Source organism: Oncorhynchus gorbuscha, linkage group LG18 (genome assembly GCF_021184085.1).
Source record: "Oncorhynchus gorbuscha isolate QuinsamMale2020 ecotype Even-year linkage group LG18, OgorEven_v1.0, whole genome shotgun sequence".
Taxonomy (NCBI): Eukaryota; Metazoa; Chordata; class Actinopteri; order Salmoniformes; family Salmonidae; genus Oncorhynchus; species Oncorhynchus gorbuscha.
Genome location: NC_060190.1, coordinates 8,717,405 through 8,789,493, shown reverse-complemented (window position 1 = coordinate 8,789,493; position 72,089 = coordinate 8,717,405). Strand labels below are relative to the sequence as shown.

Below are 72,089 nucleotides of genomic sequence, written 5' to 3'. Positions count from 1 at the left end.
CTGAGTCAGCTCTCTTCCTCTATAGCTTTTTACCTGAGTTTGTTAGGATCAAAATAAATATGAAAAAAGCAAACGCCCAGGTAAAACGTTAGAGGAAAACATGCCTCCTTCTTCTGAATACATAACCCCGAGATAGAGTTTTATATTTCAGCTGGACAAGTGCACCATATTGAATGTCAAAGATACCAGAATGGCGTTCCAAGAGGTGTTGGGTGTTTCTGAATGGTCCGGTCTCAGTCCTGACAATAAAACTGCTTGAATATCAAGGTTTGAGTATTGCTGTCCATAAATGAAACCTCCCCCCCAAAAAATGTACTGAGCTTGAGCAATTTAGGGAAAAAACGATGGATATATGTTGCCCTAAGAGTTGTGCAGAGTTGGTAGAATCATATTCAAAATGAATTACAGCTGTGATTGCTGCCAAAGGTGTTTCCACCGAGTATCAACTCTGGGTTGTGAAGACATACGCAATAAATACACCTTCTTTTATGTGTTTTATTCACTTAGGAAATGTTCAATAGCTTACTTTGTCTTTCACTTTGAAAATGTGGCCGTGTAGATCTGGAGGGAAAAAGGGAAAGGGAAAAAATCAAATTGAATCCCTTTTTAGATGTTATTTTAAGGTAGCAAAATGTGACACTTGTGAAAGGGGTGAGTAGACTTTCAGTAGGGTCTGTATGAATTTATATATCAGTGAAATCCAGTGTAAATTTCCTTCCAAACGTTAACATGGGAACCACAGGTTATGAGAGTAATCTCGATAGCTAGAACCAAATCTTTGAACTGGCAAGCTACTTTGTATCATCTGTCACAAGTGACCATGTAGAGAGCAACATGTTCAATGTATCCCAACCCACACCAATCATTCCATTTAGTTAAATCGTACAAAACCCAAAGGTCCCCAATAATTATCTGACGGGTGTTAGATCTGTGAATGAGCTGGACCACCACAGGTCAGCTGTTCCTGAGAGGGAAGATGGGATGACACTGTCTGTCTGTCTGTCTGTCTGTCTGTCTGTCTGTCTGTCTGTCTGTCTGTCTGTCTGTCTGTCTGTCTGTCTGTCTGTCTGTCTGTCTGTCTGTCTGTCTGTCTGTCTGTCTGTCTGTCTGTCTGTCTGTCTGTCTGTCTGTCTGTCTGTCTGTCTGTCTGTCTGTCTGTCTGTCTGTCTGTCTGTCTCTCCTCTCTCTCGCCTCGCTCTCTCTCTCTCTAGCTCTCTCTCTCTTGCTCTCTCTCTCTCTCTCTCTCTTGCTCTCTCTCTGTCTCTAGCTCTGTCTCTGTCTCTTGCTCTGTCTCTGTCTCTCTGCCCCTCTCCTCTCCTGCCACAACAGTCTTTCAATTAGCTAGCAATGGCCCTCTTACAAGACGAGCGTCTGGCGAGGTTGGCCCGCAGCAGATGCCAAGGAGGATTGGGCTGTTCATTTAGAATAGGGGGAGTTTATTGAATTGCCATTAGGGTGGAGCTGCCTATTCATGACGGAGAGAGCTCTTTGTGTGGAAGGGGCTGCTAGATTGGAGTCTATAGTGCTGCAGGTTAGTTCATTCTGTTGAGGGATGGGTGAGGGATGGATAAATGATGTTAGGCTCATCTGGTTTGGAATGAATATGTTTTTTAAATTTTATTCAAAGGGTTAGCTAGGTGGTATTGTAATTGAGATGTAATAAGAAATTTCAAAATCAGTTTTTCCATTGTATTGCTTAGCCTGTAAGAAAATCCACTTCCCTACTTTTTTTATGTGAAATTATTATTTCCTCCGATAAATAAAGTTAGGTACAAACTCAACTCCCTGTTTCACTTGGTCATACAGTGCAGTCAGTGTGTTTTCCTCTTTCCCAAGCCCAGTCAGTCAGTCCTACATGACAGTGAAAGAGAGATGAACCCCGTTGGGCTGAAGCCATTCTGAGCCATCAGCCAATGATTTGTCTACTCTCAGTGGGTGTAGTCATATAGCACCTGGCTTCCCTACGCCGAGGAATATGGTTGCTGCCAACGCCATAAACTAACATACACACAACCATATGCCCCCTTTGTTATTGTAATGAGTTCCAATGAGCTCTGAGAGGACAACATTCACTTTTCCTCTTTTCATTTGGCGACACAGGGGCCGTCAAAGCAAACCCCATGTGGTGAGGGCCGGGGTCAAGTGGGAGACACTGCAGACACACACACACACACACACACACACACACACACACACACACACACACACACACACACACACACACACACACACACACACACACACACACACACACACACACACACACACACACACACACACACACACACACACACACACACACACACACACACACACACACACACACACACGCGCAAGTACATGCACAGACATCCCATTCCCTTCCATACCTCCTCTCCCCCTCCCTCCTTCCCTCCCATCCCATCCCCTTCCCTCCCATCCCCTTCCCTTCCATCCCCTTCCCTTCCCTTCCCTTCCCTTCCCTTCCCTTCCCTTCCCTTCCCTTCCCTTCCCCCTTCCCTTCCCTCCCTCCCTTCCCTCCCTCCCTCCCTCCCTTCCCTCCCTCCCTCCCTCCCTCCCTCCCTCCCTCCCTCCCTCCCTCCCTCCCATCCCATCCCATCCCACCCCCCCCTTCCCTTCCATCCCTCCTCTCTCCCTCCCTCCTTCCTTCCTTCCCTCCCATCCCACCCCCTTCCCTTCCATCCCTTCTTTCCTCCTCCTACTTTTAACCCCTGTGGGCTGAACTGAGGAAATGTGAATTAGCTTCGTCAATGCGGAGGTTAACATTGTGCAAAGATGCCAGTGACCTCTCGTTGTATTCTTGGTTTGATGTCTTTCTTAAGGCCAAACACTTATGAATAAAAATGTGGAAGGGGGAGAGGGATTTGACAAAGAGATTTGTCTGACTAATGCAAAAGCACAGCCCCTGAGGGAAAGATGGGTGCTTGTTTAAACCCCGACACCATTGAATCAACCCCCCCCCCTTAATATTATCAATCATGAAGAGACTCACAGAGTCTGCTAATGTTATTATGCCATAATTGTTTGACAATAATCTTCATTTGTCTCTAATGAAAAGTGCCTGTTTTTATCATAATAATGCAACAATGTCATTAATATTAATATGACACTACATATGTTATGGTTTTACGTTGTAGATGTACAAGGAAAATGTATGTTTATTGTATGATGAGCGTGTAGAAATAAAAGCTTGTGTTTTACCACGATGAGTACAAATAACTGGAAGCTGTTTTCTCCTGTTCAGCATTTTTGTTGTTGTGTAGTTGTAATATTGTACAAGTTTAGAATGACACAGGTTTGAGGCTATCTGACTGAGCTCTCCATAAAGCTGCTTTGGAAATCAAATTAAAGAAATAAAACCTGCGGCGCTAAAGGGTGAGAGGTCTTAACCTTTAACCCTAATATAATTGAAAAACATGTCGATGTCTCTCCCCACAATAGGTCACCTTTGGACGAAAATTTTGGGTTTTTGTTGAGTAACTGAAATTCAGGCATTTTATCGTTAGAGTGAAAGCTAATGTTTTCTATTTGAATTAGAGAAGAACTCACATTGAAACGTTTTTTTGCTAATTTCAACCAATCAGCTGCGTTGACGATGCATCTGGATTATGTTGTAACAATGTCAATTGTAAAGTTAGCTTGACTGAACTAGGAAAACAAAATGGAAACAGGTCAAAAACAGCACGCTGATTATTTTTGCAGCGGACTGTACAACCCTGACAACACATCCTCACTTCCTAGTGTGTGTAAACAAACAAAGACTATACACTCCCACACACAGATTAAATGCTCCACGGGGCCTGTGTTGTGTTCAGAACTTGATTAAAAGCTTCTCGTTTTCATACCATGCTCTTACAGTGAGGAGCCACATCCCCAATATATCACGTCATTATCGTAGGTAATTAACATGAGCACGCGGTGCTAGAAGGTGCCTGGTGTGCTAAGCAAAATGGACTGGTTTAATTGCGGAGGATATACAGTAATATTCAAGCAGGGCTCATCTCATGTAGAAAGGCATGCAGGGATGAATAATCCAGGGTTTAGCATAGATAATCTAGATCAACAGTACTGCAGTTTATTATGACGAACCCTTGCATAGCAACCACTGTCTTATGGTTTTACAGTAATGCAGCACTAATTGCATTTGCAACATCTAAACCACAATTCTACATAGACTAAAGCTCGTTTCACGTAACGACTTGATGCATAGGACATTACAACGCTGACCGTATCCAAGATGCAGAGAATACAAGCCAAGTCCCGAAAGATTCACCCGCGATAATTACTCTGATAGTCTGAGATTTACACTGTGATATCCACTTCTGCTGCCTGCTTCACCTTTTCACAGTAGAATAGAAATATCCCTCCATCATCATAATCACTACCGTTCTCATTTCTCCCAACTCATTCTATCTCTCGCTCACCCCCATCTCTCTCGCCCGTTGGTCCCCCCTCTCTTTCTCTCTCTCTCTCTCTCTCTCGCTCCCTCCTTCCCTATTTCCTGTAATGTGCAATCGCTCACAGGCGACCAGCAGCAATAACCTCTCTCTTCCGAGAAAGAAGAGAGAGAGAGAGAGATTTTGAAGGGAAAGGCCCTAAGGAGGAGGGTGGCCATTCATCCAGATCTGTGTCTGCTGCATGGCGTTTAAGCTGCCCGAGCAGCAGAGCAGCTTCAACTAATGCCCTGCTCGCCTCGTCACCATCACCGCTACAGAGCTGCTTTATGGGCTCAGCGGCCATATTTCTGTCTGTCTGTCTGTCTGTCTGTCTGTCTGTCTGTCTGTCTGTCTGTCTGTCTGTCTGTCTGTCTGTCTGTCTGTCTGTCTGTCTGTCTGTCTGTCTGTCTGTCTGTCTGTCTGTCTGTCTGTCTGTCTGTCTGTCTGTCTGTCTGTCTGTCTGTCTGTCTGTCTGTCTGTCTGTCTGTCTGTCTGTCTGTCTGTCTGTCTGTCTGTCTGTCTGTCTGTCTGTCTGTCTGTCTGTCTGTCTCTCTGTCTCTCTCTCCTCTCTCTCGCCTCTCTCTCTCTCTCTCTCTCTCTCTCTCTCTCTCTCTCTCTCTCTCTCTCTCTCCCTCTCGCTGTCGATGGAGTTATTCCTCTCTCTCTTTCTCATTTCCCTCTCTCTCTGGCATTATTTGTCTCTCTCTGTCTCTCGCTCTGCCGATGGCTTTAGTCATCTCTCTCACCATTTCCCTAACTATCCGCTCTCTCGCTGACTTTATCCACCCTCTCCCTCTCCCTCCCTCTCTCTCTCTGTAAGAGGGGCCTTAGACAAGAAATCACTCGCGTTCAGCCGAGGAGGACACACTCCACTTAGATAAATATCCCCGGCGCTCGCCGTAGAGCCGCTTCAGATTTATTATACGCCTGCCGAGCGGGCAGAACATTGACTTGTTTCATGGGGGCAGGCTAGTGACGCATCGCCCTAAGAAAAGAGAAAGAGAGGAGAGAGTGATGGGGAGTGAAAGGGATAAAGAATGATAAAGAGAGGAGGAGAGAGGGGGGGGGGGAGTTTGGGAAGGAGCAATGTAGAGAGAGCGGGAAATGAGAGAGAAATGACTGAGGGAGAGACAGGAAGAGGGAGAATCGAGACACACACAGAGAGAGAGAGAGAGAGAGAGAGAGAGAGAGAGAGAGAGAGAGAGAGAGAGAGAGAGAGAGAGAGAGAGAGAGAGAGAGAGAGAGAGAGAGAGAGGGAAAAACAAGAAAGGGAGTGAAGCGAGAGAAAGGGAGACGAGGGAAAAACAAGGGAGTGAGACGAAAGGAGAGAGAGAGAGAGGGATGTCCCCTCCCTTGTGCCGGAGGATAAAGCCATCAGAATGGGAAACAGGGATGAGTGAAACGGTACAGCTGACGTTTATATAAGAGGATATTGATGGGATGAGACAAGATGGCCGCAAACACACATACATACAGACACACACAGGCACACACACACACATACACACACACCCTCCTCCCCTCCTCTCCCTCCACTCCCTTTGGACAAAGACATGTCATTGGTCAGTATTTCTTCCTCGAGAGAAAAGGGGAAGGGGGGCACAAGCTCAGGTGACTTCAATTTTTCTTAAGGGAATGTCAAAGTTGAAATCACAAACTTCCGAAGCCTTTGTAAACCTCAAATACACCACACATTTTTACAGGAGTCAGGGTGATCCAATGACGATCCTACATCTGTAAGACTACGGCCACGAATGCATCGTCTTCTCTCTCTCTCTCTCTCTCTCTCTCTCTCTCTTCTCTCTCTCTCTCTCTCTCTCTCTCTCTCTCTCTCTCTCTCTCTCTCTCTCTCTCTCTCTCTCTCTCTCTCTCTCTCTCTGTCTGTCTGTCTGCAGGTCTTCTTCACAGACAACTACAGCCGCCACATACAAGGTTCAATAAAGCTTGCTGCATCTCTCTCCCGTCTATCTCCTTCTCTCTCTCTCTCTTTCTCTATCTCTCCCCATGTACTTCTCTTTATTTCTCTCTATCTTCTGGAAAAAACAGCAGTGTTTCACTTCTGTCTTCGTTCTATCTACAGAGAGAGGAGAGGAATCCTTGCTTTCTCCTCATCCCTCGTTCTTTCTCTGAGAAGGTGTAGTGAATGGGGGGTCCAGGCGACGGCAGGGAGGAGAGCGATGGGGCGTGCAGGATTTCTGCTTGTATCAGCACCTGGGCTAGCACCAAAGGAGGGGGGTAGAGGGTGTGTGTGTGTGTGTGTGTGTGTTAGAGAGAGAGAGAGAGAGAGAGAAGAGAGAGAGAGAGAGAGAGAGAGAGAGAGAGAGAGAGAGAGAGAGAGAGAGAGAGAGAGAGAGAGAGAGAGAGAGAAAGGGGCTAGTGGGAGAGAGGAAGGGGGGTTATAGAGCATAATTTAGTCTTGCCAAAGCTCAAGGCTCATGTCAACCTTGGATAGGGGAGCTGGCTGGGTGGTGGGGATGATGATTTGAGCAAGGAATTAAATTACCAATCAATGTTTATACTATGCTGAATAAGGGCTTTATTAAGATAAGGTGAAACACCCAATCACTTGATATGTGTGCGCGCTGTGGGTGGGGGATTAGACGTGGTAAACAGGACATCAGGAGATGACGTCAAAACCGACCACTTGAGGAAACGGTCACTGCTATTACCTTCAAGTCGTCTTGGGTGTGAGCCGCGAGCTCCAGATCCAAGGGTCATGTGTTCAATCCCAGTGCTAGATACTATTTGTTTAGATTGTTTTGTTTTATACCTATTCCAAACCCGAACCCTTAACTCAACCAAGAAACATTAACCCTTAACTTAACTAAGAAACCTTGACCCTTAACTCAACCAAGAAACATTAACCCTTAACTCAACCAAGAAACATTAACCCTTAACTCAACCAATAAACATTAACCCTTAACTCAACCAAGAAACATTAACCCTTAACTTAACTAAGAAACCTTGACCCTTAACTCAACCAAGAAACATTAACCCTTAACTCAACCAAGAAACATTAACCCTTAACTCAACCAAGAAACATTAACCCTTAACTCAACCAAGAAACATTAACCCTTAACTCAACCAATAAACATTAACCCTTAACTCAACCAAGAAACATTAACCCTTAACTTAACCAAGAAACATTAACCCTTAACTTAACTAAGAAACCTTGACCCTTAACTCAACCAAGAAACATTAACCCTTAACTCAACCAAGAAACATTAACCCTTAACTTAACCAAGAAACATTAACCCTTAACTTAACTAAGAAACCTTGACACTTAACTCAACCAAGAAACATTAACCCTTAACTCAACCAAGAAACATTAACCCTTAACTCAACCAAGAAACATTAACCCTTAACTCAACCAAGAAACATTAACCTTTAACTCAACCAATAAACATTAACCCTTAACCAAGAGACATTAACCCTTAACTTAACCAAGAAACATTAACCCTTAACTTAACTAAGAAACCTTGACCCTTAACTCAACCAAGAAACATTAACCCTTAACTTAACTAAGAAACCTTAACCCTTAACTCAACCAAGAAACATTAACCCTTAACTTAACCAAGAAACATTAACCCTTAACTTAACTAAGAAACCTTAACCCTTAACTTAACCAAGAAACATTAACCCTTAACTTAACTAAGAAACCTTAACCCTGAACTTAACCAAGATATTTGATTGTGTGTGTGTGTGTGTGTGTGTCTATGTGCGCCTGTGTGTGTGTGTGTGTGTGTGCGCCTGTGTGTGTGTGTGTGTGTGTGTGTGTGTGTGTGTGTGTGTGTGTGTGTGTGTGTGTGTGTGTGTGTGTGTGTGTGTGTGTGTGTGTGTGTGTGTGTGTGTGTGTGTGTGTGTGTGTGTGTGTGTGTGTGTGTGCCTGTGTCTGAATTTATTTTTACCCCAGTAGTCTTCAGTAGCCTACAACACTTAGGCCTCCCGAGTGTGTCAAGGCAATAAAACACTCAAGAACAAACAACTAACACACACCACTACTTTCATATGACCTCAGGTTTCTTTGAGGAGGAGTGTGTGTGTGTATTTGTGTATTTGTGTGTGTGTATTGCACATGTGTGTTTACGCTCAAGTGTGTGTGTGTGTGTGTGTGTGTGTGTGTGTGTGTGTGTGTGTGTGTGTGTGTGTGTGTGTGTGTGTGTGTGTGTGTGTGTGTGTGTGTGTGTGTGTGTGTGTGTGTGTGTGTGTGTGTGTGTGTGTGTGTGTGTGCACACAGGTGTGTGTGTGTGTGTGTATATGCACACAGGTGTGTGTGTGTGTGTGTGTGTGTGTGTGTGTGTGTGTGTGTGTGTGTGTGTGTGTGTGTGTGTGTGTGTGTGTGTGTGTGTGTGTGTGTGTGTGTGTGTGTGTGTGTGTGTGTGTGTGTGTAGGCTAAACTCCAAAGTGTAACTGGAGTGGCAACAGAGCCGATTGAGTCCCCCTGACCTCTTTCTCTCCCCTCTCCCTGTGTCTGTAACTCAATCACAGCTATAGGCTGAAGGGGCGACACCTTAACCCCGCACGGTCAGGAACTGGCCGGCAGCGCCGCGTCGTTAATGCTCCCCCTAACAGGCGTGACGGCACCGGTCTCATATCCCCCCGGAACACAAAGCCCGCCATTTTCAGTTTCCATCTAGAACGACTGAGAGAGATAAGGTAGATTTATTGTGTGGTGGAAACATGTTTGTCTATGGAATTTCCATGGTGGTTGACACCTGACATTAATGTGGCCATTAAGAGAATTAATGATGTTTCCGCGTTGACGGGATTAAGAGGTATCTGCTTTCTTTGCGAGACACAAATGCGGAAAAAACACACACACACACAATTGGGAAGGGAGTCTTGTAACGATTGTTAATCTTCATTATTTTAAATGGGTTTAAGATATTCTTCAGTGTAGATGAGAACATGAGATTGGATGTTGATTTGGGCTGACCTTGGTTCATTTTCTCACACTATAGAATGACAGAGGACTAGGTCAGTAATACAGTTACATGTTTTAACAGGGGAAACTGCACTAATTATGACACGTCTGGTTCATCCTTGAGCCTAAATGATGGACTCTGTGTTGCATCAGCTGCTGAGTGGTGAGGACCTCCAACACTCAGATTAAGGGACTGTTACACCTGCGCACTGACACACTGGGTTCTATGTGTGTGTGTGTGTGTGTGTGTGTGTGTGTGTGTGTGTGTGTGTGTGTGTGTGTGTGTGTGTGTGTGTGTGTGTGTGTGTGTGTGTGTGTGTGTGTGTGTGTGTGTGTGTGTGTGTGTGTGTGTGTGTGTGTGTGTGTGTGTGTGTGTGTGTGTGTGTGTGTGTGTGTGTATGGGTATGTTTAACAGATGAGGCTGTCTTTCCCAACCGCATCAATGCCTTCATATTACCCAATTCTACTGCTGTTGTACTAACACTTGGCCCACTGATTCACAGAAACAGGAAGCCACAAGTTACATTAAAAAAAGAAGCTAATCTGTGCTGGCACATTTGCGCATAGTGGAACAGGTGCAGCGTTTTTAGCTATAGTGAAGCATTCCGTTAGCGTCTCCCTGTGTGTAGGGGAGCGTGATGGGGACAAGGTCAGTAACATGGGATGAACATTCCCGTGACCCCCCTCGTAAACCTTGGAGGTGCCACGAGGAAAAGTGTCAGGAATACACGTTCTGAAGTGAAGGAGAAGCCTAATGCGCCAATGCCAATGTGTGTCGGTATGCATGATACGTCATTCTCTGGATGAATCTTGTCCTCCGATGGTTATTTTGATTCTGGAATAAAGCCACATATCGTTTATCACATATATCATTGCATAATGGCTATTGATATTGATCTAGCGCTTTTTAACATATCTGGCTCAATGATGAGATGAGATGGGGAGATGAAAACACACACGCAAGGACACACACATAAACACACACGCACACGCACACAAACACATACACCTCACCGTTGCGTCCGGAGCTGCCACTCATGTTTATGATCACGCCCTGTGTTGGGGCGAGGGATTAGCCCGAGGTCAGAGGTCGAGGCAGAGGGATTCCAGGGCTAACACGCCCGCTAGTGGGAGAGATGTGAGGGCCACATGTGAGGGATCACGCCCCAGAGGAGGTGGTGCAAAAACAAAGAGAAGGCCAAAGGTACACGCAGGACAAATAGCACAGAATAACACCACCAGGATCATGCTTGTCTGTCTGGAGATTATAGGGCTGGTAGAGCAAGGTGTCATGAGACAGTACGGGTGATGATAGATGATGAACTTTAACCTCAGCAGGATTGTATTGTATTTTAGAAGACAAACCAATTGGCAAGTTCACTAGTTTGTTTATATATTATAAATCAATCAGACTTAGATGTCATGAAATAGTATGGGATGATAGATGATAGATGATAGATTATGATCTGCTATTTAACTCTAGTAGGTTGTACATTTCTTGCAATGGCCATTATTAAACTCACAGTTAAAAACCAAAGCCTCAGGATAGAAGTTAGCTTGCTTTGTGCCGTGTGGTTTGGCCCCAAAGCAAGTCAACTGCCATTGTATTTAAAACCTCTCTGGGATATTCGGGACGGTAGCGTCCCACCTCAACAACTTGAGCCAAATTCAAAACAACAGAAATCTTATAATTCAAATTCCCCAAGCATACAAGTATTTTGCACAATTTTAAAGATAAACTTCTCGTTAATCCAGCCACAGTGTCCGATTTCAAAAAGGCTTTATGGCGAAAGCACCACAAACGATTGTGTTAGGTCAGAGCCAAGTCATAGAAAAACACAGCCATTTTTCCAGCCAAAGACAGAAATATAGATCAAATTAATCACTAACCTTTGATGATCTTCATCAGATGACACTCATAGGACTTCATGTTACACAATACATACATGTTTTGTTTGATAAAGTTCATATTTATATTTAAAAAATCTGAGTTTACATTGGCGCGTTACGTTCAGTAGTTCCAAAACATCCGATGATTTTGCAGAGACCCACAGCAATTTACAGAAATACTCATCATAAATGTTGATGAAAATACAAGTGTTATAAATGGAACTTTAGATAAACTTCTCCTTAATGCAACCGCTGTGTCAGATTTCATAAAAGCTTTACCAAAAAAGCACACCATGCAATAATCTGAGTACAGCGCTCAGACAACAAAGCAGCCAAACAGATATTCACCATGTTGTGCAGTCAACAGAAGTCAGAAATAGTATTATAAGTATTCATTTACCTTTGATGATCTTCATCAGAATGCACTCCCAGGAATCCCAGTTCCACAATAAATGTGTGATTTGTTCGATAAAGTCCCTCATTTATGTCCATATACCTCCTTTTTGTTTGCGCGTTTAGTACATAATCCAAAATCAGGACACGCCGGCAAGTCCATGCAAAAGTTCAGACTAAAAATTATATTACAGTTCGTAGAAACATGTCAAACAAAGTATATAATCAATCTTTAGGATGTTTTTATCATAAATCTTCCGGATTTAGAGAATTCCTTTGTCTGTAGAAATGCAATGGAATGAAAGCTAACTCTCACATGAACACGCGTCACGAGCTCATGGCACTCTGCCAGGCACCTGGCTCAAACAGCCCTTATGAGCCCCCACCTCACAGTAGAAGCATCAAACAAGGTTCTAAAGACTGTTGACATCTAGTGGAAGCCTTAGGAAGTGCATTATGACCCTATAGACACTGTGTTTTTGATAGGGAATGAGTTGAAAAACTACAAACCTCAGATCTCCCACTTCCTGGTTGGATTTTTTTCTCAGGTTTTTGCCTGCCATATGAGTTCTGTTATACTCAGACATCATTCAAACAGTTTTAGAAAATTCCGAGTTTTCTATCCAAATCTACTAATAATATGCATACAGTATATTAGCAACTGGACCAGAGTAGCAGGCAGTTTTACTCTGGGCACCTTATTCATCAAAGCTACTCAATACTGTACCCCAGTCCCAAAGAAGAAATCTACCCATCGTTATTTGAAGATGTAAATTGATGAAACTAAAGCTGAGATGATATAGGACTCTTCAAACAAGTTTATTGTGATGGAACCCAACAAAATATACCAGGATGTAAAACCATAATGGAGTGTTTTTATTTTAATTTTACTGTGTATGAACTTCCCATTTCTCTTTCACTGGTAAACAACAATTTAATATCAAAATGAATGACGAGAGAAAGACCGATGCTCAAAACAGATTTTCTTCCAGATTTTCTTCCGACTCAAGCCATATTAATGTCCCTTGCCACAGGTGTCAAGATAAATCTATTTTTCATTTCGCCTTTGAATCATATAGGAATATTGAATTACCCCCTTCGCTCTACAGACGTAGAGGTATTGTGGATTACTTTGACTGATAAACTGTCTTCGCAAGTCCAAGTTAGAGGCATTCAAACAGTAATACACGAGTGGAGGATAAACCTACCGGCTTCCTACAGACTATAGCTGTACCGCCACCGTGACAAATATGATGTGGGCATTTATATATAATATATAATATGCAGGCAGCTTCTGAACTGAGAACACTACCATGCTGCTGAGAAATCGTTGGTCAGGTTTTACGAGCGTTCTCATCGGTTATGACAGTTTTACCCTTGAACACTGGGGAAGACTCGGACAGAATGGTGAGGGAAACTAAAAATGTAAACATGTTGTGGTCTTGAAATCTAGTGAAACTGCATTGGTAGAGTCGATATGTCCACTCTTACTATAAGGAAACATGACAAGGCCTAAAGCAGGGACTTTTTCCTGAACATGTGACCAGACTAGGAAAAACTCTGAGCCCTAGTTATATGGCCCATATTTTTTATTATATACAGTATATATTCTTAATATATGACTCTAGTGTGGAGGAGGTATGTGATACCACATACCATCACATGCCCTTGCATACAATACAAACTAAACAACCCTATACATTACAGAGTACATGGAAAATAATGCCCCCTACTTGGATCATTAGGGTAATATAATCAAAATAACACATTAGTAGGAAGACTTTACACGTCGAAGAACATTACTAGAGAAAAGTCCCTCTGCATGTTATTGTGGTGACGAATGATATCAATGCATGTTGCCAGGCTAATGCATGGTACTCACACACACACACGCGCGCACACAGACACACATACAGCAGATGCAGCACACACAAACACACACAAACACACACAAACACACACACACTAGCTAATATTTCTAACCTCGTGATTAATAAAGCTTATTTCATCTCTTCACCATATTTATGAGCAGCTAAAGGGGATTTTCATGCTACAATCTGGGAACCACCATTAACACCTTGGTCTGGAACCTCTCTCTCTCTCTGTCTCTCTCGCTCTCTCTCTCTCTCTCTCTCTCTCTCTCTCTCCTTGTGGTTGGCACAGACGTCAACCATTCATCATGGCAAATTTAGCGGCAGGCTGTCAGAGAGAGAGAGAGCGAGCGAGATGGGGAGGAGAAAGAGAGGCTCAAGGCTCCAGGGTAGGCTTGTTTTACTGAACATCTGCATCAGTAATGCCAAAATGGAAGACATTTACATGGAAGACATATCCACCAGTGGAGGCTGGTGGGAGGAGCTATAGGAGGACGGGGTCATTGTAATGGCTGGAATGTAATAATTGGAATGGTATCAAACGGTATCAAACCACGTTTGTAAGTCGCTCTGGATAAGAGCGTCTGCTAAATGACTTAAATGTAAATGTGACTCGGTTACATACATTCCATTCCAGCCATTACAATGAGCCTGTCCTCCTATAGCTCCTCCCACCAGCCTCCACTGATCTCCATTCCCCATGCCTGTGTGCCACCATGGTGCCACTAAACCCGGAGTCATTACTGTCTCTCTCTCTCTCTCTCTCTCTCTGTTTCTCTCTCTTTTGGCTAGCTTGACTAGAAGAGCTATGGAGGGGAACAACTCTCTCTCTCTCTCTCTCTGTTTCTCTCTCTTTTGGCTAGCTTGACTAGAAGAGCTATGGAGAGGAACAACTCTCTCTCTCTCTCTCTGTTTCTCTCTCTTTTGGCTAGCTTGACTAGAAGAGCTATGGAGGGGAACAACTCTCTCTCTCTCTCTCTCTCTCTCTCTCTCTCTCTCTCTCTCTCTCTCTCTCTCTGTTTCTCTCTCTCTTGGCTAGCTTGACTAGAAGAGCTATGGAGGGGAACAATGCCAGTGTTAAATTATTCAGACATTGTTAAGGGTTAGATCACCCATCAGGCACTGAGGAAGGGAAGTGTGTGTGTATTTGCGTGAGTGTGTGCATGAGAGAGAGAGAGAGAGAGAGAGAGAGAGAGAGAGAGAGAGAGAGAGAGAGAGAGAGAGAGAGAGAGAGAGAGAGAGAGAGAAAGCAAGGGGCACAAATAGGAAAGGAAAGAGACAGAGAGAGAATGAGAGAGAGAGAGAGAAATAGGAAAGAGCAAAATGAGAAATGCATTCTTTTCAGCCTCTTCTAATACAAGGTGCCTAAAATCAATAGCAACACGAGCTCAAACCTTACTCCTTGACAGGGTGCAGGACGGGTGTGAATGGGTTTCAAGGTTTATACCTGCAGTATAAATGAATGTGCACATACCTCCTGGAGACAGGTGTTAACATTCCACATGGAAATAATAGGCCTCCTCCACTAGGCCCTGATGTGTGTGTGTGTGTGTGTGAGTTTTTGCATATCTCCACAAAAAAAGGATTCATTTCATATCTTTAAAACCAAGGCTAGCTTTGATAAATAGCAGCTTAAAGGCAAAGGCCATAAAAATGTGATATAGCAAAGGACTGCCACTGAGTAGGAGGAGGCATAAACAAGATGGATGCTCATCCCCTTTAATATAACATAAAGAGTGAGCTGGAGTAAAAATATATATATATATATTTTAAATAAATAGTTCTATGGTAGGTCTATAACGAAATGAAATGGTCAGACTTAACTGCAGTCCAAGTCTGTAAAAAGGTGGGAACAAAAAGAAAGAAGAAAAACGTCAAAGGAGAGCTGTGCCAGTGAGCAAAACGCTGGAATTAGCTGCTGGAGCCCACTGATATCTCTTCTATTTCCAGTGTAGCCTCGACGGTCGGAGACATCAAAGTGGAGTTAGAGGGGGGGTTCTCTGTTCTGGTAAAACTGAGCGGAGCAGCTCTGTTTGAAATATGGTGTTCTCTCTCGGCTCCCGGCTCTGGGCCTCGTTCGAATAATTTGAGTCTAATTCAGTCTAATTAACAGACTCAATTACTCCTGAAGAAAGCTCATCAAAAAAGATGGCGGGAGGAATAGCAGAGAGGAGACAATAGTAGCACAGTTTTTTTCTTTAATTAATGAACTGAGTGGAATAACGGCCGTGGAATTAAACATTTCCCCCAATGTGTATGAATTGCAAATTGGAGGGATTTTTTTAAGTGGGTGCCCAAGGGCTAGCCCTGTCACTAACAAATGACTTAATATTAGCATCTTTATCACATACAGAGGGAAGACCTATTGAAGAGCTGTATGAATGAATTAATATGCCCTTTGTGCTCTCACATCTCATTGGCTACAAGTTACCCTTGTCTTACAAAAGCATAATAAGTACAGTGTCAAATGTAAACTTAATTGAAAAATGGGTTGAAAACGTAGCTTTGAAGACAGGGTTATTCTTTCCACACTCGAAAGTTGATTTAACACTGGATTAGTGAGACTCCTATGGACACCAACATGTTTTATTGAACATTATCAGAGTTAAATGTAGACTAGTTCATTTCCTATAAAATTGACAAAGAACTGCATGGTCAAATACATCAATACATCCTAATGTCAGTTTATGAATGTGTTAAAATTAGTCTCAACAGACTCTAGTTAAACTACTCATCTGAGATAGTGCTGTGTGTATATGTGCGTTTTCAAGGGAAATTAACGTTTTTTTATGTGCTACCTACCGGGGCTGTGGAGAGGCTGGGTGCTGCGCTCAGCAGCTCTGTCTCATCCAGGGCCTGAGGCCGTGCTAACTCTCTGCCTCAGCACTCCTCACCTTGTCTTCTTCTTCTCAACACTTTCACCACATTGACTGATGTAATGTTCGGACACTGATTGAGACTGGACCTAACATACCAGGCCTTCTGTAGTCCTCTACCTGCCGGTACATTAACATCTCTAAAAGTCTAAGCTGTTTGGGGGGGGTTGTTTTAAGATGGTCATACGATGGATCAAATCAAATCAAATCAAATTTATTTATATAGCCCTTCGTACGTCAGCTGATATCTCAAAGTGCTGTACAGAAACCCAGCCTAAAACCCCAAACAGCAAACAATGCAGGTGTAAAAGCATCATGTAGCTATTTGATTTAGAATTTTAGGACCCCTTTAGGTATATGAAAAACTACCTCAATACTTTGATTCATTTGTATGGGTGACCTTTATATGAGTCCCGTGGCATTCGTGTTCCTGATTGTCTCCCCTTTCCACATTGGGGTCGTGGGGTCGTGTTTACAGTGCCTTGCGAAAGTATTCGGCCCCCTTGAACTTTGCGACCTTTTGCCACATTTCAGGCTTCAAACTTAAAGATATAAAACTGTATTTTTTTGTGAAGAATCAACAACAAGTGGGACACAATCATGAAGTGGAACGACATTTATTGGATATTTCAAACTTTTTTAACAAATCAAAAACGGAAAAATTGGGCGTGCAAAATTATTCAGCCCCTTTACTTTCAGTGCAGCAAACTCTCTCCAGAAGTTCAGTGAGGATCTCTGAATGATCCAATGTTGACCTAAATGACTAATGATGATAAATACAATCCACCTGTGTGTAATCAAGTCTTTGTATAAATGCACCTGCACTGTGATAGTCTCAGAGGTCCGTTAAAAGCGCAGAGAGCATCATGAGGAACAAGGAACACACCAGGCAGGTCTGAGATACTGTTGTGAAGAAGTTTAAAGCCGGATTTGGATACAAAAAGATTTCCCAAGCTTTAAACATCCCAAGGAGCACTGTGCAAGCGATAATATTGAAATGGAAGGAGTATCAGACCACTGCAAATCTACCAAGACCTGGCCATCCCTCTAAACTTTCAGCTCATACAAGGAGAAGACTGATCAGAGATGCAGCCAAGAGGCCCGTGATCACTCTGGATGAACTGCAGAGATCTACAGCTGAGGTGGGACACTCTGTCCATAGGACAACAATCAGTCGTATATTGCACAAATCTGGCCTTTATGGAAGAGTGGCAAGAAGAAAGCCATTTCTTAAAGATATCCATAAAAAGTGTTGTTTAAAGTTTGCCACAAGCCACCTGGGAGACACCCCAAACATGTGGAAGAAGGTTAGATGAAACCAAAATTGAACTTTTTGGCAACAATGCAAAACGTTATGTTTGGCGTAAAAGCAACACAGCTCATCACCCTGAACACACCATCCCCACTGTCAAACATGGTGGTGGCAGCATCATGGTTTGGGCCTGATTTTCTTCAGCAGGGACAGCGAAGATGGTTAAAATTGATGGGAAGATGGATGGAGCCAAATACAGGACCATTCTGGAAGAAAACCTGATGGAGTCTGCAAAAGACCTGAGACTGGGACGGAGATTTGTCTTCCAACAAGACAATGATCCAAAACATAAAGCAAAATCTACAATGGAATGGTTCAAAAATAAACATATCCAGGTGTTAGAATGGCCAAGGCAAAGTCCAGACCTGAATCCAATCGAGAATCTGTGGAAAGAACTGAAAACTGCTGTTCACAAATGCTCTCCATCCAATCTCACTGAGCTCGAGCTGTTTTTCAAGGAGGAATGGGAAAAAATGTCAGTCTCTCAATGTGCAAAACTGACAAGCGACTTACAGCTGTAATCGCAACAAAAGGTGGCGCTACAAAGTATTAACTTAAGGGGGCTGAATAATTTTGCACGCCCAATTTTTCAGTTTTTGATTTGTTAAATAAGTTTGAAATATCCAATAAATGTCGTTCCACTTCATGATTGTGTCCCACTTGTTGTTGATTCTTCACAAAAAAATACAGTTTTATATCTTTATGTTTGAAGCCTGACATGTGGCAAAAGGTCGCAAAGTTCAAGGGGGCCGAATACTTTCGCAAGGCACTGTAGTTTGTTGCCCAAACGGTTCGGACGCTACAGATGTTTTTGTGAGAAGAGAATCTTCGGGACGTCTCATGGTCTGACAAATACCGCTATAGCTCGGCCACCTTCCACGGCAGACGCAGAACGCCGATATCGGCGGATGCGGTGGATTGAGACGCAGCCCATGCAACACAGCTGTAGCTCGGCCACCTTCCAAGGCAGACGCAGAACGCCGACATCGGTGGATGCGGTGGATTGAGACGTAGCCCATGCAACACAGCTGTAGCTCCGGCCACCTTCCACGGCAGACGCAGAACGCCGACATTGGCAGATGTGGTGGATTGAGACGCAGCCCATGCAACATCTAAAAAAAGCATTAAACTGATGTATTTTTGAAAGGTGCGTCAATAGACTCGTGAGGAATAATTATTAACAGTCATCTAACTATACATCGAACACTGTGATGTCTACAACCGATTATGAGCGCACAGTCCTGTCTCAAGATAGCTACCTGTCGGTAATAACACTTCTTCAACGTCATCTACAACCAACACCATGATACTGAACCTTCTGAATATCGTTTCTAGAAATCAACCTGCTTTGCTGCCCTACAACAAAGGCAAACTTCTCCAAGACCCACACATACATTTTTTTATTTTAATGATGATGCTGCTGTTCATTTGGCGTTAGATGTTCCATGACACGTTTTGTTTACTTTTGGAATTGGTAAAAGAGGTTCTCGGATCATCCAATTATAGCTGTGCCCCTCCAGCGACCGTGGGCCTATGCCTCTCTCCCCCTATCTAAGCTTATTCGGCAGCTCCCACTGTGAAAAAGGCATTTGAATAGCATTAATGTAAAATAGGCCTAACTTCCCTTTAGTTCATTAAAGTGCCATTTCAAGATGATACAATCAAAATCAAACCAGGCATTGTATAGCAGTATTATTTCCACTTTCACATTGTTAATTTAAGTTTGGCTGCTTCTGAATATTAATTCGGTCTAATTTAATATTTATAAAAGGCATAGATGGTTTAGTGATTTATATATGAAGATGAAAAAGCGTGATGGGTAATTCCGAATCCACAACTCAGACGATCATTATCGTTTAAGAACACCTACTGTGAGTTTAATCTCCTCTTAAACTAATTAAGAAATGATAGTGGGGTTTTGTGGTTTAGGGAGGACACATCATTTATACAACACAGTTCCAAAGTATGAGCTGAAGTGAAAATTGAAACGAAAACCACATCTAAACCTAGTACACCTGTAACAGGATTGGTTATGTTTCCACTTGACACTGCAGAAATATTTATTTGATGTCTATGTATTCTAATTGGTTGGATCAACTCAATGTCAGTAAGGTGTTTTGCCATTGGTCATGCTTGCAGATAGAGGGAGATCGTGAAAGTAAATTCTTCCTAGTCTGATATTGACATGCAAGCGGTAGGTCACGTTCCGAAATACTGGATTCTATTTTCATATTTACAATGTGTACGAGTTCACTATGTCCATGTCCTGATAGGTATATATATATGTGTGTACAGTACCTGTTAGATATTGGGGGCATCCTGGGTTGTGCTTTTGTATGTTATTGCTGTAAGAGCGAGTTAGCTAGCCTGCTCTAATTGTAAGCTTCCTGCTAAATCACAGTTATTTCCATGCTAACAGATGAATCACAAACCTACAGCCATCAGCATACTGTTGTCTTGCATATCTAATCTGCTTCCTTGTGTCTATCATCATAATAAACACCAATCAACTGGGACCGCTGGCTGAACAGTCCTTTCTTTAAAAACACAAATTAAACTGCCTGCCCAGAAGCTAGGATATGCATATACTTAGTATATTTGGATAGAAAACACTCTAAAGTTTCCAAAACAGTTAAAATAATGTCTGTGAGTATAACAGAACTGATATGGCAGGCGAAAACCTGAGAAAAATCCAACCAGGAAGTACTATTACTTTGCTATTGCTATTTTTCCATTGAAAGCCTATCCACCATACTTAGGATCCAGTTCACGATATCTATGGCTCCCTCTGCATGTGGCCAGTCTTTAGGCATTGTTTCAGGCTTTTACTCTGAAAAATGAGGGAGATACAGCACTTTCAATGAGAGGCCAGTGGACATTTCCAGACATGAGTCCTGCGCCATCAGATGAAGATCATCAAAGGTTAGTGATTAATTTAATTGCTATTTCTGACTTTTTTGAGCCCTCTCCTTGGCTGGAAAATGGCTGTATGGTTTTCTGTGACTAGGTGCTGATCTAACATAATCACATGGTGTGCTTTCGCAGTAAAGCCTTTTTGAAATTGGATACTGCGGTTGGATTTACAAGAAGTTTATCTTTAAAATGGTGTATAATACTTGTATGTTTGAGGAATATTAATTATGGGATTTCTGTTGTTTTGAATTTGGCGCCCTGCAATTTCACTGGCTGTTGAGGTGGGACACTCTCTTGTACCAGAGAGGTTAAAGTGGTGCAGAGACCAGTTTTCTTGTCTTCGCTGGACAGTTGCAACACTCCATAGGCCCTCCTAGACTATAGAGTATTTACAATTCTACATTCTGGACTTGTCCAGTCAGATATGGTATTTTGGGGCGCTATATAAGAAGGTTGTGGTATCCCGGGAGGTCTACCCCAGGGGTTGGTGATAGAGGGGAGGTACGTGCCACAACGTTGTGTACTCTGCTGGGAGTACACAGGCTGGGCACCCCGACGCTGATGGCCCCAAGTAGAGGTAATTAGGGGAGAATGCCAACCAGCCGTGCAGGCCACATAAAGGGAACACCGTGGCACACCGCGAGGAAGACAGAGAGAGGCGAGGAGTGAGCCTACAGAAGGGAACAAAGCTTCAAGAGGCACGAAGCAGAATATAAGAAGAAGGACCGAGTCAACCCTAAGTTATTTTGTTGTTTTGTTTATTTTGTTGCCTAGAAAAGTTGTGTTTTCTGACTAGAACCTAAACCCACGGTTTACTTCTTATGGTGGAGAATGTGGGCATCTCAGTCGCTTTGGGTCGAGTGTATGGAGATTACCATGGAGAAACTGGTCGCTTAGTTTATCCTCAGCCAGCAGAAGCAACAGGCTCTCCAGGAGCAAGTGCTGGAGGAGCAGCGCCAACAAAACCGCAGACTGGTAGCGGAGGTAACCCAGTTGAAGGGTGGTATAGCTCAGGAGTCTGGCCCGAATCAGTTCCTGGTCTAGCTAATGGAGGAAAATGACATGGAAACATATTTGTGCACCTTCAAGAGGACGGCACAGAGGGAAGGATGGCCCAAGCCCAAGCCAAGTGGGCCAGCCTTTTGGCATCCTAACTCTCCGGGATGGCTGAGAAGGCCTACTACCAGGCAGCGAATTATGAGGGACTCAAACATGAGATCCTGGCCGGTATGGATTCAGGCTCGCACGCAGTGCACTATTGGTCGACAACTGGGCCTGTGACTCCACCATCTCCCCCTGCGCTCAGATGAGCGACCTGGTGCACCTTACCAAGGGCTGACTACTGACCGACATAACGTCCCTCCCAATAATCGATAAGGTCGTCCTGGATCGGTACCTTTGGACCCTCTCTTACGAGATGAAGAAGGCGGCAGGCATTCAGAACCCCCAGAGCCTAGAGGAATTGCTGACCATGGTGGAAACTCACCAGAACACTCAGGACCTGCTGAAAGGGGCCTGGGCCGAGAGAGAGGACGGGGGGAGGGGGAAGAAACACACAGAGAGGCGAGGGGCTGAAGGGGGCCCGGACGGAACCAGCCGAGGCCGTGAAGCGGGAGGGCGATGCAAACTGACGACGACGTCTGCTGCTAGACCTAGATCAGAGGTGCTGCTATGAGTGTGGCGAGCCGGGACACGTTGCGTGGAGCTGCCCCACCCGGGAGGAGTCTATGCCCTCCACATCCCCCAGCTCTGGGGTAACCCGGATGATGAGTTATGTCACCTCCTGTTGGGCACACACACCGAGACGGCCCATCTGTTGGTCCCATTACGAATTGATTGCGTCAACACCAGCGCTCTGCTGGCATCCAGCAGCATGGTGACCCTGGCCCAACCGCAGTGGCTCACACGAGAGAGGAAAGATGAACTGGGGGACAAAGAAATTACAGTGTGCTGGGATAACTACCACAAGAGGGGAGTGGCAGATCCGCATGTGGGCTGTAACTAACCTGTCTGTGCCCATTCTCCTCTGCAGAGATTGCCCTCTCTTCCAGGCACTGTGGAGGAGGGAAATGGGGATGTGTGAGGTAGGTAGGAAGGAGAGGAAAAAGGATGGTCTCCTGCACAACCCACGCCCTGCCGTGAGAGATGTCCACTGGGCCTGAGTTGGACCAGGAGGAGGTAGACGACCCCACGCCCTGCCGTGAGAGGTGTCCACTAGGCCTGAGTTGGACCAGGAGGAGGAAGACGACCCCACGCCCTGCCGTGAGAGGTGTCCACTGGTCCTGAGTTGGACCAGGAGGAGGTAGACGACCCCACACCGGGAAGCGGGCCATCATCTGAGGAGGACCTCAGACTCTCCTTTATGGAGGTGGAGGCATCGGGACAGCCCTATTAGAGGATCCCAACCTCGAGTGGCCAGGTGATCACGGTGGATGGCTGTTACCCGGGGTAAGAGAGTGGCGCTACCCACACTTCGCCATAAAGCATCATTTATTGTTTGTAAAGTTGTAAAGCACAATGGGGAGACTTAGTACTCTCTTGCCGGTGATGGAGAAAACCAGGGAACGGGTCATGAATCGGTTCCGCTGGCCCAGAGTTAAGCGCCCTGTGGAGGACTACTATTATACCTGCACAGAGTGCCATATCACAGCCCCGAGGGCACATTATCGAAACCCTTTGGTTCCCCTGCCCATTATAGGGTAATGTTTGAGCGTGTGGCGTTGAATCTGCTGGTGAAGACATTGATGGGACATCAATACATCCTGGTAATCATGGATTACGACACCCGGTATCCGGAGGCATTCCCGTTATGCACGGCGGCAGCAAAAGGAATCGCACGGGAGCTCTTCCATTTATTCAGTTGGATGGGTATTTTGCGGGAAATCCTGCGGACCAGGGCACTGCATTCATGTCTCGTGTAATGAAAGATGTGTGCAGTGTTTTACGAATCAAACAGTTGAGAGCCAGTGTGTACCATCCACAAACGGACAGGCTAGTCGAATGCTTCAATAAGATCCTAAAGCAGATGTTGAAGAAGGTCATCGAGAGGGACGGGAGGAACTGGGACTAGCTGCTGCCCCACCTGATGTTCTCAGTACGCGAGGTACCCCAAGTGTCCACTGGGTTCTCCCCCATTGAGATCCTGTATGGTCGTCGGCCCCGCGGACTGCTGGACCTAACCAAGGAGGTCTGAGAGGACCAACCGACCCCCCTTCGCAGCGTGGTGGAACACATGGAGAAGATGAGATATAGGGTGAAGGCGTTTTGGCCAGTGGTGAGGGATTACATGTCCCATGTGCAACGGGCCCAGGAGCGTGTATACAGCCAAAGGGCCAAACCACGGAGGGCCAAACCACCCAGGTGAGAAGTTCTTGGTGCTGATCCCCACAATGGAGATTCCTGGAAAGGTGGCATGGGCCCTATGACATCGTCAAGCTTTACTACCACTTCTGGGTTCTTCCTTTCGAGCCCCAGCAACCTTCCAGAGACTCATGGACAACGTCTTGCGCCCGCACCAGCCCATAAGTGCAAGCTGGGCTACACCGAGGTGGAGTACCTGGGATATCGAATCGGACGGGAAATGTGATGCCCCAAGAAAAAAAATGCTGCCATTAGGGAATGCCCGGTCCACCGAACCAAGAGTCAGGTGAAGTCATTCCTGGGGTTAGCAGGTTACTACAGTCGATTCATACCTAACTGTGCCTCAATAGCTTTTCCCCTCACAGACATAACAAAGGCACGACTACCCCAGACGGTGCGATGGACAGAGGACACAGAGGCGGCGTTCCAGGCCCTGAAGGACATGCTATGTTCGCACCCGGTACTCATCACCACGGACTTCTCAAAAAAACTCCTGGTCCAGACAGACGCGTCTGACACCGAGGTAGGGTACTTCTTGTCCCAAGAGCAGGAAGGCGAGGAGCACCCAATAATGTATGTCAGCAGGAAGATCCTCCCGATGGAGAAGAAGTACTCAATTGTCAAGAAGGAGTGCCTCGCCGTGAAGTGGGCATTGGACACCCTCAAGTATTACCTCCTCGGGAGGAAGTTCACCCTGATCACTGACCATGCCCCGCTTGTGTGGAAGGTAAGGACATGAATGATCGCGTCACACACTGGTTCCTGTTGTTACAGCGATTTTCTATCTCTGCCATTCACAGGTCGGGGGCCCAGCATGGCTATGCGGATGCAAACCTATCCCTGTTCACGCCTTCCTCTGGGTCAGGGATAAGTGTGTGTGTGTGTGTGGGGGGGGGGTGTATCGGCTGTCCCGGGTGCCCCGGGGGTTGGTGAAAGAGGGGAAGTACGTGCCGCGACGTTGGCTCCCTCTGCAGGGGGTACACGGTCTGGGCACCGCTGACGCTGATGGCCCCATGTAGAGGTGTAATTAGGGGAGAGTGCCAACCAGCCGTGCAGGACACATAAAGGGAGCACCCACCGCGTCACACCGTAAGGAAGACAAAGAGAGAGACAAGGAGTGAGCCTAGAGAGGGGAACGAAGCTCCTGGAGGTACGGGGCCGAATATAATAAGGACAGAGCCAACCCAAAGTTATTTATGTTGTTATGTTTGTTTTCTGACTAGAACCTCCCTGTCTCTGTGCCCATCTCTGCACGCTCCATGTAACACCCCACGGTTTACCACAAGATAAAGAGAATGTTATAGCACTGTCTATATCCCTATATTCTAACTGAAATCCCTTCAAAAGCACCAAGTCAATGCGGATGTGCTTCTATCCCATCTGTTAGTGAAATGGGGCCGTTGGCGGCGTAATCTCACTGTTTATAGGGTTGTTTGATTCTAGTGTTCTGCCCATCACCATGTGGCAGGGCATTAAGACTACCCTGGCTTATAAAAGGCTACGCTGGTTTTATCATTTGTAATTAACAGGAAATAGACACCCGTAATACAGCGTCTTGTTATAGTGCCGTCCGAGTTGTTAGTTCATCTGATTAGTTAGTAAAGTTCAAGGACAATTCTGGACAACCCATAGAAGACCATGTATGGTACTGGCCATAATATGTGGACCACCAGTCTATTTTCAAACAAAATATCATAGGAATTAGAGTGAACGATGATTGTATTGTTGTTATTGTTTCATGCCCCAATATCTTATTCAGTCTAATTATTCAATAAGGTGATTTAGATCACTGTCACTAGTTTGTCTTGGTGATTTCATAGCTCTGTTCTTCACTATACTACTGTAGTCAAAGACCACAAACACACACTCACGCACACACACACGCACACACACACACACACACACACACACACACACACACACACACACACACACACACACACACACACACACACACACACACACACACACACACACACACACACACACACACACACACACACACACACACACACACACACACACACACACACACACACGCACACACGTACACACACACGCCCGCACACACACACACACACACATACACACACGTACACACACACGCCCGCACGCACACACACACACACACACACACACACACACACACACACACACACACACACACACACACACACACACACACACACACACACACACACACACACACACACACACACACACACACACCACAGCCTCTTTAGATAGATAGACCAAAATAACGTTAAAACATCCCATTTTTCATTAACTGTGAAATATACTGGTTTCGTGTGCTGCTGCCCATTTCTCCCCTATATTTATCAAGCCAACATTAGGGGCGTGTCACCATCAATTTACAATGGTGAAGCACGGAGCTACATTCCACTCATGTGTGACCATTATCCTAATGAGGTTAATGGTTCAGCTGTGCTTACCATAAGATGGATGCCTCCCAGTGAAACCAACCTGTGTGTGTGTGTGTGTGTGTGTGTGTGTGTGTGTGTGTGTGTGTGTGTGTGTGTGTGTGTGTGTGTGTGTGTGTGTGTGTGTGTGTGTGTGTGTGTGCGTGTGTGCGTGTGTACGAGTGTACGAGTGTACGAGTGTACGAGTGTACGTGTGTGTACGTTGCAATGAGAACGACAACCAACCATGAATTTGAGCAATGGAGAGTAATCGATGTATCAAATATATTCACTCTCTTTGACTCAATGTATTACACACTGTATCCCCTCTACCTCCTGTAACACACTCTGTTTGACTCAGTGTATTACACACTGTATCCCCTCTACCTCCTGTAACACACTCTGTTTGACTCAGTGTATTACACACTGTATCCCCTCTACCTCCTGTAACACACTCTGTTTGACTCAGTGTATTACACACTGTATCCCCTCTACCCCCTGTAACACACTCTGTTTGACTCAGTGTATTACACACTGTATTCCCTCTAGCTCCTGTAACACACTCTGTTTGACTCAGTGTATTACACACTGTATCCCCTCTACCTCCTGTAACACACTCTGTTTGACTCAGTGTATTACACACTGTATCCCCTCTAACTCCTGTAACACACTCTGTTTGACTCAGTGTATTACACACTGTATCCCCTCTACCTCCTGTAACACACTCTGTTTGACTCAGTGTATTACACACTGTATCCCCTCTACCTCCTGTAACACACTCTGTTTGACTCAGTGTATTACAGACTGTATCCCCTCTAACTCCTGTAACAGACTCTGTTTGACTCAGTGTATTACACACTGTATCCCCTCTACCTCCTGTAACACACTCTCTTTGACTCAGTGTATTACACACTGTATCCCCTTTAGCTCCTGTAACACACTCTGTTTGACTCAGTGTATTACACACTGTATCCCCTCTACCTCCTGTAACACACTCTCTTTGACTCAGTGTATTACACACTGTATCCCCTTTAGCTCCTGTAACACACTCTGTTTGACTCAGTGTATTACACACTGTATCCCTTCTAACTCCTGTAACACACTCTGTTTGACTCAGTGTATTACACACTGTATCCCCTCTACCTCCTGTAACACACTCTGTTTGACTCAGTGTATTACACACTGTATCCCCTCTACCTCCTGTAACACACTCTGTTTGACTCAGTGTATTACACACTGTATCCCCTCTACCTCCTGTAACACACTCTGTTTGACTCAGTGTATTACACACTGTATCCCCTCTACCTCCTATAACACACTCTGTTTGACTCAGTGTATTACACATTGTATCCCCTCTACCTCCTGTAACACACTCTGTTTGACTCAGTGTATTACACACTGTATCCCCTCTACCTCCTGTAACACACTCTGTTTGACTCAGTGTATTACACACTGTATCCCCTTTAGCTCCTGTAACACACTCTGTTTGACTCAGTGTATTTGTTGATGGAATTTATAGCTTTAAAGGTATGAGTAGTATACTCCACTCAGAAACCATATAATTGTAGACATTGACTAGAATCATAAAGTTATAATTAATGATGTGTGTAGTTTTAGTCAGTCAAACAATATGTCTACTATAGTGTCTTGAGCACAGACTGTCTGAGCAAGATTCGGGGCCGACCTTGGCTAGAGGCCACTGAGAGATTGGGGAGAAGACAGGGAGTGATTCTCACGGTGTTTTCACGGTCCCTAATCTTTGTCGGCTGGGTAGCAGGACATTTTGTGAATGTGTGTGCGTATGTTTTTTGTGAATGCGTGTGCGTATGTTTGTGTGAATGTGTGCGCGTAAAATGAATTGTTTTGTACAACATGCTAGCGCGCTCTCATAAGTAAATGTTCTGACTATCGTAGCTGGGCCTCCGTCTGATTCATTTCAATCAGTGTCCTGCAAATTCTGGGTTTCAGGCTGAGTAGTTAATTGGGTTTATGAACATTGAGAACATAATTCTTGGGACAGAATTACACACTGTATCCCCTCTAGCTCCTGTAACACACTGTCACATCGCCAGGAGTGGTGGGTGTGGAGTCAAGCGCAGAGAGCAGAGGATACTGGGGGAAACCCAAAAGTAACGCCTAAACCAACAGGCGAACACAAATATGTCCAACCCAAAACTGGGCACCAAGCAGTCAGTGAACATGACACGCAACCAACCTAGACTAATAGAGAACAAGCCTGCACAAAAGCAGGCGGGCCTAACAGGCTTAAATAGTCCTGAACCAAACCTCAAACAAGAAACAGGTGCAACCAATAAGACATAACAAACAGAAAGGGAAAAGGGGATCGGTGGCAGCTAGTAGACCGGTGACGACGACCGCCGAGCACCACCCGAACAGGGAGAGGAGCCACCTTCAGTGGAAGTCGTGACACACACTCTCCTATAACACACTCTCTTTGACTCAGTGTATTACACACTGTATCCCCTCTACCTCCTGTAACACACTCTGTTTGACTCAGTGTATTACACACTGTATCCCCTCTACCTCCTGTAACACACTCTGTTTGACTCAGTGTATTACACACTGTATCCCCTCTAACTCCTGTAACACACTCTGTTTGAGATTCACAGTCATATTGAGATTCACAGACATATAGATATTCACATTCATACAGAGATTCACAGTGGTATAGAGATTCATATACATATAGATATTCACATTCATATAGAGATTGACAGACATATAGATATTCACATTCATACAGAGATTCACAGTGGTATAGAGATTCATAGACATATATATATTCACAGCCATACAGAGATTCACAGTTATAAAGAAATCCACAGTCATATTGAGATTCCCAGTCATATAGTGATTCACAGTGGTATAGAGAATCACAGTGATATAGATATTCACAGTCATATATAGGTACACAGTCATATAGAGATTCACAGTGGTATAGAGACTTACAGTTATATAGATATTCACAGTCATATATAGATACACAGTCATATAGAGATTCAGGGTGTGTTCTACACTTTTCTAATCCAACCCTGGTCCTGCATATTGAGCCAGACTAAAGGATATGAGACAGTTTGCTAGTCTGTCCATTGTGCAGGGCGCAGTCTATCTGCCATGACGGGTCCACATGGCTCAAACCGAGTTCCAGTGGCCTGCAGACGGCCTGTTAAAAATGTCACTGCGGGACACGAAATGGCCACCCTGGGGCATCATGGCCCCCTTTCCACAGAGATGGGAACACAAAATGCCATCCTGGGCCGCTTGGACAAACATTATGTTATCATTTTGAACGATATTCAGCGCAGTGGCCTTAGAGAAAATAAATAAATCTGTTTTTAAACATAAATACATTCAGGGAAGGGAGAGGCGGAGGAAGGCGACGTGTCCGATAGGGCAGTAAATGATAACGCTGAGGGGAACTGCAGGGAATGTGTGTTTTATCCCTTAAGAAGGCAATGACCTCTGTCGCTTATGACATTTTCCCTCTGCGCCATCTCGCTGTGTGTGTGTGAGTGTGTGTGTGTGTGTGTGTGTGTGTGTGTGTGTGTGTGTGTGTGTGTGTGTGTGTGTGTGTGTGTGTGTGTGTGTGTGTGTGTGTGTGTGTGTGTGTGTGTGTGTGTGTGTGTGTGTGTGTGTGTGTGTGTGTGTGTGTGTGTGTGTGTGTGTGTGTGTGTGTGTGTGTGTGTGTGGCTGCTTACAAGACCTAACAACACAACACGCCCTGAAGAGGTATACCTTTTTCAGTCACCAGCAGCCTTCCGAATCATTCAAGATGAAACCTCACAGGAGTATTAAGTGTTTTTGATAAATCACGTTTATGCGAGATGCTTTAAAACAAAACTGAGAATAAACTGCGGCAACGGAGAACATGAATTGAAGAAGAAAAATGTATCCTGTGTGTTCGTAGAGACACGTCCATTAGTCTTTCTCACTAACATATGGCACGGGTAAAAAATATTTAAAAAACAGACATTTTCTTGGCAGAAGCTTAGTGTAAAGATGCTATATGCGGTACATGCTGTATTACCTCATCTTATCATTAGTATGGAGAGAAGAGAGGAGGAGAGATGAGAGGATGAGGAAACATGACAAGAGAAAGAGAGGAGAAGACATAATACGAGAGAAGGAGAGTGAGAGGGAGAGAGAGAGAGAGAGAGGGTGGGGAGAAGTTGTTTTAGCACTCCTGAAAGATGTAAGATGGCGTCTCGCCAGCGCTGTAGTTTGGGTTGGAACCCTGAAGCATTAGCATCGCACCATCAAGCTGTTCCAACAGCCTGAGCGCTAACGAGCTAATATTGCTAATGGCTAATGGAGCTACCACGTTAAAGACCGGTGTCTAAAGAAAAGCTGGTCTACAACACAACACTAGACGCTACAGTCCATGTAAAGTATATCAACACTTATTTCACTGCTGCTTTTTATTGTTCACTGTCCATACAAAACACCTTTAAAAACAGCTGTTTTTCCCCCCAGCAACGAGCTAATGAGCTAATGGCTAATGGAGCTAATGTGTTAAAGACTGTGATCTAAGAAAACCTGCTTTATAACACTGTCCACATGTAAAATACAGTCATGGCCAAAAGTTTTGGAAATGACACAAATATTAATTTCCACAAAGTTTGCTGCTTCAGTGTCTTTACATATTTTTGTCAGATGTTACTATGGAATACTGAAGTATAATTACAAGCATTTCATAAGTGTCAAAGGCTTTTATTGACAATTACATGAAGTTGATGCAAAGAGTCAATATTTGCGGTGTTGACCCTTCTTTTTCAAGACCTCTGCAATCCGCCCTGGCATGCTGTCAATTAACTTCTGGGCCACATCCTGACTGATGGCAGCCCATTCTTGCATAAATGGCATTTATTATAATCAATGCTTGGAGTTTGTCAGGATGTGTGTGTGTTTTTTTTTGTCCACCTGCCTCTTGAGGATTGACCACAAGTTCTCAATGGGATTAAGATCTGGGGAGTTTCCTGGTCATGGACCCAAAATATTGATGTTTTGTTCCCCGAGCCACTTAGTTATCACTTTTTGCCTTTTGCTCCACTTTTGCTCCATCATGTTGGAAAAGGCATTGTTCTTCACCAAACTGTTCCTGTATGTTTGGGAGAAGTTGCTCTCAGAGGATGTGTTAGTATCATTCTTTATTCATGGCTGTGTTCTTAGGCAAAATTGTGAGTAAGCCCACTCCCTTGGCTGAGAAGCATCCCCACACATGAATGGTCTCAGGATGCTTTACTGTTGGCATGACACAGGGCTGATGGTAGCGCTCACCTTGTCTTCTCCGGACAAGCTTTTTTCCAGATGCCCCAAACAATCGGAAAGGGGATTCATTAGAGAAAATAATTTTACCCCAGTCCTCAGCAGTCCAATCCCTGTACCTTTTGCAGAATATCAGTCTGTCTCTGATGGTTTTCCTGGAGAGAAGTGGCTTCTTTGCTGCCCTTCTTGACACCAGGCCATCCTCCAAAAGTATTTGCCTTACTGTGCGTGCAGATGCACTCACACCTGCCTGCTGCTATTCCTGAGCAAGCTCTGTACTGGTGGTGCCCCGGTCCCGCAGCTGAATCAACTTTAGGAGACGGTCCTGGTACTTGCTGTACTTTCTAGGCGCCCTGAAGCCTTCTTCACAACAAATGAACTGCTCTCCTTGAAGTTCTTGATGATCCGATAAATGGTTGATTTAGGTGCAATCTTACTGGCAGCAATATCCTTGCCTGTGAAGCCCTTTTTGTGCAAAGCAATGATGACGGCATGTGTTTCCTTGCAGGTAACCATGGTTGACAGAGGAATAACAATGATTCCAAGCACCACCCTCCTTTTGAAGCTTCCAGTCTGTTATTCGACCACAATCAGCATGACAGAGTGATCTCCAGCCCTGTCCTCATCAACACTCACACCTGTGTTAACAAGAGAATCACTGACATGGTGTCAGCTGGTCCTTTTGTGGCAGGGTCGAAATGCAGTGGATTTTTTTTGGGGGGGGATTCAGTTTATTTGCATGGCAAAGAGGGACTTTGCAATTAATTGCAATTCATCTGATCACTCTTCATAACATTCTGGAGTATATGTAAATTGCCATCATACAAACTGAGGCAGCAGACTGTGAAAATTAATATTTGTTTCATTCTCAAAACTTTTGGCCACGACTGTAGAAAGAGAGAGAGAGTGAGAGTGTGAGAGAGAAAGAAAGATAGATAGATAAGTTAAGGTGGGAAGTTTACATACACCTTAGCCAAATGCATTTAAACACAGTTTTTCACAATTCCTGACATTTAAACCTTGTAAAAAGTCCCCGTTTTACGTCACCACTTTATTTTAAGAATGTGAAATGTCAGAATAATAGTAGAGAGAATTATTTATTTAAGCTTTTATTTATTTCATCACATTCCCAGTGGGTCAGAAGTTTACAAACACTAGAATTTGGTAGCATTGCCTTTAAATGGTTTAACTTGGGTCAAATGTTTTGGGTAGCCTTCCACAAGCTTCCCACAATAAGTTGGGTGAATTTTGGCCCATTCCACCTGCTCGTGTAACTGAGTCAGGTTTGTAGGCCTCCTTGCTCACACACGCTTTGTCAGTTCTGTCCATAAATTTTCTATAGGATTGAGGTCAGGGCTTTGTGATGGCCACACCAATACCTTGACTTTGTTGTCCTTAAGCCATTTTGCCACAACTTTGGAAGTATGCTTGGTGTCATTGTCCATTTGAAAGACCCATTTGCAACCAAGCTTAAACAATCCTGATTGATGTCTTGAGATGTTTCTTCAATATTTCCACATAATTTTCCATCCTCATGATGCCATCTATTTTGTCAAGTGCACCAGTCCCTCCTGCAGCAAAGCCCCCCCAGAACATGATGCTGCCACCCCTGTGCTTCACGGTTGGGATACTTTTCTTCGGCTTGCAAGCCTCCCCCTTTTTCCTCCAAACATAACAATGGTCATTATGGCCAAACAGTTCTATTTTTATTTCATCAGCCCAGAGGACATTTCTCCAAAAAGTACGATCTTTGTCTCCATGTGCAGTTGCAAACTAGTCTGGATTTTTTATGGCGGTTGTAGAGCATTGGCTTCTTCCTTGCTGAGCGGCCTTTCAGGTTATGTCGATATAGGACTTGTTTTACTGTGGATATAGATACTTTGCACCTGTTTCCTGCAGCATCTTCACAAGGTCCTTTGCTGTTGTTCTGGGATTGATTTGAACTTTTCACACCAAAGTACGTTCATCTCTAGGAGACAGAGCGCGTCTCCTTCCTGAGCGGTATGGCGGCTGCGTGGTCCCATGGTGTTTATACTTACGTACTATTGTTTGTGTATGTAAACTTCTGACCCACTGGAATAGTGATACAGCGAATTATAAGTGAAACAATCTGTCTGTAAATATTTGTTGGAAATATTACTTGTGTCATGCACAAAGTAGATGTCCTAGCCGACTTGCCAAAACTATAGCTAACAAGAAATTTGTGGAGTGGTTGAAAAACGAGTTTTAATTACTCCAACCTAAGTGTATGTAAACTTCCAACTTCGATTGTAGATAGATAGTTAGCAATTTAGCTAATGGGCTAATAGATAATGGAGTTTGTATGTGCTTGTATGAGAACCTGCTACAACAGATACGTTCATACACATCTAGCAAACACAAGAATCTGCCATTTTGGGTAGTTAGTTTAGAACATGTTTCCACTGTAATGTGGAGATTCACTCATGAGGCTAATCCCTAACGGCTAATTGTAGTGCATCAGTGAACACCTGTAGTACAACACAAAAACAACAGGCCAAGTACAGCAACATTTTACAGAACACACTGCTGTTCTGTTTGTCCCGAATCCCCATCCATACAAAACCCCTCTAAAAACAGGTAATTCCTCCAAGCATCTTCTGTTTTCGAACATTTACGTTAAAAGGCAGAGGTGAGTAAGACGTCCAACGTGTTCACTACACAATAGACTTCAAACTTGGTAAATTATTTTTAAAAAGTATTTCACATAATGATGCCTTTAGAAGTTCGGTTCAATTACAAAACGTGTTCAGACTAGTCTACCTTCTCATCAGTCAGTTGACTGTCCTCATTGTATTGCAGACACTGTAGAAAACAGAGCAGGTTGACTGTCCTCATTGTATTGCAGACACTGTAGAAAACAGAGCAGGTTGACTGGACTCTGGGGCTTCTATTGTGTGCAGGCTACTGCTATCTAGTGGTGTGAGGCTCCATTGCACAACCAGGGTATCTATTTCTCCCAGGCCAGAGACTGACCTCTATTACAAAGCCAAAAAACAGTTACATTTCTCAATAGTACACACTTGGCATAAATAGTGAGAGAAGAGTACAGCCAACAATGTTCCATTAGGTTACGATAGAGTTTCATTCGAATGCTCATCATTTAATGCTACAATTTGCCTAAGAACAGATACTGAAAAACCTATGCTCTTTCTCTCCCTCTCCCTCCCTCCCTCTCTCTCTCTCTCTCTCTCTCTCTCGCTCTTGTTCTCTCCCTCTCTCCCATTCTCTCTTTCTGTCTCTCTCTCTCTCCCATTTTCTCTTTCTCTCTCCCGCCAGCTACCCAGCTGAAGTGTGACTGTGGCAGCAGATCAGTGCAGCAGTGGTGGAGGGAGGGATGGCGGGATGGAGGCACGGAGGGATGAGATAGATGAGTGATGAGGCAGTGTTTGGGTTAATGACAGGACGGGGTGTTAAACCTGAAGTGTTTAATTAACGCTACAATGGGCCTGCATGTAACCCTGCCGCCCATTCTGCCTTGATTGAGACCTCAGTCCTCACACGCACATGCGCGCGAATGCACATACACGCACGCACACACACACACCTCTTGCTGTACGATCTGCAAAAGGAGCAGAGAGGAGGGAGGAGGGAGGAGCGAGGGGTGGAAGGGAGGTAAAGTGATAATGCTCCGCCACAAACACAAGATTGCTTTTTTTTCTCCCTCTAAACTCCATTTTCCGGGTCACTGCTATTGAATTCATTACTGTCTATGAAGAAAACATTGGGGTGGAGGAAGGAATAATGCTCTCTCTCTCTCTTTCTCTCTCTTCCCCTCACTGAGGAGTTGTGACTAGAGAGAGCTAGGGGCCAGGTGCCTATGAGGAGGGGCTGGAAGAAGGAGGAGTAGAGGGGAGAGTAGTTTAATATGTGACATCTTTATCTAGTTTTAATTTCAGTCATAAATATTGAATGGTTTATTTGCTCATCTGCAGCTGTCTGCTCTGCTCTCCACATCTCTCTCTCTCTCTCTCTCTCTCGCTCTCTCTCTCTCTCCCCCCCTCTCTCTCTATCTCTCTCTCACTCTCTTTCTCTCTCTCTCTGACTCTGCCTCTGCCTCTCTCTCTCACTCTCTTTCCCCCTCTCTCTCTCTCTCTCTCTCTCTCTCTCTCTATCTCTCTGACTCTGCCTCTCTCTTTCTCACTCTCTCCGTTATTTAATTTGTTCTATCCTAGCAGCATCTCTCCAGTCTGTTTTATTCTCTTTCTCTTCCTCCAGGCCAAGCCGAGGCAATAGCATTAGATAACGATTTTTCTATTTTCAAATGAAGTCAAAATGGACTTAGCAGATAGAAACAGGAAAAGCCAACCTCTGGTACAACTCTATAGATTAATATGAATAAACAACTGTTTGAAAATTGCTACATGACCAAATAGTGAATTCAATAAGCCACTCATCTCGTAAGACAATAGAGAGATGGAGGGATGGAGTAGTAGTAGTTCCTTGGTCTTAGGAGGATGGAGTCTGCTCTTTTTTATCCGAAGCGCGATAGCGCTTTCTGCCACTAGCACTTCCCCCTGTGAGGGGTGACAGTGTGCATTCTGGGAGATCGCCTGCTTCCTCCCCTCAGTCCCCCAGTGAGTCAATAGGCGCCATATGACAGCAGCTCACACATCCCCCGGCACCCAGCGCGGCGACTGAGGCCGCTGCTAGAAATTTGCTTAAAGCCCATACCAATTAACTTCAGCCTGTCACGCCGGAAATGGGCAGCCAATGGGTGAGGGCCCTGTGTGCCTATTTGGCTGGTTGTCAGTCTGCCTCGGTGCGGACACAGAAGAGAAGAAGGGAAAGCTCAGCTGTTCTATGGATGGAAGAGAGAGGGAGAGAAAGAGCAGGAGAGAGAGGGAGAGGGAGAGAGAAAGAGAGAGAGAGACACACACAGAGACAAAGAGGGAGAGTTAGAGATAAAGAGAGAGAGAGGGTGCGAACGACAGAGACAACGAGACCGAAAGAGAGTCAAAGAGAGAGATCAGTGGAGGAGAGGAGTGAAAAGGAGGCGTTTATTCTCTTTTTAAAGTGTATAAATCTGCAGCGATTCAGGTCTCTCTCTCTCTCTCTCTCTCTCTCTCTCTCTCTCTCTCTCTCTCTCTCTCTCTCTCTCTCTCTCTCTCTCTCTCTCTCTCTCTCTCTCTCTCTCTCTCTCTCTCTCTCTCTCTCTCTCTGTCTCGGTCTCCCTCCTTAATGATGATGTCAATCTGTGAAAAGGCTTGGCACACATTGGAGCTGTCATGGGCCCATCCATCAGACAGGGGTTTGTCAAAGGAGCCAGGCCGCACAGCTCAGAGTAACGAGGCGCGCACAATGACAGCAAGCCTTCATTTGCATAGAAAATGACCCTCTTCTCTTTGGGAAAGTGATAGCGAGGATGAAGGGGATGGATGGTGTGTGGGAAAGGGGGGAAGGGGGGTGGGGGGTAAAGAGATTGTTTTTGGCCATTGTGGGTGTTTGTTGTTGAAGTGCCTTGTTGTGAGTCGTGAATGGTTGTTGAAGTGCCTTGTTGGAGTCAATGTGAATGGTTGTTGAAGTGCCTTGTTGTGAGTCGTGAATGGTTGTTGAAGTGCCTTGTTGGAGTCAATGTGAATGGTTGTTGAAGTGCCTTGTTGGAGTCAATGTGAATGGTTGTTGAAGTGCCTTGTTGTGAGTCGTGAATGGTTGTTGAAGTGCCTTGTTGGAGTCAATGTGAATGGTTGTTGAAGTGCCTTGTTGGAGTCAATGTGAATGGTTGTTGAAGTGCCTTGTTGTGAGTCGTGCATGGTTGTTGAAGTGCCTTGTTGGAGTCAATGTGAATGGTTGTTGAAGTGCCTTGTTGTGAGTCAATGTGAATGGTTGTTGAAGTGCCTTGTTGTGAGTCAATGTGAATGGTTGTTGAAGTGCCTTGTTGTGAGTCAATGTGAATGGTTGATGAAGTGCCTTGTTGTGAGTCAATGTGAATGGTTGTTGAAGTGCCTTGTGAGTCAATGTGAATGGTTGATGAAGTGCCTTGTTGTGAGTCAATGTGAATGGTTGATGAAGTGCCTTGTTGTGAGTCAATGTGAATGGTTGTTGAAGTGCCTTGTTGTGAGTCAATGTGAATGGTTGATGAAGTGCCTTGTTGTGAGTCAATGTGAATGGTTGATGAAGTGCCTTGTTGTGAGTCAATGTGAATGGTTGTTGAAGTGCCTTGTTGTGAGTCAATGTGAATGGTTGATGAAGTGCCTTGTTGTGAGTCAATGTGAATGGTTGTTGAAGTGCCTTGTTGTGAGTCAATGTGAATGGTTGTTGAAGTGCCTTGTTGTGAGTCAATGTGAATGGTTGTTGAAGTGCCTTGTTGTGAGTCAATGTGAATGGTTGTTGAAGTGCCTTGTTGTGAGTCAATGTGAATGGTTGTTGAAGTGCCTTGTTGTGAGTCAATGTGAATGGTTGTTGAAGTGCCTTGTTGTGAGTCAATGTGAATGGTGTGAGCGTTTACTGGGATAGAAAAGGACAAGTCTTTGATGATTTCTCTCTTTCATTTCAAAGTGGAGATTGAGAACAATAATAGTTCAGTTGTTTGTTGCTGTTTCAAAATGTTTATTTGTTTCATCCTTAGCTAATGTGTAGCTATAGCTATCTCTATATATTTCAATTCTACTCAATTAAACCATGTCACTTGATTAGGTTGATCATTTTAGTGATAAATCCAAGCCCAGTAGTTTATGTTCAGAGTGGTTGCCTCACCTCCACATCCCCAGAACACAGAGGTACCACGCACCATTGGGGCCCAAGCCCCTCACGTGCGCTTTGTCCGCATTCTTTTCTCGCCCAAATGAGACGCTGAGTAATCCGGTGGGTTTTTCAACTTGTCTTTATGAACTACTCGAAGGCTACACACTGACTTAATCTGCTAAACAAACACACCCACACACTCACACTGCTACCTCTACATCTACCGCCCCTCCCACTGTGTGCTGGGAAGACAATGGTTAAAGCTACACATTAACCCTATTCAGACACTAGTGCCATCTGGTCTGACTGGATTGTCCTTCTTCCTTCAGAGACGGGACAGTGAGGGTCAGATCACCTGCAGGGTTAGGGCAGAGTACATTACAAAGTGCTGGTCTATAATGAAAGTGTGTGTGTGGGTTTGGGGGAGGGGGGGTGGTTGTTGAGGTGGTGTGTGTGTGTGTGTGTGTGTGTGTGTGTGTGTGTGTGTGTGTGTGTGTGTGTGTGTGTGTGTGTGTGTGTGTGTGTGTGTGTGTGTGTGTGTGTGTGTGTGTGTGTGTGTGTGTGTGTGTGTGTGTGTGTGTGTGTGAGAGAGAGAGAGAGAGAGAGAGAGAGAGAGAGAAAAGGGGGCAAAATAGGGAGTGGATGTGAATGGGCGCACGTGCACCAACCCTAACTCTGTATGCCCCTGTGTGGATAGTGGTGGGGGTCCTCCTGTTCCTCCTCCTGAACAGAGCCAGGGGACAGTAAAGGTGTCAGCGCCATGATGGAAAGAGTGCTCCTCCACGGGACATCAGCAGCTGCCAGCCAGCTTTCCAGCAGCTCGGCCCTGCATGATCCCCCTGGTCACGCCACACTAGCCAGTGGTCTGGCCAGAGGTAGGACTGGTTAAGATAAAGGACCGTAAGGGCTGGACCCTCTATTGGTCTAGAGGAGTCAAGAGGTTGGAGGTCAGTGTGAGGAAGGTCAGATTATAGGTGCTTGAGTGCACGCTCAACAGCATAGACACACACACTTCTGAAATACAAGTGCTGCATACAGCTGTGATGCAGCTGCTCAGATTAGCTGAAGTCGGGCCACCAGGACAACTATCAAGGAGGGAAATTAAAAGCCATACCATGGATACTATTAACACAGACTAAAACAGGAACTCTCCAATTCTTGTGACTCGCAATACCCTGAACTATGTCTCGTTATACAGTTCTAACCAAGCACAGGCTCCAGCACATAGTTTTATCTACCCCAAACAACTTATTTTGGACTAGAACGTTCACCATCGTCAGCACCATACCTCTGCAACAGCAACAATGTCTGGTTCATAACTACCCTTTAACCCAAGCTTTATTAGCACAAACCTCTGTCCAAATCTCTCTTCAGTTGGATAGTTCAGCTTCCACGAGTTCAGTGGATGAATTGTGTCTGTGTGTGCGTGCGTGCGTGCGTGCATGCGTGCGTGCGTGCGTGCGTGCGTGTGTGTGTGTGTGTGTGTGGTGTGTGTGTGCATGTTTGAATAGGTAGCATCATTAATCACATGCATACCAGAAAAGACAGTTAAAAGCCTACTAGTGAGTACCCTTGGCAGACTTCCTTATTACATTGTCATGGACCAATAAGCATCAAGCCGCAATCACGCTTTTATCCAATCAAACAGCTGGCTTCCCCGGGTCGTTAGGGAAGTGACGAATCAAAACGCTCCATACTCGGCCCGTTGCCCGGCGCCGCCTAATCTCACCAATGGGAGCACTGCGCTCTTGTAATCCAATTATAGAGCAGATAAGCGATTTGTTAGACACTGTGTGTTGGTCTGGCAGCTAGCCAATATGGTGGGTCTGTCTGGTTGGTAATAGCGTGGCTGGGGATAGGAGCAGAGAACGAGCACAGGAATAGAGATGAAAACACACACAAGAGCAGGATGATACAACAGGAGGGTGTAATGTACTAGCAGCAATAGAAGGATCAGTACATTTTCATGCAGGGTTTCTCCAGCGGTCTTTTGGAGAATGAGTCTCACTGATGCCATGCAGCATGATGACTCTGTAGCACTGGGACTATTATTAAGCTGATTATTGGGTTGTAACAGCAGGTTGACCAGCTCATCGTGGGAACAACCCCTGTGTTAATTACGAGAACAGTTGTAGAAGCAAAAGGCATGACTTCTGCACGTTAATTCCGCCATAGGCCTGCTGTGAAAATTGGTGGATATATGCATAATATATGGGTAATCAAATCAAACCAAATGTTTATTGGTTGCGTTCACAGATTTGCCGATGTCATCGCGGGTGAAGCGGAAGGCTTGTGTTTCTCGCTCCAACAGTTCAGTAATACCCGGCAATAAATAAACAAAATACACATATAATCCAGAACAATTAAGAAATTAAGAAATATCAGAATGAGCAATATCAGAGAATATAAATATATAACGTGTTGGAAGGTGAACCTTCACCCCAGGCTGAGGTCCTGAGGGCTCTGGAGCAGGTTTCCATCAAGGATCTCTCTGTACTTTGCTCCGTTCATCTTTCCCTCAATCCTGACTAGTCTCCCAGTCCCTGCCGCTGAAAAACATCCTCACAGCATGATGCTGACACCACCGTGCTTCACCGAAGGGGTGGTGCCAGGTTTCCTCCAGACATACCGCTTGGCATTCAGGCCAAAGAGCTCAATCTTGGGTTCATCAGACCAGATAATAATCTTTCTCATGGTCTGAGTCTTTAGGTGACTTTTGGCAAACTCCAAGCAGGCTGTCATGTGCATTTTACTGAGGAGTGGCTTTCGTCTGGCCACTCTACCATAAAGGCCTGATTGGTGGAGTGCTGCAGAGATGGTTGTCCTTCTGGAAGGTTCTCCCATCTCCACAGAGGAACTCTAGACCTCTGTCAGTGTGACCATCGGGTTCTTGGTCACCTCCCTGACCAAGGCTCTTGTCCCCCAATTGCTCAGTTTGGCCAGGTGGCCAGCTCTAGGAAGAGTCTTGGTGGTTCCAAACTTCTTCCATATAAGATTGATGGAGGTCACTGTGTTCTTGGGAACCTTCATTGCTGCAGACATGTTTTGGTCAACTTCCCCAGATCTGTGCCTCGACACAATCCTGTCTCGGAGCTCTACCTTGTAGAGACAGGTGCGTGCCTTTCCAAATCATGTCCAATCAATTGAATTTACCGCAGGTGGATTGTAGAAACATCTCAAGGATGCACAGCGGAACAGGATGCACCTGGGCTCAAAGCGTCTGAATACTTACATAAATAAGGTATTTTTGTTCATTTTTATTTTGGGGTATTGTGTGTAGATTGTCAAAGATGTTTATTTATTTAATACATTTTTAGAATAGGGCTGTAACGTAACAAAATATGGAAAAAGTCAAGGGGTCTGAATACTTTCCGAAGGCACTGTACATAGGGCAGCAGTCTCTAAGATGCAGGGTTAGAGTGCCAGGTGGTGCCGGGTAGAACAGTGACTAAAGATAGTGGTGACTTTAACAGTCTAATGGCCTGGAGATAGAAGCTGTTTTTCAGTGTGTCGGTCCCAGCTTTAATGCACCTGTTCACCTTCTAGACGGTAGCAGGGTGAACTGTCCGTGGCTCGGGTGGCTGAGGTCCTAGATGATCTTCTTGGCCTTCCTGTGACACTGAGGGCTGTAGATGTCCTGAAGGGCAGGCATTGTGCCCCGGTGATGCAATGGGCTGACCGCACCACCCTCTGGGGAGCCCTGCGGTTGCAGACGGTGCAGTTTCCATACCAGGCGGTGATACAGCCCGACAGAATGCCCTCAGTGGTGCATCTGTAGAAGTGCGTTAGGGTCTAATATGTCATAGACAACTAGCTATATGTCTAATGTACATTGAAAGGTTTAAGAGGAACCAAAGTGACCAAATGTCCAATCAACTGGTCAGAATGGAGTGATCAGGAGGGGTAGACAGGATAATGATGTGTTAGCTCTGTAGCTACATCACTCTGTCCTGTTGGGATGAAGGACAGTCTGTTTAGAGACAGACAACGTATCCCACTTGTAAACGTAGAGAGACATACTGTAGGCTGCTATTTACCTAAGTGCAAGTGTACAGACATGCAAACTGATTCTGCAGTTGAAGACTAGGCCACTTCCCGTAGATGTGGCAGTGTGTGAACACCTTGTTCTTGACACGATAGGACTTAATCATATCCTCTTCTCTCTTCGGGGGAAGCACTGTACTGAACATAATTAGATGCTACATCACCTCTGAAAGGGGGTGTGCGTGTGTTCGCATACTGGTGCATGTCTGCGTGAGTGCTTGCCTGTGTGTCTGTTCTCCTGTGTGTGTGTGTGTGTGTGTGTGTGTGTGTGTGTGTGTGTGTGTGTGTGTGTGTGTGTGTGTGTGTGTGTGTGTGTGTGTGTGTGTGTGTGTGTGTGTGTGTGTGTGTGTGTGTGTGTGTGTGTGTGTGTGTGTGTGTGTGTGTGCATAGCAAATCTTTTTAAGAACACTTTCCTTCAAATCCACCCTGTTTCCCTCCACTCACTCTCCTCCACCGCTCTCTGAAAAAAGCCCCTCCGAGACGCCTTCCCAGCAGCCTCTGTAACTAATGACAGCCCTGGACAGATCTGACAGTGAGCTGTGTCTGTATATTGTGCTTAATATCATCATAATAATGAGAGCAAATTAGAACAATCAATTTCCACGGGCTGGTTCTTGATTGGACGAGAAGAGGGATGTGACAAGGGGTGATCCATCATTCCACGGACCAGTCACATTAAGGGGAGCGCCGGGGAGTGTGGTGGGGGCAGGTGGGCTGGTGGCCAGTAACAGCCAATAGGGACGAGGCTGAGGAGAGCAAGGAGGGCAGGGCTAGGAATTAGAGGCCGTGTTCTAGAAGCAAGCGTTATTTCAGCTGTGGTATGGACTGGACAGCTGTGGTATGGACTGGACAGTGGGTGTGTAATTTTTTACAGTATATACTTTGCTCTCCATGACAAAAGGCCTTTTAAATGACAATAACGTTGTGTAAACACAATCAATTACTTTACCTCCAGCCAGCAACAAAACTACCATCACTCTATATTTTAACACACATCACCAATGACCTTGCTCTCACCTCTGACCTTAGGACCCCCTCCAATTCAAAACGACACATTCTGAAAACCATGACATTGAGTTTTAATTTCAAATCTATTTTTCTCTGTTGAGAGACTCAGTCAGTCGCTTGACAGCACGTCTCCATTGCGGCCCCAGTCGGGGGTTCCCCGGCCCGTCTGCAGGGGCTGTGTGTGCAGATGGAAGCAGCAGCCTAGGGGTTAGAGAGACAGAGAGCAGCACCATTTCATTCCCCATCATCTGATCTACCATAACGCTCCATTGCACCAGGCTGCGTGACAATACCTCACGGTGAACTGTCACCAGACCTTTGCTTGAGAATGGTTGTGGAAAACAGGCCGGTGCTGATTGTAACGTTTGAGGTCGTTCTCTGAAGATGTTTACAGGAGGTAAAAGTTAACCTCACCTAAAGATATGATTTAAAGGGGAAATCTGGGACTTAAAGAATTTGTGCACACAACACCTCAAATGGTTGTAGCCTACCAGATTAGAAGTGCAGTTGATGGAAGTTCAACAGAGAAACCACTATTGAACATGTAGTCTATAGCAGTGGAGTGGGCCCTGTTCAAAAGTAGTGCGCTACATAGGGAATAGGGTGGCGTTTGGGACACTGCCCTAGTCATGATGTGTATTGTCACTTGTCAGGGCTGAAAAACATGATAACACTATGATGCACCAACCAAAAAAACATGAAACATGTACAAGCATATTTATTCATATCATTTACATACATTTGAATACAAAACAACAAAGTACTTTTTACTCAAGCCTCTACAATATACAATAGATGTTGCAGCAATAGTTAAAGACACATTAAAATATTCCACATGTGAATACAATGACTCTAAACAAATCTATACAGTTACTTTGATACTCGGAGCGTATGTTCAGTGGCTTGCGAAAGTATCCCCCCCCCCCTGGAATTCTTCCTCTTTATATCCTCTTTCCTTTTTTATATTCCTCAAAATATTTTTTATTGTGAAACAATAACTTGAGCGTGCATAACTATTCACCCCCCCCCCAAAGTCCATACTTTGTAGAGCCACCTTTTGCTGCAATTACAGCTGCAAGTCTCTTGGGGTATGTCTCTATAAGATTGGCACATCCAGTCACTGGGATTTTTGCCCATTCATCAAGGCAAAACTGCTCCAGCTCCTTCAAGGCTGATGGGTTCTGCTGGTGTACAGCAATCTTTAAGTCATACCACTGATTCTCAATTGGATTGAGGTCTGGGCTTTGACTAGGCCATTCCAAGACATGTAAATGTTTCCGCCTAAACCACTCAAGTGTTGCTTTAGCAGTATGCTTAGGGTCATTGTCCTGTTGGAAGGTGAACCTCCGTCCCAGTCTCAAATCTCTGGAAGACTGAAACAGGTTTCCCTCAAGAATTACCCTGTATTTAGCGCCACCCATCATTCCTTCAATTCTGACCAGTTTCCTAGTCCCTGCCGATGAAAAGCATCCCCACAGCATGATGCTGCCACCACCATGCTTTACTGTGTCGATGGTGTTCTCTGGGTGATGAGAGGTGTTGGGTTTGCGCCAGACATAGCGTTTTCCTAGACAGCCAAAAAGCTACATTTTAGTCTCATCTGACCAGAGTACCTTCGTCCATATGTTTGGGGATTCTCCCACATGCCTTTTGGCAATGCCAAAATGCTTTTTTTCAGGTCACTCTTCCATAAAGCCCAGTACTGTGGAGTGTACGGCTTAAAGTGGTCCTATGGACAGATACTTCAATCTCCGCTGTGGAGCTTTGCAGCTCCTTCAGGGTTATCTTTGGTCTCTTTGTTGCCTCTCTGATTAATGCCCTCCTTGCCTGGTCTGTGAGTTTTTGTGGGCGGCCCTCTCGTCAGGTTTGTTGTGGTGCCATATTCTCTCCATTTTTTAATAATGGATTTAATGGTGCTCCGTGGGATGTTCAAAGTTTCAGATATTTTTTATAACCCAAACCTGATCTGTACTTCTCCACAACTTTGTCCCTGACCTGTTTGGAGAGCTCCTTGGTCTTCATGGTGCCGCTTTCTTTGTGGTGTTGCAGACTCTGGGGCCTTTCAGAACATGTATATATACTGAGATCATGTGACAGATCATGTGACACTTAGATTGCACACAGGGGAACTTTATTTAAGTAATTATGTGCCTTCTGAAGGTCAATGGTTGCACCAGATCTTATTTAGGGGCTTCATAGCAAAGGAGGTGAAGACATAGACACACACACCACTTTTCCATTTTTTCATTTATTTTTTAAACAAGTTATTTTTTAAATTTCACGTCACCAATTTGGACTATTTTGTATATGTCCATTCCATGAAATCCAATTTAAAATCAATTTAAATTACAGGTTGTAATGCAACAAAATAGGAAAAATGCCAAGGGGGTTGAATACTTTCGCAAGGCACTGTACAAATATATACAGTAGTAGTCAAAAGGTTGGACACACCTATATTCCACAAATTAACTTTTATCAAGGCAGACCTGTTAAATTAAACGCATTCCAGGTGACTACCTCATGAAGCTGGTTGAGAGAATGCCAAGAGTGTGCAAAGCTGTTATCAAGGCAAAGGCTGTTTAACACTTTTCTGGTTACTACATGATTCCATGTGTTATTTCACAGTTTTGATATTGTCACTATTATTCTAGGTACAATATAACGCACTATATTCACTGAGTGTACAAAACATTAAGGACACCTGCTCTTTCCATGACATAGACTGACCTGGTGAAGAGTAGTAGGTGGTAGTAGGTGCCAGGCGAGTATGGTAGTTGGTGCCAGGCGCACCGGTTTGAGTGTGTCAAGAACTGCAATGCTGCTGGGTTTTTTAACACTCAACAGTGTCCTGTGTGTATCAACAATGGTCCACCACCCAAAGGACATCCAGACAACTTGACCCAACTGTGGGAAGCATTAGATCAACAGGGGCCAGCATCCATGTGGAACGCTTTCGACACCTTGTAGAGTCCATGCCCCAACGAATTAAGGCTGTTCTGATGGTAAAAGGGGGTGCAACTCAATATTAGGAAGGTGCTCCTCAAGTTTTGTACACTCAGTGTATACTGTATATATCCTCCTACACACTTTCTTGTGCATATCTGTTTAACATGTACAATATAACGTATGACATATAACTTATCCTGCCTCGGAATATGGAATGACTACTACAGTAGCCACATTTACAAACTCTCTTACGCAAAAGAGAGAAGGAAAAAAACATAAACAAGCAAACTCAAGTTATTGGTTCTCTCTTCAGCTAAGCAAGGGAAGCATGATCAAAGACACTAACACTTGGAGCACCTTCTTATGAAGCCTTATACGGGATCAGAGCACCTTGTAATGTGCTATGGATATGTTGTTAAGGCATTAGAACACCTGAAAGGGTTTCTAAAACTATACCATTCACGTGACGTGTTCGGACCTCATTTTCTGTCAAAACCAGTGATCAGGAAAACGGTCAAGTCAGATACTGCATTCATATCGTGATACTGTTGCTATGTCATTAAATAAATACATTCTCTCTGTACTGTACATTGTCGGAAAAGGTTTTCAGCCAGGTTGAGGAAAAGAAGACTTTCAGCGTGATTCACGGAGAGAGAGGCACATATAACTGAGAGGAGAGTGAAACCTAATGGTTGTAGATGTGCTGACTTCCAAACAGCACATAGAGTCAATGTAGGTTACTATACAACTGGTGACATTAAATGTTACATTTTGGAACAGTATGGAGATAACATTTCTGACAGAAAATGTTTTTCATTTCCATAGATATGGACACAATTCAACTTATACGCCCATTGAGAAAACATTAAATCACCACCACACACACTATCCTAGTGTCACGGTCTGACCATCGTTCGTATGTGTTTTCCTTGTTTTAGTGTTGGTCAGGACGTGAGCTGGGTGGGCATTCTATGTTGTGTGTCTGGTTTGTCTATTTCTATGTTTGGCCTGATATGGTTCTCAATCAGAGGCAGGTGTTAGTCGTTGTCTCTGATTGGGAACCATATTTAGGTAGCCTGTTTTGTGTTGGGTTTTGTGGGTGATTGTCCTTAGTGTCTTGATGTCCTTGTTCTGTGTGTATGTGCACCAGTATTAGTCTGTTTCGGTTTTCGTTACGTTTATTGTTTTGTAGTGTTTGTATTTATTCCTGTTTACGTTTGTTCATTAAACATGGATCGCAATCTACACGCTGCATTTTGGTCCGACTCTCCTTCACCTAAAGAGAACCGTTACACCAAGAGCTCTTACATCAGAGGTTTTGTAGACTGACACAGGTGTCTGTAACGCATGAACACAGATTCAGAAGAAGAACGAAATGAAATACTGAACAATGAATCGAAATAGATGATTTTTTCCGTTGTCTGCACTAACTGGGCAAGGGAAAGCAAAGTCCACCAATTCCACCACATTGCTTTCACCTACTCTGTCCCACTGGGCAAAAACTGGTTGTTTCCACATCATTTCAACAAATATATTCAGTGTGATGACGTTGAATCAATGCGGGAAACTATTTGGATTTGCAAAAAGGGGATTTTGTCTTTTTTTCAACTAACTTTTAACCTAAAGCCAATATCATGGTGACATTTTATGTTGATTTCACATTGACTTCACATTAGTTGACAACTCAACTAAATGGAAATCAAAAATAGACGTTTAACTGACGTCTGTGCCCAGTGGGGTGTTTTCAGATCAGTACAGATGAAGAGACACTTTAAGACTACGGATGTCTCTCTCTCTCTCTCCCTTTCCCCTCCTCTACTTTTTATTCTCTATCACGTCGTACTCCAGGTCGACGGCACCGTAGCCGTTCATCTTGGCCAGTTTGAGGCTGTTAAAGACGCCCAGTTCGCTGCTCTCCTCCTCCAGCATGCCGTTCCTGGCCGCGAACATCTGGCTGATCTCCACAAATGTCTTGTTCTTGGTCTCGGGGACGATGAAGAAGACGTAGGCCGCCACGGCCGTGCACACGCCAAAGAACACCAGGTAGCAGTAGGCCCCTGCCGACATCTGGGGGGGGGGGGAAAGGGGGGTGTTTGTTGAATGAATTGAATGGATTATTAGAGGGAACAGTAACAGAACACGATGCGAATTGGACCTTCAGACGATGACACTTATTTAATTCAAACATTTGCTACTATTTGCTAATGGACTACTGCTATACTACTTGTATACCACTAGTATACTACTAGTACTACTGCTATACTACTTGTATACCACTAGTATACTACTAGTACTACTGCTATACTACTTGTATACCACTAGTATACTACTAGTACTACTGCTATACTACTAGTATACTACTGCTAGACTACTACTATACTGCTACTTTCCTACTACTATACTGCTAGTATACTACTACTATACTACTGTTTTACTACTACAGATGAGTTGGAGTGGAGTTCGAGGGAATAGGGAGCTGAATCGAGAGCTGTCGTGAAAAAGGCACAACTACAATGCCAACATGCAGCGGTGAAACGTGTGTACAGGAGTAATTATAGGCCAGTAGTTCTGACCTGTAGGAAGGGGAAGACAAAGCCGATGGTGAAGTTGGACAGCCAGTTGAGGCATCCAGCCACAGTGTAGGCAGCCGGACGATGGGACTGTTTAAACAGCTCTGCTGTAATCAGGAAGGGCACTCCAGCTACACAGGGACAGAGACACAATGAGACACATGGGCTGCATTTAGACAGGCAAACCCAACTCGGATCATTTGTCCATGAACAGGTCTTTTGACCAATCAGATCAACTCTGGAAAAGATCTGATGTGAAAAGATCTGATGTGATTGGCCAAAAGAACAATTAGTGGAACGAATATCAGAACACAGCCATAGTCTACAAAAGTATACTTTTCAAGCCATGATAGAATCACATCATGGGCTACTAGTTATAGTCACATGTGAAGTTGGGCAAACTACCAAACCACTGATATTGATAACAGCAAGACTTTAGAGTAAGGATAGTACACATTGAGGATTGAAACCGCCATTATATTCCCTCGGTGTAAGACAGATGTATGATCTTAATTTGATCCGTATTGTCACAGACAAATAATCCTGCAGCAACAGGATTTGAACATTTAGTCCACTATATTGCCTTGATTGGTGGTTAGGCTATTAGCTGGCCAAAAGTAGGCTACATGAAAAGTACAATATTGTTAATATAACCATGTCACGAAGCTCATCTGAAAATTCTCAGCAACAAAAGAGGGTTCAAATTAAGGTCCTACATCTGTATCTCAATATGTTAACTCTATAATATGTAGAATCTATAGACGGTTTCATTGCTCCATAATATCTCATTCATCATGGTTAGAAATTAGAGATATTATGAATGAGGAATAGTACATTAGTAAAAGCCTAATGATGAAAGTGTGAAGTTAAGTCCTCATTATTTGAGCATGATAATGACATGGGGAGAAGGCTTGATAATGTAGTCAATAAGTAGGACTCTGCAATTTGTCTACATCTGCAGTAGTGAGCTCCTTCACATTGTTTGTGCACGTTTTTGTCTCAAGGAGGCATATTCATCACACACACACAAATATTCATTATGAACAATGAGCCATTGAAAACCTAATTGCGGCAAACAGAAAATCCTCATCTGAACTTGATGTATGGATTTTGGCTGCTTGACGGATTACATGTAAACTGGTGTTGGTCTAATTCATCAGGCTTATAGCCACCATCAACATTCTAATAAACTGTTGCATTCAGCCGACGAGCCCCAAACAAATGGGTGTAAGAATGGATGTTCCTGTTACCGTGGCAGTTATGATTTCCTCATTTAGTGGATTCATGAAATACAATAGAGTAGCTATTTATGTTGGCTGCCTTTCCAAGAACACTTCTACATTCCACCACCAGAGAGCAGTGTTTCCTAGTTAGAAAATAACTGGCTGTGTCTATTGGATAAAGTGGAAAGTTCAAAGTGCTATAGGTATCCTGGAGGTTAAGAGTATTGGGTCAGCAACTGAAATGTTTCTGGTTCGAATCCCTGAGCCAACTTGGTGAGAAATCTGTTGATGTGCCCTTGAGAAAGACACTTAACCATAGTTTATCTGGATCACAGCATCTGCTAAATAACTTAAATGTACTTCTTAGAGTAGCATTATAGCCCCTTGTGCTAAAAGAGGAAGTACCCACTCTTCTATTGAGCGAGATATACATCCTGAGTATAGAACCTTGTTTTGAAGGAGAGAAACAGAGACAGAGAAAAACAAACAAGCAGACCACCAGGGTGGATGTCTTACCTGGTCCTATACAGAAGCCAGCGATGATCCCCACCACACAGGCAACACTGATGTAGTGGGACTTAATGGGCATTGAATGGAAGCATAGGACAGTCAATATCAGAGACCATAGGACAGTCATCACATTACAAATAATAATAGACTGACGGGTTACTGATTATACTCATTAAAGAGACAGTCAAAGACACAGAGACAGTAACTATCAACAAAGAGAGTCTGCACGATTCAAACGAATAGTAATGAAGATGGCATTGTTCTTCTATAAACTGACCTGAAATCAGATTTTCACTTTTCACAGAAAATGCAGAATTCCAGGTCTGGTGAACTGATCCTAGACCTGTGTCTATAGGTGAAGATTGATGGGTAGATGAACGTACCTGGAACATGAGGGAGAGTGTGATCCCTGCACAGCAAATTCCCATGAAGGTGAATCCACCAATCATCAGAGGTCTTCTGCCCAGCCGTTCAATGGTGAAGCACTGGAGGCGGGACAAAAGAGAACAAGTTACTTCTATTGGACAACAGCTTAACATGTCAATGCTACGCTTCTGCATGGGAAAAATGGCAAACTGCTACCCAGAGACTGTGTTTCTTGGAATAGCTCAGCACCCAGTAGTATGTCCACTGACCTATATGTCTCTTTAGAAACTGTAGCCATGTTCTGCACCCCAAATGACACCCTATTTCCTTTGTAGTGCACTACTTTTGACCAGGACCCAAAGGGGGATATATAGGGAATAGTGTGCCAGTTGGGACAGACACAGTCTGAACCAGAGCCATACTGTATAGAATGTATACATAATTTACTATATATAATATAGCTGTGGTTTGACTATAGTATCTCAGTGGATATATGCTGAACAGTTCCCGAGGGCCTTATAGCCAAAGTACAGGCTTGTCCAAAAGGAGTGTTGAAGTGAGTATTAACACCAGCTACCAGACAATAATAATAACACCTCAGACTAGAGTAGGCTAGCTAATGTTAGCCTGGTTAAACCAGACTGAATGCTTCACTCACCTATGAGAGCAGCTTTCAGTCTGGTGAACCAGGCTAAGCTAGCATGCTCAGCTGTTGTGCTCACACAGTAATCCAATGACAGCTTGCTTACCCCTACGCATCCAGCGATAACCTCGATGGCTCCGGTTCCAACCGTGGTGTACTGGATCTGAGGGACTGGGATACCTGCGTTCTCAAAGATGGCGTTGGTATAGAACCAGATCTGAAGAGAGAGAGAGAGAGTTGTAAGATCAGTAGGCGAACTGTGAGTAGTGAACATGTACATGGTTGAATACACATACTGTAGGGCTACATCTTTGTTGCGTTGTTCTTTGAATACTCCGTTGTTCAGTGTTCTGGGCTGTACAGCGCTCACATGATCATCATCGACAGCAACATTAGTAACTGAGTGTACATATTAAACACGACCGTCTGTTTTAACCTGGCTAAACAAATATGCAACGTTCAGCTAACGGTCATTTATAAAGCTCTTATTCTTCATGGCTGATTCATCATAATTGCCGTCACAACCATCCTAAATCCCATCTGTCAAATCAGATATATTTAATAAATGCTGTAGTCCAACATGTCAACGTTGGCTTATAGTATTCCCAGTGAGATGAATGAATGTCCTTCTCATTCGTCATACTTCACTACAACAACACACATCCTCTAATACGGACAAGATCAGGAAAAGTAGATGAAATGGACACATATAGTTGGTTTCAGTAACCATCCATACACATACATCAATATTTCCACACACTCATGGAAATATGTCACATCCACACATGGTATTTGGCCGTCCTTGTGTAGAATTCTGAATGGACTTCTAGAATCTAGTATTACCAAGCAGGAAATGGGTTGCAAAGACCTCATCGGAATTCTAAAAGGTGGACATTGGGATTCTTTGATATCAGATTAGAGCTTTTGTGCTCCGTGTCTGGAGCAGCTGCGACAGTATAAAGCAGTATAGCGTGGCCGTGCTGTGAAATGGGATCAGCATGAGACCATGTACACGAGTGCTTATCCACATGGTGCTGAAGGGCCAAGAGCCCATGTCACTAGGACAAGTGTGTGTGGGGATCCATAAGGATGTGTGTGTGTGTGTCTAGGGTGTATTGTACAGTAATGAAGACCAGTGTGTGTGTGTGTCAAGGGTGTATTGTACAGTAATAAGGACCTGTGTGTGTGTGTGTGTGTGTGTGTGTGTGTGTGTGTGTGTGTGTGTGTGTGTGTGTGTGTGTGTGTGTGTGTGTGTGTGTGTGTGTGTGTGTGTGTGTGTGTGTGTGTGTGTGTGTGTGTGTGTGTCTAGGGTGTATTGTACAGTAATGAGGACCAGCATGTGTGTGTCTAGGGTGTATTGTACAGTAATGAGGACCAGTGTGTGTGTGTGTGTCTAGGGTGTATTGTACAGTAATGAGGACCAGCATGTGTGTGTCTAGGGTGTATTGTACAGTAATGAGGATCAGTGTGTGTTTGTGTCAAGGGTGTATTGTACAGTAATGAGGACCTGTGTGTGTGTGTGTGTGTGTGTGTGTGTGTGTGTGTGTGTGTGTGTGTGTGTGTGTGTGTGTGTGTGTGTGTGTGTGTGTGTGTGTGTGTGTGTGTGTGTCTAGGGTGTATTGTACAGTAATGAGGACCTGTGTGTGTGTGTGTGTGTGTGTGTGTGTGTGTGTGTGTGTGTGTGTGTGTGTGTGTGTGTGTGTGTGTGTGTGTGTGTGTGTGTGTGTGTGTGTGTGTGTGTGTGTGTGTTGTACAGTAATGAGGACCTGTGTGTGTGTGTGTGTGTGTTGTACAGTAATGAGGACCTGTGTGTGTGTGTGTGTGTGTGTGTGTGTGTGTGTGTGTGTGTGTGTGTGTGTGTGTGTGTGTGTGTGTGTGTGTGTGTGTGTGTGTGTGTGTGTGTGTGTGTGTGTGTGTGTGTGTGTGTGTGTGTGTGTGTGTGTGTGTGTCTAGGGTGTATTGTACAGTAATGAGGCGTGCCCCTGCTTTGTCACTCAGCACCAGTGGTTCTAAGTTAAGTGAGGCTCTAATATATAGTGGTGGTGGTGATAGGGGCATATAGTGTATCCACACACACAGGGACACACACTCTCCTGCATGTATGCATGAATATATGGACACACACACACACACACACACACACACACACACACACACACACACACACACACACACACACACACACACACACACACACACACACACACACCCACCGCGTCGATACCGGACAGCTGCATGCCGATATTGACCACCACTATAGTGATGACCTGCCAGCGGACGCTCCGGTCCTTCAGCAGACCGATGACCGACACGGTCTGGACCGAGGACATGGACCGCTGCTCCTCCTGCATCTCCTCGATCTCTGCCTGGATGTTCACTTTGGACCGGTACCACTTCAGAGCTGGGGAGAGAATTTCACTTTACTAGACTGGTGAGTACAGCTAGGATTGTATACAGTATGGACAGTATTGAAATACTAGTCTTTGTTGTATTGGTCTGTGGTCACAGCTCCCCCCCCCCCCCCAAATAATACTCCTTACAATAGCAATTCAGGTCTTTAAGGTCTTTTACAGTCTACTCTATATGCCAAGAAAAGAAATAAAGAACTATCAACTATATCCTCCTAATGGACGGAGCCTCCTCACCTGTGATGGTGGCGTGGACATTCCTCTTCTCTATGAGCAGGTACCGCGGGCTCTCTGGGAACCATGGCAACAGCATTAGCTGGAACATTGTGGGGATCACCACCAGAGACAGGAAGAGGGGCCAGTGCTCTTCCTGTTGAGGGGTTAGAGGCCAAAGGATATAGGGTCAGCAAGAGGTCAATATGAGTTTGATATCATTAAAACAATTATATGACAAAGTTTGAAAGAAGGTAGAAACTCTCTGGTATAAAATTCAGCCAAATAGTGTGCTGAATGGAGATGATCGTAAAAGATGAGTCTACCACGTGGGTCGATACTACTGACTGATCTGATTACTGTAGAACTGGGACACACTGCAAATATATTCAGATTCCTTGATAGTTCCGCCTTGAGAGGAGGATAGCATTTCTCCCAAGGTCTGAAATAAAATGAATGTCACATACTCCTCTCTCATTGCAGTGTACTTTTAATATACCTCCAATGTTTAGGCTTTACCAGCACGTCACAGGGTGAGTTTATTCTGTCAAACTCTGAGCAGTTGATTTGGGCCCGGTACAGGGCCCGGAAAGTTTGGGGGGGGGGGGGGGTACTCCCCCCCACATTTATTTATAAATAAATAGGTCAGAAAATAGAGTGACATGTCATTTGAAAGACATAGACATTGCGGTTTTGGAAATGGAATTAAAATATTACTGCTGGCAATGTCATAAGAATCTCCCCCCCCCCCCCACCACCGCCCCACCATAAAGGCCATATATCATGGATATATTCATAGAGTATGCAATGTAGATCAAGTCATCAAAAGTGTGAACATTTAGTATGCATGGGAAGGGTACACCCTGATGGTCAATGTAAAGCAATGAATTTCTTTCTCCATCCACATGACCTTGTATGCATCCTCCACATGCATCCTTTAACTCTCACTCATTTACAATAGGACAAGTGAATGGGATAATAAGTCAGTTTCTTCACTTGTTTGCGTCTTATTTTTGAACTAAGATTAGAAAATCCATTCAGCCATTTTGGAACAGTGACTCGCTACCCTAACCAGACGCAACTGGTTTCATGTGGCCATGAGACGTCATGTGTTCTCGTATCTAGTGGACGAACTAGGAATCAGACAGAGGATATGTTTACATCAATGGCTAGGTAGAGACATCATCTTTCTCTTCCTATGCGTATAATTCTTGTAATACGAAAAATGAAAGCATGGAACTTTGCACAAGCCTTATGCTTTTAAAATGGCTGTTTTCCTATGGAAATGTGTACATGTTTAGAGTGCCACCATTACTTAAAATATATACATGTTTTGGGGGGAATAGTAAATGGTGACATATTTTATTTCAAACCTAGACTTTAAAAAGGTCTTATTCCCCTTCCCCCCCTCCGTGAAGAACTAATCAACAACAACAATCTGTGCATTTCACGGGTTTTAGGCCTGCTGCATCTCAGGCTCTGTTTTAGTCACATTATTCACCTTTATCAGAATCCCACAGTTCTTACCTTTGTAACAGTACCAAGCATGTGTTTGTAGGACTTATAGTTTGGAAACCGAAATACACTTTGTGAACGTAGTGTACAATATTATGCGGGGTTTAGAAAATGCCACCAGAGGGCGTCAGAGTTTAAGAGGTTACGTTTCATTTTGTCTTTACCTCACCAAAAGTTCTTTATCTATTTACGCCAAAGAAAAGACCAACAAAGAAGCTTAACTATGAACTAAGATATTAAGGAGAAGATTTTACTGCACCTTTCCCAGTAGTTCATGTAGCCCCAGGATCTGAGCGATGAAGACTCCTAGACAGATAAAGATGCTAGGCACGAGGCCCAGGAAGCCTCGCAGGTTCTTAGGTGCTATCTCCCCAAGATACATTGGCACCACACTCAGAGAGATACCTGGTGGGAAGGGAACAGAGGTGAGAGGTCATAGAGGTTCTTCGGTGCTATCACCCCCAGGTACATAGGTAACACACAGAGAGATACCTGGAGGGAGGGGGATATGGACATTACACAGATCAGATTCAGCATTAGCAGTTAACCTTACAGCTAGCATTGTTGCTGATAAGAGCTGATGATGTGTTGTAGAGCAACAGAAAGAAGACCTGATTCATTCAGATAAGAAAAACACAACACAGAAATGCATACATCAAATGTGTTTATTTAAAGCCCTTTACTTCAGCAGAAACCCAGCCTAAAACTCCAAAAACCAAGCAATGCAGATGTAGAAGCACCGTGGCTAGGAAAAACTCCCTAGAAATGCAGGAACCTAGGAAGAAACCTAGAGAGGAACCAGGCTCTGAGGGGTGGCCAGTCCTCTTCTGGCTGTGCCGGGTGGAGATTATAAGAATACATGGCCACTATGGCCAGATTGTTCTTCAAGATGTTCAAACATTCATAGATGACCACCAGGGTCAGATAATAATCATAGTGGTTACAGGAGGTGCAACAGGTCAGCACCTCAGGTGTAAATGTCAGTTGGCTTTTCATAGCCGAGCATTCAGAGGTTGAGACAGCAGGTGCGGTAGAGAGAGACCGAGAGAGATAGAGTACTTGCGTCAGGTGTCAAGTTACGTACAGTATGTGCTATGAATGCCTTATGATTACCCACTCAAATAGTGTTTCCTAATCCTTACTCAACATGTTAAGGAAGGTAGGACATCATGGTATTATTCTGTTTGACTTGATTTTGATTTGATTTGATTTATTATCTGTTACTGCATTACCTGAGTGTACCCCTGTGATGAAGCGTCCAACAATGATCATCTCTGGAGAGCCGAAGGTCCTGCTGAAGCCCATGAAGGCTCCACCTATAAACACCAGACATGTGATTCTCACCAGGGTGCCTTTCCTGTAGACAGCAGAACAGTCAGCCTGAGAAACCTTCTACAAACCTTAAACAAACCATAGGCTTCTACATACTGGAAGTCCAATATTCTCAAACACAGAATTTAAATGTAAGACTTTCGTAATACGAAGAGACGTAGCCTAAGTATGCATAAATGTCTGAATGATTTCCAACATATATACTTTTCCACAGAGTAAATCAATAGTTTTCGATGTTTGACCAGTTTTCCATTGACTTCCCTTTTCCTTTTCCCCATTTTTGCAAAAATCTTAATCAAAATCCAGTTCTCAGTGGAGGATCTCAAACCCCTTGGCATTTTCTTTGATGCAGCAAAGATGCACACCATGAACTTTTTCCACATTTTGCTGCCTTAAAATTACATCTAAAAAGGGATTCGATTATTTTTCTTCCATACACATCTAAACAACTTACTCCACATTTTAAAAGTCAGAGAAAGTTATAGAACATTTTCCAAATTAGGAAAATATTAAATATCATAAATTGATAAGTCTCCATCCCCCTGAGAAAATACTTGGTGGAAGGACCTTTGTGTTGATGGAATTTATATGAATGACTAGAATATTCCACCCTGAAGCCATATCTACCCTGAAGCCATATAATCGTATGAAATTGGTTAGAATCATGTATAACCATAGTTTGTACAATATGTCTAGTCTGTACAATATGTCTATAATAGTATCTTAAAAACCGACTGTTTGAGCAAGATTCGGTGCCGACCTTGGCTGGGGCTACTGAGAGTACTTCCCAGGGTCTCGGTCTGCCTATCTTGAGGGAGGATGGGGAGTAAGTCTCACGGAATCCCCTAATCTTTGTTGGCTGGGTAGCAGGACATTGTGTGCTAACGTTAGTGTGAATGTGTGCCCGTATGTTTGTGTGAATGTGTGTGCGTGAATTGTTTTGTACAACAGACCAGAACGTTCCCGTGAAAAACTACTTTAGCTGGGCCTCTGTCTGCTTCATTTCAATCAGTATCTTACAAATCCTGATCTAGCAGACTGAGTAGTTTGATTGAATTGGTTTATGAACATGGAGAACATAATTCTCTTAACAATTGGTCCTTCGAGAGCTGGATTTCAATATCTGTCCCTGCAGTCTGAAGGTACTACGCCGAAAACCGTACCGTGCGCCGAAAACCGTGCACGGGTGGGTCATTGACCAGTCAATTAAAGACCTGTCCCCTGACATTGGGGTTCTATAACAGGCCGGTACATATCTAAGGTCGGCAGAGACGGTGACGGAATCGAACCTACATTGCTTTTCCCAGTTTATGAGAAGGTCAGTAAATCTTTATTCATGAATTATGGGGAATTGACGATCTGGCTACATTCAGAAATATATTTGATTGTTTTTGTGTAGTTTAGGTGTTGATTTTAAAAATCCCACAGGTAATTCTTACATGGTGACCTATTTTTAGAATTTTGTGTAAAGAACCCTGATATACTGTAGGTAGTATTCTAGGCAATTGGAAAATAGGAATTGGGTGTAGAGCCACCTAGGCAGCAGGAGAAGGGGGTCCGTAATGACCCAAAGTATCTGTGGCCACCACCAATAAACTGTCTAATGTTGAGACCTAACCGCTAAATTGGTTAAGATACATTAGCCGGTCTAACATACTAAGATCTAACAGAAATTGATCTGGAGTATATTAGCAGAAAGATGAGAGTCAGATCTACGCACATCTAGGTCTGATTATCCAACGAAGAAGGGAAGCCTAATATAGCGGAGGGAGATACGAGATATTAACGTCAAAAGAACAAGCATCAATAGACAAATAGGCTGCTGACTAGGGACCCCTGGAAAATAGCTAATAGGTTGTAATACGGGTCAGACCTAATGTCACGTTCTGACCATCGGTCTTGTGTGTTTTCCTTGTTTTAGTGTTGGTCAGGACGTGAGCTGGGTGGGCATTCTATGTTGTGTGTCTAGTTTGTCTGTTTCTGTGTTTGGCCTAGTATGGTTCTCAATCAGAGGAAGGTGTTAGTCGTTGTCTCTGATTGGGAACCATATTTAGGTAGCCTGTTTTGTGTTGGGTTTTGTGGGTGATTATTTCCGTGTCTGTGTTTGTTTCACCACACAGGACTGTTTCGGTTTTCACATTTATTGTTTTGTATATTTGTAGTGTTTCTCGGTATTCGTCTTGATTAAAGATGTTTAACCCTAACCACGCTGCGTTTTGGTCCGCCTCTCCTTCCCAGGAAGAAAGCCGTTACACCTAATGTGCGATCGACACCTCTATAGATAAAGTTTCAAGAAAGGAAAAACACAGATCCATAATGGCGAAGGTATCTGCACTAAACTATGTTGAGACCTAACCGTTAACTTGGCCAATATACATTAGCCGATCTAACAGTAATTGATCTAAAGTATATTAGCAGGGAGAGAGGCAAGAACTACCAGAGGTGCGCAAAATGGGTCTGACTATCCCACGAAAAGAGATACACATAGATTGTGCAGAAATAACAACTATAGTAATAGGATAATGGGAAAAAGCACATACTTAGATCATAGAAATACATACACACAGATTTTGAGAATAGATATAGGAACAAGGGTTACTAACTATGGGCAGTAAATCCTCAAAGGAGGTCCCGGAATTAATGGGAGATGAGAAATATATGCAGGGAAAAGATAAGAGGAACACCTATTTTGTCCCGACATGGAGGAGTAAGTACGAATTTGACAGACGTTTAAATATAGAAAAACTGGAATCAACGATTAAACAAAGAAATAGGGTTTGTGGAGACAAGGCAGATAAACAACGGGCAAAGGGTCTAGATACAGCGAGGGTATGGTTAGCCGAGGCGAGGAAGAGAGCTGAGGGAGAAAAGAAAAAGGAAGATTCAAGTTGCCAGCAACAGAGAGCAATAACTCCCACGGCTCCTCTGGAGGTCCCTCATAAGCCTAAATTATAACCCACCCGGATAGACCAGGCGTGGAGAGAGAATCCTGATGATGAGACCGTGGTGGTGAGGAGACGGCAGCCAGTGCTTCCCGTCCCACCACCACCACCCCCATATGGGGAACCTCCTGGAGCAGAGGGAGGGGTAGAGATGGATGAGGATAGGATAGGGCTAGCTACCATAGGGAAGGTCATGAAAGATTTAACCGAACGAGGACGTAGGATGAACAAGGGGGAAAGAGGTAAGAGACAGGGCTTTACCACTCAGAAGGCTGAAGTCGCATAACCAGAGCCCAGTGAGGAGAGGAGTAGCAGAGTGGCTGGATGACGAAGATGAAAAGGAGGCTAGTCAGTATCCTCTAATTGCCTCGCCCAACCCACGGGCTGGGGGCGCAGGACAGGAACCTATTTTAGAAGTGCATAGGGCATGGACACATAGGGATGTAGAAAGAGCGGTGGAAGGAATGGTACACCCTAAAACAGGCATGGAAGGACTTAGAAGGGATCTAGAAGGTTTGACAGCCAGCTTCAAGTTCAACACAGGAGAAGTGGAGAGAGTGGTATGGCAGCTGGTGGAGAAGGACTGGGCAGCTGTACGAGGGCAATGGGTGCATAACAATATAATTACAGTGCCATGGGCGGCAGAAGGCGATTACGTTGTTAAAATGACAGAATTATATAATAATTTGAGGGATTATTACCACAGACACGCAGACCTTCTCTAAGGTTTCTGAATGCAGGCAGGGAGATGGTGAGCTCACCGGTCAGTCCTGAGAGAGGCTGAAGGATGTGTTTAACACCGACAGTGGTTTAACAGAGCCCCCCATAGCAGATGGTTTTAACACTGCATATCACCAGCAGCTGAAGAAAGCTTTCCTGGGGGGGGACTAGCAGAACTGGGGGAAGTGAAAAGATATGCAATTCATTATGAACAGCACGGTAAAAGCGAGGAGACTAAGAAGAAGCTGAAAGGGGCAGAATACTTGATGGCCACTCGGGGTGAGATAGCCAGTAAGGGCTCTGACAGAAAGGGATGGAAGGCTAACAGAAGAGGAGATAAGGACAGAGATAGAGATCATGAAAGATGTTTTACTTGTAACGAGTCGGGTCACTTTGCTCGGGATTGCGAGTCACCATGCAGGCACTGGAAGAAAGTAGGACACAATCACAGTGACTGTCGTAATAAGAAAGATAGAAGGGACAAAATAAGCAGGCGCCCACAGCCAGAGGAGGAAGCGGAGGCGTGACTAGATTCAGGGGCAGAGGATAGTGGTAGCGAGACAGGAGGGAGGTCTGAATAGTTGAATCGTAAAGATTATGGGATAGTTTCTGGTTATTGATTCTTGGTTTGATAGTTTAGGTAACACCAGTGAATTGGAACAGGAAGTGCAAGTATTCAAACATTATAATCTGTTTGCATTTCGTGGAACCATGTCAGGTCGGTAAAGGGGATTGCAGGTTGAGATCATTTCATTTTAAAGGGACAGTGCACATTAATCACAGTTGTGTGGTGGAGACAAATGGGGCCTGACACTGAACCCTTGCCTAGAAATTATTCAGAACAATAGGCAGAAATAGTAGCATTGACTAGTGCCTGTGAAATAAGAAAGGAGAGAAAGGTTACTGTTTACATAGACAAGCACATAGACATTTAAGACCGTACGAAGTAGCACAGATAACTCTTAAAGTAGATAAGACACTTGACAGAGAATTGTTAAAGGATAGCCATGACCGAAGGCCCCAGGGAGAATTGGACATGTAGAGAATGAAAGGGGCGTTCCTACAAGATAATGTAAGACATAAGGATAATTTACTAATCTTACCTAAGTCATTGTTTAGATATGTGGCAATATTGATACATGGGCAGAGCCATGTATCAAAGGGGGGATAGAATAGGACACTTTGTGGCCTATTGGATGATAAACGAATTTTAAAAAACTGTTTTTATAGTGTTCCCAACTTACTTGGCGGACACGATTATGGTAACTGAAATATTAGGTCAAGATATTATCCCTGGAGTTAGTTTACTAGGATCTATTTTTTTAAATAACGGATGACAGTTTAGCTAATCAGGTATCACAAATAGAAGGCCAGAGTTAGGGACCAGAACAAGTAGACATCGAAGACTGGAAGCAGCCACAGTGGGAGGGGCCATACCAAGTACTCCTGGTGACAGCCTTCGCAGTGAGAATAGCTGAAAGAGCTACCTGGGTTAATATCACACATTGCAAGAGGGTAAGACACACTGACACTTTCGAACAATCACAGAGTTAGGAGAAGAACCGAATACCAATAGGGCTCGGGGGTTACCTCTCTAACGAAGATTCCCTGACCCCGCCCTATTCTCCCTGTGTGCGTTCATGGAAGTGAAAGTATGGAATGGCCTCTAGCTGAGGATATGTTCTCCGGGAAAGGGTGGGGCTTTACAGGAGTGCTGATTGGTCTGAGCTGTCTTACTGTGGGAGCCATATTCCTAATACACCATGACACATCTGAGAATGCAGAAGGTGGTAACTTGACCCATAGTTTAGACGATGAGGATTTGGTATTAACCAAGCATAAGAGATCGGTGGATCAGTGGAGATCGGGAAGGATGTCTCAGTTGATTTCTATGTAGACCAAATAGGGTCTCTGACCCCGTGGCAGTCTAGGACTATGAGCCATTATGGAAGATATCTGTGCAGGTCCCCGTGTAGTTCATGGAAACAGGTCTTAGCCCACACAGAGAGAGAGAGAGGGCTACATAAATCCACATACCCAGTATGGAAGAAGATGAAGGTGAGAGTTTTTGACTGTAATCCTGAGCAAGGGAAATATTGCGTAAGCTATCCTTAACATTGTGACTACGCAATTGCACTGTTTGTCTACGTAAGTCGCTCTGGATAAGAGCGTCTGCTAAATGACTTAAATGTAAATGTAACCTGATTCAAGAATTCATGACATTACCCTGAAGAAGGCAAAGTGATGCCGCAACATTGGTGTTTTCTTTAACCAAATAAATGACTGGGATGTTATGCATACGGACTGTTCAACTCTATTTCCATAGCTTACAGATTTATAGTTTATTCTCTGTCAGTCAGCACCTCTACACTAAATCCTTTTCTCTGGGTGTGCGCCAGCTCATGCTTTGTATGATGTCAATGACGTTCTGTCAGTGGCGTATGTCAATTATGGCTGGAGGGGCAAGTCTAAGACTTGGGGCTGTCTTACCTTCCAAATCTGGTGACTAGTATGCCCACCGTGAGGCTGCCCACCATGCCCCCGATGGCAAACACAGACACGGTGACAGAGTAGAACAACGTAAGAGTCTTGTCGTCCAGACCCGTCCCGTTCCTTGCTACCATCGTCTGGTTATAGAATGCCTTGATGTACTGGGGAGAGGAGGAAGAGAGGGAGGAAGAGTCAAACATACCATAGATACCATGTCAAGTCAGAAGAAATTGCTAGAAGCAGACACCATTGTCTGGTTGTAAAGCTGCTTTATCAAATCAAATTTTACACAGACACATGGTTAGCAGATGTTAACGCGAGTGTAGCGAGATGCTTGTGGCTTCTAGTTCCGACAGTGCAGTAATATCTAACAAGTCATCGAACAATTCCCCAACAACTACCTAATACACACAAATCTAAAGGGGTGAATGAGAATATGTACATGTAAGTATATGGATGAGTGATGTCCGAACAGCATAGGCAAGGTGCAATAGATGGTATAAAATACAGTTTATACATATATGTTTATACATATACATATAATACACATGCATGTGCTATAAGAAATGTAAGATATGTAAACATTATTAAAGTGACATTGTTTAAAGTGACTAGTGATCCATTTATTAAATGTAGGCAGCAGCCTCTCTGAGTTAGTGATTGCTGTTTAGCAGTCTGATGGCCTTGAGATAGATTGAAAAACAGCTTCTATGTACTGAGGAAGGCGAAGAGAAGGAGAAAGGGTAGAGTGTAGATAAGTCATATCAAGACAATAGAGTCTAGAAGTGATGGGATCAACAGACAATAACCAGGCTTTTATTTTCTAACCTTTTACATGTGTCTTTTGGCATCGTTACATTTGTCTGTAGTGTTTTCATTCCCTTTTAAGAGAGATTATGAAGGGAAATCTATTTCCACTCAATTTCAGTGCAGGCACATACAGTGCATTCGGAAAGTATTCAGACCCCTTCACTTTTCCCACATTTTGTTATGATACAGCACCACAAAAGACTCGAGGGTGTAATCGCTGCCAAAGGTGCTTCAACAAAGTAATGAGTAAAGTGTCTGAATACTTATGTAAATAAGGTATTCAAGTTTTTTGTTTTTTTAATACATTTCTAAAAAACTGTTTTTGCTTTGTCATGATTTGGGTATTGTGTGTAGATTGATGAGAATTTGTATTTATTTAATCCATTTTAGAATAAGGCTGTAATGAAACAAAATGTGGAAAAAGCCAAGGGGTCTGAATACTTTCCGAATGCACTGTACGCCTGGCTATGCACCTCCTTTCCTGCCCTCTTTTTCTAATACGGGCCTCTCTCCTTCTCTAATGACGTTGTCTCTGAATCAGCGTGGTGGTACTATGATGTAATTCATTCATGTTCTCTCTGCCTCTCTCTAGCCTTAGCAGAAACAGAGCAGCAGAATACAACTCTCTCAGTGGAAGAGACAGACCTGGGTCCAAATACTATTGGAAATCATTTCAAACACGTAAGCTGGGCTTGATTGAGCTTGCCTGGCACAATGTAACCAATAGGATAGTTACAAAAGTGCTAAACTCACTCATCCGACAATCCGGGTGGACTAAAACAAGCGGGCAAAGTATTTGAAAGACATAAAATCGGATTTGAACCCAGGTCTGTGAATAGACAATGCAGTCTCGTGACAACCCATTTGGCAGGAAGGAGGGTCATTGATGGTCCTGATTCCCCACGTGACTTCCACATTAATGCCAAAAGATTGCCACTGATTTGTTGGTGAAGTGTCAGGCAGTTCTTCGGCTTGTTTTCCAGATGTGAAAGACTAGGTTGTGTTTTGGAGCCGTGCACATTTCTAATTATACTGTATGTCCACTGGGGAATTTGAAGCCAGGACAGTAAATGGAGGGAACCAGCAAATGGAGCAAGGGATTGTGTGACAGGGATGTAATCGATAAACATTCCTACAATGGTTGTAAGAAGAGGGCGTGGACAGATTTGACAATGGGATTGAAATTATAAACATTGCAATATCACTAAAGAAAACAGCCCTGTCCTCATCATCCCCATCCTCACCATCATCAACAACAACCACAAGAACAGTAACATCAGGTATCCATGAGACAGGGAGGTGGTAGCATTCTCACTCATTTCACCATGCAACGATGCGTCATGTATGGCCTGATTGGCCCCAGTGTCTGTGGGTTAGAGATGAGTATGATGCGTCTCTTCTCTAATGTCCAGGAAGCTCCGATTCAAACTACCATTAGTCAGCTCTGCAAGTAGCCTAGTGGTTCGAGCGTTGGGCCAGTAATCAAAAGGTCACTGGTTCTAATACCTGAGCCGAAAAGGTGAAACTCTACTATGGCTGACCCTGTAAAAAAAAAAGATTCCCTGCACCTATCCGGTGTGTGACAATAAAAATTAAAAATACATCCATGTGCCGAAAATGTTGCTTGCACATTTTTACTTAGACCTTTTTTTTCTAACATACTGGCCGTAACAGGAGTACATTAAAATAGTTGCTCAGCGAAACACCATATTTGGTAACGAACGCATTTTGACAGCATAGCGCTTGAAGAGCTGTCTAATGAGAGTTAGACAAGAGACACGGCATACTCATCATCTCTAACCCAGAGACACGGGGCTGTTTCAACTTCGAATACCAATAATTGCTGTGAAAATGTGCGACTATATTGTCTATGGAAGTGTACGTCAATGGCCATTGTGTGTTATGTTTTTATCACACCATTTTGTCTCCCGTAGACAAATCAATTTAGCTTATAAGATCTCTATCCAAGTCTAAGATGGAAATGCTCTGCAGGAGCAGGCCTTACAACGTCAACCGTTCCCCATTGTGGAAATAACACGGTCTAATGTGAGGCTGACTGAATTGACACAGTTCACACTGAACCGGTTCAACACAAATCTACCACAACCAGGATATCAGGGGACAAGACTCATGGATCGGCTCACGGGTGAAGTTTCCCCCCTGGGTACAGACGTATGATCAGCTTCCCCTCCCCTAATGTAAACGTTAACCAATAGTGGGGGAAATGCAAAAATGACCCCAGATCAGCAATTTCACACTACTCCCATGACTCTAGATGCGAGGAGAGTAGTAACATGGCGTGAACAGAATACTCATGGTGGTAATCCTATACAATACATATGGTGTCTTAGTTTGTGTAGCTCCTATGTTATATTCCACTAACTGCATTACATATGTACTTATAAAAAGTATAGGTCCGGTCATGGAGTCTGTATATTCATAATAGGCCTATTCCTGTTGGCTGAAATTGTATATGTTCCTGTCCACAACCATTTCAGTGCACGTAGGCCTGCAGTGTCTTACTGCATAGAGATGTTACTGTGGTGCCTCTTACCTCTGCAGGAGAGTTGACGACGGCCAGGTTGTAGCCATAGAGCATGGAGCTACCGAACGAGGCCAGGAAAGCCACGGCCAGCAGCGACTTGGTGAGAGACTAGAGGAAGGAAAAGATGACACAACATTAGGAGATGCTGTACAGGTGTAGGGTCTTCATTTGATCATCCTGTTGCTCCAGCATTATTTTCATGCTGTGAGAAACTGGTCAAATTAAGATCCTACACCTGTAGGAAGTAGGAACACTGCAAAACCTGATGAGAAACAGTCAAGACATCTGATAACATTTGGATAATTGTATCATACAATATGACCAGGGCCCAGGTTTTTTTTCTGAGCACATATACTGACCAAGAAAACCCATAGGCCCTGGTTACAGGTTATCAGGTAAAATTGGCCTTAGTTGCAGATTATCAGGTAAAACCTAGCCCTGATTACAGGTTATCAGGTAAAACTGGGCCCTAGTTACAGGTTATCAGGTAAAACTCAGGGTCCTAGTTACAGGTTATCAGGTAAAACTCAGGGTCCTAGTTACAGGTTATCAGGTAAAACTCAGGGTCCTAAATACAGGTTATCAGGTAACACTCAGGGTCCTAAATACAGGTTATGAGGTAAAACTCAGGGTCCTAAATACAGGTTAAGAGGTAAAACTCAGGGTCCTAAATACACTCTTAGAAAAAAGGGATCCAAAAGGATTATTTGGCTGTCCCAATAGGATAACCCTTTTTGGTCCCAGGTAGAACCCTTTTGTATTCCATGTAGACCCCTCTGTGGAAAGGGTCCTACATGGAGCCCAAAAGGGTTCTACCTCGAACCAAAAGGGGTTCTTCAAAGGGATCTCCAATGGGGACAGCAGAATAAGCATTTTAGGTTCTAGATAGCACAATTTCTGACCAATATATCTATGATCGTTTCATTAATAGAGTCGTGTGGTGTTGGAGAGAACAGTACAAACTGACTGTAAATACTACGAAACAGGTCATTGGGCATTTCAATGGAAAACATACATAACCATAGTTCATTATGCTTAACGATGATTTAAAATCAACCTGTCAACATAACAGCTTTCTGTGATGTACTGTACAGAACCAGTTTTCATAGGGAAGCTGACCTGAATGTAGCTTCACTACAACACTTACAGTATAGTATTATTGATATTATGAGCATTAAACTGTAGGTTACACTTCATTGATCAGCTCTGGATAAACATTTCTGCAACGCAAGCAATTATTAAGTATACAACTTTTACTAGGCTACTTTAACAACCACAACCGCTGCCACAAAATGTGTTGCTATAGCCTTGTGACAGACTTGTGACAAATCGAGTAGCTGGCTGGCATGCAAGATTTGGGTGCCGAGATTAGTGCCACTATACAATGACAGCATAGTGTATAAGGGTGTCAGAGTCCGAAATGGTTCATTTCAATTCTTCTATCGGTAGCCGGATTAGTAAGGAATTATGAGATTAGTGCATGATTTTGCATGTACAAGCATTTAATACATCATAAATAGGGTATGGGTTGGATACTGTCTGGGACAAGGAGAGCTGTACTGTACTGGACCTTGGCCAGACCTGTGTCATGGTCATTAGGCACGAAACAGAAGATAATAGATTGAAAAAGAGAGGGACAACCGGAATAAGAATACTTGTTTCTCTTTTTCGGTTGCAAAACGTTTTTATTATTCATCTGTTGCGTGCCTGAATGAATACAGCCCTGGTTAGTCAGCCTGCTGGAGCTGGTCCAACCCTCGAATCAGTTGGAAGCTACTCAGCTACCACCTGCCAAACACAGGATTACTGTACACGGTTTCAGGTGTTCGTTTTCCCCCAACCTGGTGTAGCAAGAAAAGGCTTGAGGAAATGTTTGTTTTTTAAAATCACACTACAGATAGTTGTAAAAACTATAAACATCTAGAATTGGTTATGGACAAACTTGACAGTTCAATTTTTAAAATGTCATCTAAAATGTAAAGTTGACAGAAAATCCATTTTACAAGGCCAAACTCTATTCTATTACTCAGAGTGGGACAGAATCAGAGTAGCCTACTACGACCAATAACTACCAGAATCGTTGTGTCAGCATACAAGATAACTACACAAACTTGATTGATGGCTTGCAATGGCTTCTTGATAGCTAGCCATAAGGTTGGGAGACTGGGAACCTACTGTAGCTAAAGCAAACTTCATAACATATCTAGGTGGCTAGTAGTATTACAGAGAAACAACACAAAATTAAAACTAAAAATACTAAAAATATTCTGAGGGGGCACGTGCCCCTGTGCCCCTATGGGCATGACGGCTCTGCATATACTGAGACATACTAGGCTAAGTAAAAGTACTGCGTTATTGTATTCCTAGTGGTGGTGTAGTCGTCAGGAGCCCTGCCTGAACTTATTCCCCTGTCCAGATGCTGAACTCCAGCACAGCCAGTTTAACTGACACCCCCAGTACACAGGGTCAGTAGCTGAGAGGATTTAACTACACCCTAATAACCAAACTGAACCAAACCTCATCAGGAGTACAGCAGGAAGCAACAGAAGCTGCCATATTGTTTTTGGGAAAGTCAGCTGTGGACTGTAGAATGGTCGAGTGGACAGTAGGTATGGGGGTGAATGGTCGAGTGGACTGTAGGTATGGGGGTGAATGGTCGAGTGGACTGTAGGTATGGGGGTGAATGGTCGAGTGGACTGTAGGTATGGGGGTGAATGGTCGAGTGGACTGTAGGTATGGGGGTGAATGGTCGAGTGGACTGTAGGTATGGGGGTGAATGGTCGAGTGGACTGTGGAGGTATGGGGGTGAATGGTCGAGTGGACTGTAGGTATGGGGGTGAATGGTCGAGTGGACTGTAGGTATGGGGGTGAATGGTCGAGTGGACTGTAGGTATGGGGGTGAATGGTCGGTGGACTGTAGGTGGACTGTAGGTATGGGGGTGAATGGTCGAGTGGGTACTGGACTGTAGGTATGGGGGTGAATGGTGGACTGTAGGTATGGGGGTGAATGGTCGAGTGGACTGTAGGTATGGGGGTGAATGGTCGAGTGGACTGTAGGTATGGGGGTGAATGGTCGAGTGGACTGTAGGTATGGGGGTGAATGGTCGAGTGGACTGTAGGTATGGGGGTGAATGGTCGAGTGGACTGTAGGTATGGGGGTGAATGGTCGAGTGGACTGTAGGTATGGGGGTGAATGGTCGAGTGGACTGTAGGTATGGGGGTGAATGGTCGACTGTAGGTATGGGGGTGAATGGTCGAGTGGACTGTAGGTATGGGGGTGAATGGTCGAGTGGACTGTAGGTATGGGGGTGAATGGTCGAGTGGACTGGACTGTAGGTATGGGGGTGAATGGTGGACTGAGTGGACTGTAGGTATGGGGGTGAATGGTCGAGTGGACTGTAGGTATGGGGGTGAATGGTCGAGTGGTACTGGGGGTGAGGTATGGGGGGGGTGAATGGTCGAGTGGACTGTAGGTATGGGGGTGAATGGTCGAGTGGACTGTAGGTTATGGGGGTGAATGGTCGAGTGGACTGTAGGTATGGGGGTGAATGGGGTGGACTGTAATGGTGAATGGTCGAGTGGACTGTAGGTATGGGGGTGAATGGTCGAGTGGACTGTAGGTATGGGGGTGAATGGTCGAGTGGACTGTAGGTATGGGGGTGAATGGTGGAGTGGACTGTAGGTATGGGGGTGAATGGTGGAGTGGACTGTAGGTATGGGGGTGAATGGTTGAGTGGACTGTAGGTATGGGGGTGAATGGTTGTAATAATGATCTGGATATGATAGGCTCCAACTCCACAGCAGGTGTACAGTAGTAGCCTGTAGCATGACTACAAACGCTCAAGATGTACTAATATTTCTATTGAGTGAATGAATAGATGTAAACAAAGGTACCCAGGGCCATTTTATAGTTCCGTATAGAGTTCATAGACTCAAAACATCCTGATGTAAATGTATTATTAACATAGATGAGATATGGAGATCAATCCAAAACAAAAGCTGTCCTTGTCTGAACTGCCTGTAAGGATGACTCAAACACTTTGGGGCCTCCCACTCACGTAGTTCTGAGGCTTCCTCCATCTTGCGATCATCGTAAAACAAACAGGCAGAGAAGTTAGGGTGAACAATAAAAAGCATAGTGGAGCATGGCTAGCCTAGGAACCTAATTCAATCTTCTTAAAAGGGCCAGCGGGAGAGACTAACAGACAACCACACATGAAAATGGCCGAAACGAGACAATGCAACATTGTAACATCCAATCGGTCTCTCTAGTCTTCTGACAAGTCTGGATTCAGTGGCTTGTATTGAAGTTCATAAGAGGCTTTAACGATCTTAAAAACACATATTTGTTTCCATTAAAAGTCCCAGTTACAAGGTATCCTTTGACTAAAACGTTGAAGAGGTTGCCACTTATAAGCTCAAGCTGCAGCACTTTAGATGTCCGGATGCTTTAGCTGGTCTAGATGAGCTGCATTCCTTAGAGAATTGAAAGCAGTGGCTGAGAGATGAATGCAGAGGTTTAAACCACAGAGCAGAATGCACTGTAGGCTACAACAACACATGCACAGTAATGTGTATTGGGCGAGGGTTTGAAGTCCACTACAATGGGCCAACAACGTTGCCATGCCATAATATACATTCAAAGAAATCTGAAAGTCAGCCATACTGTATATAAGACATATTTGTAGCCTCCCATATATGGCCATAAAAGGGAAATGGCAAGCATGCTTTTAAGGGCCAAAAATATATTGAAAGCCAGTTAGATCTCCAATGTGTAGTGTATCTCATATTCCTTATGAAAATGGATAAAGTGATATACTTGTCAAGAAGGCACAACTGTTAGAAAAGTGCTGAAAGAAAATCTAGTCAGTCTTTGTATGAAATAATCAAATCTAGTGGAATCAATAAGCCAATTATTAAAACAGAATCAACACTTACCCCCACACATTTCCCATCTTCTGCTAATAACACTTCCTCTGCCATCTATGAACTCATCAATAAATGCTCCCCCGGGTTTGCGGTGCGGTTTTAAGAGAAAGGAATGTTTATCCTACAATACTTTTTATACCACAGGCATCTCCATCCATGTTATTTTGGGTGGAAAGAGGCGGGTTTTGACGACTGACATACTTGAGAAGTTGTGAAACCTTCTGCCCACGAATCTGCAGAGCACAAAGCCTGCAGGTCCCGCCCAGTAGCAAACCAGCCTCCTCGCTTCTGTTTGACTGACTGCAGGCCATCACATGATGGTTGTCAGCGTGACTCTCCAAGGCGAGGGCAACTACCATAGTGAATTCAATCAGCTTTGCCTCTGTTAATGTGTTGTTTAAAAGCCTTCTGAGAAAAACCGACTGGAGGTTGACTCATAAGTGCATTGAAAAAAATACCTAGAAGGACAACAATGCTTCCTGCTAGTCTAAA

At 44.1% G+C, this 72,089-nt stretch overlaps 1 protein-coding gene across 1 annotated transcript; it reads right to left on the bottom strand.

Annotated features, from left to right (window-relative positions):
• Window positions 1-47,551: 47,551 nt before the first annotated feature.
• LOC124002503 (solute carrier family 2, facilitated glucose transporter member 9-like) lies at window positions 47,552-71,802 on the bottom strand. Its single transcript, XM_046309933.1, has 12 exons — window positions 71,607-71,802; window positions 66,678-66,776; window positions 63,314-63,474; window positions 57,062-57,186; window positions 56,089-56,234; window positions 54,339-54,471; window positions 53,907-54,094; window positions 51,800-51,910; window positions 51,068-51,169; window positions 50,691-50,751; window positions 48,955-49,082; window positions 47,552-48,448 (listed from the first exon to the last, which is right to left on the bottom strand). Exons 1-12 carry the CDS (start codon window positions 71,649-71,651, stop codon window positions 48,197-48,199), a joined length of 1,551 nt encoding a protein of 516 aa, XP_046165889.1. The 5' UTR covers window positions 71,652-71,802; the 3' UTR covers window positions 47,552-48,196.
• Window positions 71,803-72,089: the final 287 nt, after the last annotated feature.

Excerpts from the sequence above, each read along its gene's own strand:
- LOC124002503 (XM_046309933.1), bottom strand. The coding sequence starts at position 71,651 with ATGGCAGAGGAAGTGTTATTAGCAGAAGATGGGAAATGTGTGGGG. Across the intron at positions 57,187-63,313 it reads CTAGTCACCAGATTTGGAAG|GAAAGGCACCCTGGTGAGAA; the intron begins GTAAGACAGCCC and ends TGCTGTCTACAG. Across the intron at positions 51,170-51,799 it reads TTATCGCTGGATGCGTAGGG|TGCTTCACCATTGAACGGCT; the intron begins GTAAGCAAGCTG and ends TCCCGCCTCCAG.